General features: G+C 38.7%; 3 protein-coding genes across 6 annotated transcripts in view; 2 read left to right on the forward strand and 1 right to left on the reverse strand.

Annotated features, from left to right (window-relative positions):
• ZNF131 (zinc finger protein 131) overlaps positions 1 to 3,564 on the forward strand; it is a 15,991-nt gene extending 12,427 nt beyond the window's left edge. For all 3 annotated transcript variants that reach the window (XM_081319735.1, XM_081319737.1, XM_081319736.1), the window contains one exon: positions 1,801 to 3,564. In XM_081319735.1, coding sequence (XP_081175861.1) covers positions 1,801 to 2,457 — 657 coding nt within the window. In that variant the 3' untranslated portion in view covers positions 2,458 to 3,564. The remainder of the gene's footprint in view (positions 1 to 1,800) is intronic.
• Positions 3,565 to 20,843: 17,279 nt separating this feature from the next.
• On the forward strand, positions 20,844 to 28,129 carry NIM1K (NIM1 serine/threonine protein kinase; the record flags this gene model as incomplete). Its single annotated transcript, XM_081316387.1, has 4 exons — positions 20,844 to 21,132; positions 22,316 to 22,584; positions 24,526 to 25,304; positions 27,544 to 28,129. The coding sequence occupies 3 exons, from the start codon at positions 20,844 to 20,846 to the stop codon at positions 25,273 to 25,275; spliced, it is 1,308 nt and encodes a 435-aa protein (XP_081172513.1). The 3' UTR covers positions 25,276 to 25,304; positions 27,544 to 28,129.
• A 3,047-nt stretch (positions 28,130 to 31,176) lies between these two features.
• Positions 31,177 to 59,934, reverse strand: HMGCS1 (3-hydroxy-3-methylglutaryl-CoA synthase 1). 2 transcript variants are annotated; one of them, XM_081320812.1, is made up of 10 exons: positions 49,972 to 50,390; positions 43,106 to 43,563; positions 41,740 to 41,865; positions 39,689 to 39,853; positions 38,703 to 38,871; positions 37,618 to 37,788; positions 36,512 to 36,618; positions 35,285 to 35,410; positions 34,249 to 34,409; positions 31,177 to 33,171 (listed from the first exon to the last, which is right to left on the reverse strand). In XM_081320812.1, exons 1-10 carry the CDS (start codon positions 50,034 to 50,036, stop codon positions 33,079 to 33,081), a joined length of 1,641 nt encoding a protein of 546 aa, XP_081176938.1. In that variant the 5' UTR covers positions 50,037 to 50,390; the 3' UTR covers positions 31,177 to 33,078. The 2 variants fall into 2 exon arrangements, with proteins under 2 accessions (XP_081176938.1, XP_081176939.1); XM_081320813.1 differs by lacking the exon at positions 49,972 to 50,390 and adding an exon at positions 59,766 to 59,934 and having other exon boundaries at positions 31,178 to 33,171.
• Between the last annotated feature and the right edge of the window lie 4,591 nt (positions 59,935 to 64,525).

The following is a 64,525-nucleotide window of genomic DNA, read 5'->3' on the forward strand; positions in this document are numbered from 1 at the left end:
ATGAGCATCTTCAGGTAGGAAACTGATCACAGCTGATGAACTACCTGAATGGCTATTGGGTATCTCATTGATGCTACTCTTCTTCCAAGATATCTATTTCTTCCAAGAGGTGGAATATATTTTTTTTTAAAATAATACTTTGCCCTCAGCTCTGGACGTTTTGCCTTTAGGAATATGCTGAACATTGGGTGGCATGAGCTGTGCTTCAAAACTAGATGAGCCAGGCCTCTTTTTTTTAAATGGGGAGTCAGGGATTTTGAAGGAATAAAATTGATGTTTAAACATTTGGCAAGGGTTAAAACTCCCCAAACACTGTGTGTGTGTGTGTGTGTGTGTGTGTGTGTGTGTATATATATATATATATATATATATATATATATATATATATATATATATATATATATATATATATATATATATATATATATATATATATATATATATATATATATATATATATATATATATATATATATACACCTTCCAGTTTTTGTCCCATCCACTCTTTTATAACAAATCTATGGATTTTTTTTCAACTTCCTTGCTTTTACTCTATATTAAATAAACAGAAGGCTTCTGTTTTTTTGGTTTGCTTTTTTTTACATTGTTTACATTTTATTCCACTTAATTCAATGGATTCCTGGCAGCTCCCATTACACTTTGGAAGTACAGAGAAGAGCAACAAAGATGATCAGGGGGCTGGAGGCTAAAACATATAAAGAACGGCTGCTGGAATTGGGTATGTCTAGTTTAATGAAGAGAAGGACCGGGTGTGGGGGGGGGACATGATAGCAGCGTTCCAATATCTCAGGGGTTGCCATAAAGAAGAGGGAGTCAAGCTATTCTCCAAAGCACCTGAAGGCAGGACAAGAAGCAACGGATGGAAACTAGTCAAGGAGAGAAGCAACCTAGAACTAAGGAGAAACTTTCTGACAGTTAGAACAATTAACCAGTGGAACAACCTGCCTCCAGAAGTTGTGAATGCTCCAATACTGGAAGTTTTTAAGAAGAGACTTGACAGTAATTTGTCTGAAATGGTATAGGGTTTCCTGCTTGAGCAGGGGGTTGGACTAGAAGACCTCCAAGGTCCCTCCCAACTACTACTACTACTACTACTACTACTACTACTTGTAGTAGTAATAGTAGTTTGCCATTGCCTCCTTCTGGGATGATTTTTCAATTTTTCCAGTCTAATTCACATTTCCTTGAAATGCTACTTAGTTTCCAAGCTTGGATGAGGCCAGCCAAATGCTGCCATTGGCTGAGAACAAAAACTCATTGCCTATGGTCATATCAGGATAACTGTTGAGTGCACCATAAGACAGGATCTCTTTGTGTGCATTTAAATTATAGCACTGATTTTTCATGGTAGGATCCAGGTGCCAAGAGGCATAATGACTTATCACATTAAATAAAAAAGTCTTGCCTTGTTTGGGAAGGATCAGCCTATTTGCAGGGTCCTTCCACTGTATTGAATCTCCTCTTGTAGTTTTGGGGTTCAGCACTTTAAAAAAAAGGCCTCAAAACCAGAAATGGTTTGACATGTGTCAGGAGGTGTTCCAGTCCTAAATCAGGCCTCTTTCATTCTTGAGCTATTTCCAGTTCTCAGACTTTACTATAGAAAACTGGCCAGTTGGATTTGTTTTGTCTGGAAGAGGTTTAGCTTGATTCAAGGGAAACAGAATATGGCAGAGTGCTGTAGAATGTTCTTGGATTAATGAATTTGCACATCCCAAATCATCTGCTGTATATTAAATGTTTAAATAACTTTCCTAAAATCACTATGCCTTGCTCTTTTAGGTCTGCAACAGTGTGTTTAACAGCTGGGATCAGTTCAAGGACCATTTGGTAATACACACAGGTGACAAACCCAATCATTGTACCTTATGTGATGTTTGGTTCATGCAAGGCAGTGAACTCCGGAGACATCTGCAAGATATGCACAGCATTTCAGAGCGAATAGTATCTGAGGATATTCTTCCAGTGGACAGTGATCCAGTGGCGTCCATGACAATTATAGAGCAGGTGGAACAAGTTCATGTCTTGCCCGTAATTCAGGTCCAGGTGGATCCAGCTCAAGTGACTGTAGAACAGGTACATCCAGATTTGATACAGAATAATCAAGAAAAACATGAACAAATAGCAGAACTACAAGAGCAGGTTGAAATAAGCTACTTAGAAGTTGAACACATTCAGACTGAACAAGGTACTGAAGTACATATGGAAGAGCTGGATGTGGAACATGTGAACCAGTTACAAATGGAAGAAGTTCAGACTCAGCTTATGGAGGAACATGATCTAGAACAGGGAGAGTCAGTGCCCATGGATCAAGAACTGACAGCAAGCACATCTGTTCAGGTGGACGTGGTGGAAGCACATGGAGCAGATCATGAAGAATCTGATGATTTAAAAACTCAGCCAATAATGGCAATACAAGAGGAAAACGTGGAGAGCTGAACAACTTTGACTGCATTATCTGTGATTTGGAGGAAAAAAGTTAATACCAAATTATTTTTCTTAATTTTCTTGTTTGACTTTTGCCCTACCCATGGGACAGCTCTCTTGTATCAGTGCCCTTAGGGAAGTGAACAGGTGGACCAAAGTTAGAATATTTGATTGAACTCTTCTTTATTTCTAGGAAGGAAAAAACCCTTGTGTGTGTGTTTTTTTTTCTTAAAATAAAATACCATGGAGCAAAGGATATTCTGGAGATGGAACAGCTTTGTGTGAAGTTTAATTGTAGAGTTTTGCTAGATTATACTGTTTTGTCATTGTAAGAAATTTCTGAAGCAAGTTCTATTTTCCTTTCAGAATATGAGTTTAGTGTTAAAATGGCAATGTTAGTATGGATTATCTATAAATTTGGGTAATCTGCTTTCAGAAAAAAATATTTTTCCTTCTTTCCCATTTAATATTTTGCAGTAGTTGCATTATTTGCTGATGTTCCTAACTTTAAGCACTATTTTCAAGGTCTAGAAGATTACTGGGATGGAGGTAGTGTGCTTAGGTTTTGTGAATACAACAAAAGAACCTTCGTGCCTTCACACAATAAAGTAATTAAACTTCCACAAAGCTTTTACAATTCTTACAAAACTAATACAAAAGGCAGTGTACATACTACTGTATAGTGCTTTGTAATCTTGCTTACAATTGTTCGCTATCAGGGTTTTTTTTCTGCATTAAAATAAACTTGGATGGGGGAAAATGGATTGAACACTGGCAATTTTTAAGGGCCAATTATATTGGGAAAATGCAGCTGCATCTGTAAGAAGATATGAGTTGGCTAATAGGTTGCACTGGCATCATCAGATTTTTATTTTTTAGAAAAAAGGTACATTTTATATTTAAAGGAAAAACATTAAAAATACAAAGTAAATGTGTCTACGCAATGCACCAGGCTACTGTTTTATTATTTAAACTTTATGACCCATGATTGAAAGATCTTGTGCTTAAAAGGTTTGAAAAAAATCCAAAGCCATAAGTATGAGTGTTTTAACTGTGGATTTACAAATGTAGGAATGTAAATATTTTAATCAGTATTATTGGACAATAAAACAGTACCTATCATAAGCTTTCAGTCAATGCAATATTATTTTCTTTGGGGATGGATATAGTTTTTTTTGGGGGGGATGAATTTTTCATCACTAAATTCTAGAGTTACTTTTTCAAAACTGACCAGCCTTCAGTGACATAATTTCACTTTGACCAGCCCTGAGAATTGCAGAAAGTGGAATCAACACATTTTGAGGTTACCTGGGCTGGAGAATGCTTCTCTCGAAAAAATTGCAGTCAGTCCTGGTTCTTCAACAACTATATTGACTTATTATAGCTTTCTTTAGTTCATTAGTACCAACCAATGCTATCTGAAGTGATGTGATTTGGATGAAAACGTTTTGTCTCCATTTGGAAGGACATCTCCAGTGCGCTTTGAAATGTGCTCGTCTGTCAGAGCTTCGAGGAATTCTCTTTCTTCCCTTGATTTCGCTTGAGTTACAACTCTGGTCCTGGTTTGATCAAACTTGTGTCCTTCTGAGTCGTCGTGGACAGACATGAGGGATAGTGAGTCATGTCTTTTGATAGCCAGGAAGTGTTTGTGCAGTCTGGTTTTCTTCCTGTCTCGGCCACGTAGTTTTTTTCACAGTTGCTGCACTGGATTTGGTATATGACGCCTGATCTTTGGTTTGTTTCTGTCTGCTCCTTAGGTTTTGACGGGGTCTGTCTGAGAGTTGAGGCTGGTTTGTGGGCTACTGCAAAGTCATGTTGGCATAGCAGTCTTGCTGTCATCTCTGAAACATTCTGTACGTAGGGAATTGTGATTCGTCTGGTTGTTGTTGTTCCTGTTGTAGTTGTTGTGTTGCTTTGGGTGTTTGTATTGTTTGTGTATGGCAATCTCTGGATGAAGTTTCATGGGTAACTGTTTCTCTTGAATATTTCATATAAGTGTTTGTTCTGCTGATCTGGCTTCCATGGTGTTGCAATGGGATTCCGCTCTCCCAAACAGTGTTCTGACGCTGCTTTGTTTGTGGCATTTGGGGTGGTTGCTGTGGAAGTTGAGGATTTGATCTGTATGTGTTGCCTTCCTGTACATGGATGTTAGAAGTTGGCCATTGGCCATTCTGGTTACAAGACATCCAGGAATGGCAGTTAGTTGTTATTCTCGATTTCTATTGTAAATCGGATGTCTGTGAAGACATAGTTGATTCTTTGGTAGGTTTGATTGACTTGGTTGTGCTTGATTATTATGAAGGTGTCGTCCACGTAACATACCCACAGCTTGGGATTTATTTGTGGAAGTACAACTTCTTCAATCTTCTGCATGATGACTTCCGCGACCGGGCCAAATATAGGAGATCCCATGGGCAATCCCTTGAGTTGTTCATAGATCTCTCTGTCAAATCTGAAGTAGGTGGTTAAGCATAGCTGGAGGAGTTCACAAGTGTTTTCTGTTGTAAGTGGTCCTCTTGGTGTTTGTGTGTTGTCCAGTAGTTCTTTGATTAGGTCAATTGGTAGTTTCAGATCTACCAATGTGAATAATGTGGTAACATCAAATGATATCACTGTTTCATCTTCATCAATGTGTAGGTGTTTGAGTTTATGCAGGAATTGTGTGGCATTGTTTATGGAATATTGGGAATCGCCAATTAGGTGCTTTAGGCGTTTCCACATTTTTTTCACAAGGTTGTAAGCGGGTGTGCCAGGGAGTGAGACAATTGCCTGAGTGGGGTGTTTTCTTTGTGGACTTTCGGAAGTCCATAGAACTGTATAATGTTTGAATCAGTTGCTTTCATTCTCCGATATTCCTCTTGGGTGATTTGATTTAGTTCCTGCAACTTTTTTAGGGTTTTGTTGATCTTGTTGGTCAGTTTTATCATTAGGTCTGTGTTGACACACCTATAGGTGAATGTATCCTGTATGGCCTTTTGTATGTAGTCAGCCTTGTCTAGTATGACTGTCATTCGGCCTTTGTCGGCTGGTAGGATGATAATATTGTTATCTGTTTTGAGGGACTTCATTGCTTGTAGTTCCTTCATTGCTTGTAAAGATGCTGGAGTTTCGTTTGCGTGTCAGCATCGGGACGACGGTCTGGCCTATTTGTTGTTAGATTTCTTTGCTGAGGTCTTTTGATTTCCTAGGCTTGCTAGGAATTCTGTGTTTGGCACATCTTTGTGGCTGAAGTTGAGTCCTTTCGTCAGGACTTGTTGTTCCTCATCTTTGATTTGGCGGTTGGATAGGTTCTTGATCCAGGTTTGTTCATTGTTGTCGGGGTTGTTGGCCGTTAGTCTGGATAGCTTGCTTTGCAGGACAGTGTGCTTCTTTTCTCTTGTGTTTGTTGTTCTGCATTCAATTGCTGTGTTTAAACTTTGAGTTGTGGTCCAATGGTGTTGTTGCGTAGAAACTTTTGCTCGGTGAGGCATTTTATGTATTTGTTGAGGCAGTTGTGAGCATCTGTTATCATCAGTCAGACCATGCTTTTAGCATTCTGTCTTGCTGTTTTCCATGGTGCTGGATGATTGATTGATGATCTGTAGTTAAAGCTTTGGGGGAGTAGTTTCCTCGTAGGCATTCATGAAGGAAGAAGAGTTGCTCACATGTGGAGGCTTCTCTGCAGGTAAAGGTCATCCAGCGGCGAGCAGCTTTAAGCGTTGGACTCCCGAAGGTGGTTGAGATGTGTTTGTTATTTGTTATGTACTTTAATATAGCCACAATTATATTATTCTCTTGTTGGCTAGGAATCAATGCAAACATTTGCCTAGCAGAAGTTAAATGCATCTGCCATGTTTAGTGATCTCTCAGTCAAACTTTTCCACTCTTAAAATGCCACTTAAAATAGTCTCTAACCTCCTTGTATGAATAACTTTAAAGTCTCTGTTCATTTGAAAGAGCCTTCATAAAGCAATTGCTCTTTAGAACGGGTTGGCAACAACTTCCATCAGCCATCTTCCAACTTAGTTAGAAGATGGCAGTATGGGAAGGCTGATGTAATACTATAATTTGATATATATTTATTTTAAGTACAATGTAAAAGGGACTATCTAGCTATTCATAGTGAGGCTTGAACATTGAATACAGTCTTTTAAATGCCATATTGTGAGTCAAATTCCTAGGTCCAGAGGCAGCTTCAGTTCAAAACCACAATAGCAAATGTCATGCTTAAGACATTTTTTTTACCAAAAGTTACTCCCAGAAGCCATACCTGAAATGGTGGCTCTGGTAAGCAATGACAGGTTAGTTAAAGAAGCTTTTTTGTATTTTTTTTACCCAGCACACAACAGCTACAGCAGTGATTCCCAAACCTGGATAAATTAGCAGAAGTGAGTAAAAGTGGTTTTTCTTTGGGTTACTGCTATGGTTTTCTGTGTAGTTGTGTTTTACCTACATTGGGTAAAAAGGACTTTCTGATAAGTTTTGGGTATCAAAGGAAAAGGTTTGGGAAACATGAAATTGTAGAGTTCCAGAAGTGTAACAGTTGCTATTGGGGTTTGTTATTGTTATTTTATTGGGTTTTAAAGATGTATTTTAGTATGTGGGCATTTATTTAATCTTGTTTTAACTTTTGTAATCTGTATTTTTATTCTTGCCCTGTTCACCGCCCTGAGTCCTTCGGGAGAAGGGCGGTATAGAAATATTATTAAATTAAATTAAATTAAATGTCTTTAAAACAGAGAAATTTGAGGAGGCTGAAGCTATCTTGTGGCACATTCGTGTTAGGTACTGGACTAGAAACTTGAGGCCCCTGAGTAAATGTTTAGGAATATCAGAGGGAAGTCACCTTACAGGAAGTTAGCCATAATAACCATTGTTGTTATGTTGACATAACAGCCGTTTGTTTTAGCGACCATTCAAAGTTACAAAGGCATTGGGGGGGAAAAAGACTTACAATTTGACCTTGCATTTACAACCCTTGCAGCATCCCTCACTCATGTGATCAAAATTTGGGCAGGTGGCACTTTTGATAGGTGTGGCATCTTCCGAGTCCTGCGATGGCTATTTGCAAGTTTCCCAGCCAGCTTCTGACAAGCAAAAATCGACGGGAGAATTTGCTTAACGACGACCACGCGATTCCCTTAAGCGAGATTCACTTTAATGTGGCAAAAAAACTTAACCACCGCTTTGCTTAGCAACAGAAACTCTGGTCCCAATTGTGGTCGTAAGACAAGGACTACTTGCGCTTCATTCTCTGCGGGTGGCCGAAGGGCTGCAGTCCTGCCTGCTTTTATAGCGCGGGAGGCAATAATTTTGTTAAAATTGCGCGGGAGGCTCCATTTTGTTAAAAAAAAAACCAAAACTTTTTTTTTAACGAAACGGAGGGGGCTGCCTGCTAATAGCCTGCCGCGTAATAAAGCCGGCAGAACTGCAACCGTTCCTCTCGTCAACCAGCCGCCCGCCAACTCTCCGAGGCCCCACGTAGCCGGACGCATCCCGGTACGGCTGGCTTCCCTCCCTCGCTCCCGGCTTCCCGCGTTCTCCTTTTCCCGGGCGCGACCCGCTGCAGCGCCTCCTCACCTATCGGCCGGCCGGCCGCCCAGCTCTGAGGCGGCTTCTCTGAACTGCTGGCGGCGGGCGAGGCGGGAGCTGCTTTCCGTCTTCTCCTCCTCCTCCTCCGGACGGCTTCGGGTCAGCAGGACAAGCGGGGGCAGGGCGGCTCTTTGGAGCTGAGGCGGTAAGTTGGAGTTCAGCCGGGCGCCCGCGAGCCACCTGGGCGCCTGGAAGGACTGAAGCAGGGGTCTTCAAACTTGGCCCTTTTATGACTTGTGGACTTCAACTCCCAGAATTCCTCAGCCAGCTTTGCTGGCTGAGGAATTCTGGGAGTTGAAGTCCACAAGTCATAAAAGGGCCAAGTTTGAAGACCCCTGGACTGAAGGGTCGGGGTGGGGGGCTCGGAGTCCCCTCCCCGCCTTCTCTTCAACCCTATGAATAACAACGATTGTGTATTCTTTCTATTCATTAATTCTTTATTATTATTCATCCGTATGAATAAGAATGACTATTCTGGGTTCTAACAATACTATACAAGGGTTGTGAAAACCTGCCCAGGAGGATGGGAAAGTGACGCTTCCCACGCCTGTTTGCATTCCGTCTTATATCTTAAGCCAAAGGTGGTATAATTTATTATGCCTCTTGTTTGGTATCAAAAAAGTAAGCGGAAACTATTCTTTGGGAATTAAGGCTCAGGGAGCAATTGTTCTATTCGTCTTGGCTGGGCAACTAAGGATAATACAGAACTGCATCTTGCTAATATGTAAACATATACATGCATGTCTGTGACGGTTCCTCACAGTATGCATTCCCTGGGACGCCTACAGGAACTATAGGAAGCTGCCTGTGAATGCATGTATTTTTTGGATACATTAATTTTATGTTAACATGCTTGATCAAGTGTTAAAGGGTGTGTTTATCTTAACTAGGTCTGAAATTCTGTATTGTAAAGATTTTTTATTATTACAATTATTTTGAACCCAGGTTAGATACAATTAGTAATGTTATTTTTCATTTGTAATATTTTAGATTAGTTCCTCTGCTGTAAAGTTTCTTTGTGAATGTAAAATTCCTCTAAATATTCAATATATTAATCTCTATAAGCATCCAAGAGGAATTCATGTATGGAAACAAAGTTCTATGAACTACACAGATAATGCTTTAAAATAGGACCATAATTATTGCAAAAGACTATTGCATGGAAAGAAATATTTCCTTGAGAGGGGAAAGAATTGAGGAAAGGAAATATCTGCAGTTGTACTATGTATAAACTACTGGAAAGGTAGTTTGCACTATCAATATTAGTAACTCTAAAGCGGAGAAATCTAGGCACAGGAGAATGTGGTATTGATAAACTGGTACCCTTAATTGGAATTGAATGGCATAGTCTTACTGTATTGTTATATGCCATTGGCATAGCATAATTTCATATTACTAATCATCTTCTAGCTAGAGTGTCATTGGTAGAGGCATTACTGTATCAAACTTTTCAGGAAAGTTCTCTCTGTTGCCTTCCTCTTCCTCCTCTGTGACTGAGAAGCACAGTTTTGTTGCTTATTTAGGTGTGCATTTTGTGGTTTTGCTTGCATCATTTAAGGATGTATCCATTCTGTAGGGCCATGAAAGCAGGAGTTCTGTTTAGCAACTAGAATCGGCTAGATCAGCCTTCAGTTCCAATAATGTCCAGCCAGGTTTCAGCTATCCATTCAGAGGATATCAAGTTGGAGAAGACTGTCCTAGGTTATTGACTGACTGACTGAGCAACTAAGAACCATCAAGTCAATGTTAATCCTTGGCAATCATATTCTCTCCAAAACTATCTAAAATTGGCTTTTTAGATCTCTCAGTGATATCTTGATTGCTGTCATAATCAGATCCAATCACTACCCTACAGGTTAACTACAGGTTAAAACATCTCCTGGATATTGGGTACATTTGTCTCATTTTGAATTTATGACTGTTTTGTAAGGGAAAGTTCTCTCCTTACTTCATGAATTCTGCATGAATGGAAGGGTTTTAAAACGTATTTCTTCATGAAAGGGCTGTTTCATGCTTGCCCCAAATGTATTCACAATCATTCAGTTTGTCTTTGTTGGACACAATAGTTCACATAAGGTGTAAATAACCTGAATCTATCCACACTATGTAAATCCCTCTAGTAGTTTGTTGTCATGTTGGCTTACTGAGGTTGAGGGTTTCTTAACTTCAGTAACTTTAAGTTGTGTGGACTTAAAAATCCCAGAATTCCTCAGCCAGAATTTTCCTTGCTAGCTGGCTGATTCTGGAAGTCTGAAGTCCACACGTCTTAAAGGTGCTGAGGTTGAGAAACATTGCTTAGCAGACAGGAGTTATAATGGTCAGCCTATCTCCTAAGAACATGGCCTTCCTTTGTTGTTCAGCCTCCTGATGTTTTTTTTTTTAAAAATCTATAATATGTAAAAAATATTCAAGACGTTTCTCTGATAGACTGGTTAGGTAGTACTACATTAAAATAGATTTATTCCAAGAGGATTAATAAGGATGTATTTTTCTGTTTGTTGTCCTGACAACTATGACTGAGATGTTGATTAATTCATGAAGGTTGAACTAATTTCAGAATTAGCTTATCAGTAGAAAAAATTAGAAAATAATATCTGGGATCAGTGCCTTGAGATTAAAAGGAACCCATTTCTAAAACACTGGGGCACTGGATGCATTCTGAGATCACATTCCTTTTTTGGAATATATTTTGTTGAATTTTTTTAAAAACAAATCACTTAATAATTGGTGAACAGTGTGTTGTCTGGGTTACATTTGTAAAACAATCACTAACAATTAATTTCTATAATCCATAATCCACATAATAGTTTTAGTTGATTTCCTCTTTTCCCAAAATATCCTCTTTTGCAAACACTGAGTTAATGCAATTCTTATTGTTTCGATAGATAACAATTAAATATATAATTTTTCCCAATAGTCCTAAAAATATTAATCACATCAATATAATATTTCTTTTCTATCCAATCATTCTGGCTGCCTTATAGATCCTGTTACAGTCCTTATTTTAATTTGTTTCTCCCACCAAATTCTAGATATTCTTACTGTTTAAGATTTTCTCAAAAATTAATTACATTTAAAAATTGAACTCTATTTTTCCATATGAACCATCTCACATTTTTACATTTCTTAAGAAATAGATAAAACAATAGAAAAAAAAGGAAGAAAAGGAAGAGTAAAAAAGCATAAAAAATAACATACTACTGAAAATATATATCCCTCCCAAGCTAATATGTATTTATTTCCTAAATTTCTTTAACCATAATTAAAAATATGTTTAATCTTTAAACATTCCATTTAATATATCTGGTCATCTAGTCCTTTAACTGTTATTCAAAACATTTTTTATCCATTATAATTTTCTTAAATTCAATCACATTTAAATATATAAAATATTTCCTTTATCTAAGTCATTTCAACTTTTTTATATTATTCATATCAAGAAGGAGAACAAAAAAGGGGAAAAAGCATACTATATTATATTTAGAGAATTCATCCCTCTTAGAATGACATATATATTCCAAAATTTTTCTATTTCTTTAACCACATTCAAACAAATGTTTCTCTTTTAAGTATTCTCTCTGGTAAGTCCCATCATCTATTTTCTTAGTTTCCACTTTAGTCTTTTTCTTTTGCACAGTGTCTTTCTTAATCAATATATTTTGCTGAATCAAAAGGTGCAGCAGACCAAATGGGTCCGTACATTTTGCTTTGAAAGAGATTCCTCATTTGAGATTAATTGCCTGCTGTGGAGTACGTGATGGAATATTTATTTGAAGTGTTAGAATCTCCATCCGTTTTTCTTGAAGGACCGAGGAAAGTTACTGGGTTTAAGCATTCTTAAGACCCATCAAGTAGGTGGAATTAGTGTTATCCTGGCATAGCTGAATCTGTTAGTTGACAGGGCTTTTAACATATTTTACCTGTCATTGTCCCACTTAAAATGCATTGTGAGAATAGGATGTCTATGAACCCAACTTTTGACTTGGTGTACCATTCTTATCATAGTGAATTAAGATTTGGTGTGATACTCCAACTGGCTCAGTACATAATCCAGGAAAAACATTAAATCTGCAGTATCAATAGGATGGTCTTTTGCTCCTGTAAGTTTCCTTGCAATGTTCTCTTGTCATCTTAGAAGTCTTTATCATAACTGGGAAAATCAGCTTAACTCTTTGTAGGGTCTCTTTTTCCCTCAAATAGCTGCCAAAACAACAAAGGAGTTAATTGACTGTATGCACTGAAAAATTCTGTGCCCTCCAGATCTGTTGGTCAGTGATACATCTTTGGGAAAAGTTGCAATGATTTAAGGCAGGGTCTCAAACTCAAATTGCCATGCACTTTATTAGATTAAGTGTTTTTCCAGAACTAGATAGCCTGTGTTCCTTTTGCTGTTGTTTACACTTATTAATACTGCAAGCAGACCAGACTCTCATGGAGTTGGTCAGCTTCTAAACTGCAAAATGAATGTAAACAAATGAATAAATTTAAAGGAGCTGCTGTGATTTGTGCAGACTGGTATCGGATGAAAGGTTAAGCAAATCCAGAATGGATTAGTGAGTGAAAAAAATGCCATGAGGAGTGTATGATCATGGATATAAAAATAGCTTTAGCTCTTTTGAATCTTAGGATCTAGAGTATTAGCTTGCAGACTCTCTTGCGCTTTAAATACCAGGCAGTAACCTCAGAATTCCTACTGTAGTCTGGATTCTCAATATGCAACATTTCCTTGGCATTCTGAAGGTAGAGGAGTTTGCTTTTCTGTGGGATCCTGGGGTCTGCACTGTTCAAATGTTGGGCCTAGATGTTAATGGGCAAGGTAGATTGGTGCTCATTGTAACTGGCATGGGCTAAGAAGAGCATGGGTATGTTTCAATGTATTCAGTGGAAATATATCTAGCAAAAATAATAGGGATTTTTTTCTTTCCCTGCATGACTATCCAGTTAAAAACTGAAGGAGCTTATGTCTAATTATAGTAGAGCAAGAATTACCTCTTCATAATACAGTAGTCTTGCCTTTCAGGGAATTAAATTTATAGATATCAGAAAGCAAACTCTTTTTCAAAGAAATATCCAGGTTTAAACTAGAGACCATATGCTGTTCTTAGCTTTCAAAGTTGGCTTTTGCAATAGCACACAGCTGCAGTAGTAGTAACAACAACGTCCCTTCTGCTAATTTTATTTGAACCATACCTTACTTTTTACAAACATACTTCATTTTTCTTTGGTTACATCTTTTGATTCTTCTTTCCCTCGGGCTAAAATATTATAAAATAGAAATTGGAGGTTGGTTGGTGAGTGTGATAAGCCTGGTAATTGATTGAAGTTAGCTGGGCTGAGAATAAGTAGAATGAATGCTTAGTTAATGGTTCAGTGTTGGGTGAGATATTGGATGTCGCTTGTATTAATGGGTAGATGTAGAAGGATGGTTCTCATGATATTAGAGGTGTGATACTTGAGGATATGAATGTTCAGATACTTTGGTATGCAGATATTATTGTACTATTGGCAGAAAACCCATTTACTTGCAGTAAATGTTCCAAAGATTGTATGAGGAAGCCAGCTGTATGGGTCTGGAAATTAATATATTTCTCATCTAAGAAGCTTCCTCAGCTGAAGTCAGAGCTGAAGAAGCTTCTTGGATGAGAAGTGAAATGTCTTCAAAGAAAAAACAAGAAAGTCCAGGTGCTTCTTGAAAAAGCACCTTTGAGACATTAAAATTTCTTGAAAAAGAAATGTAGTAAACTGTTGCAAGTTAGATATAAATGACAAAAATGGAGTTGGCGGGTAAATTCTGCAGGCTGGTAGAATGTTTATTAAAGGAGAAATGTTAAGATATGCAAATGCTGGTAGAAAAGTAGTTTATTATGATGAAGGGCAGTAAGGGAATATTGAAAAGAGTGGAAATGGCTATTATAAGAGAGACCCTCTCTTCCATTTCACCTTTGGTAGAGTAGTGGCAAAGGTACTTCAAAGAACAAGTGAAAATGTGGGCCAAGTAAAGGGTTAATTTAAATTATTTTCTATTAATTAGAACCTCACTTTGGGGGTGGGGGGAGGCTGTGTACTTTGTATTACAAAGAGGTGGGAGAATGGTTGGGGAGTGTGACCAAAGGAAAAAATACAAACATGAGAGGATCAGATGAGGACAAGGCTACAGCTGTGTGCCTTTTATGTCAAGCCACTGCAGCTTTTAAGAAAGAAGCACAATATTTAATAGCTCCATTTAAATAAATAGAGCCTGTATTTCTTTCATGTTTTTATATGCCTTAAAAACAAAGCAATAGCTCTTTTGAAACTAACTTAAAATCAGATATTGATTGAGCTCTACAACTGGAGTTAAGATGTTACCCTGTTTCACAGGATTGGATTTTTAAACATTATACTGATTTTAAAACTTGCAAATCTCACCTAGGTGAAATATATGCATTAGAAGGAAGCAGGAAAGAAGGAACATTGAACACACTAAAGGATTTAAATAGTCAGCTTGTTAGTTTATATTATTACTGTTACATATTTTAAAGCATCTGGCTAGAAACCAGGAGACTGTGAATTCTAGCCCTATCCTAGGTGCACGAAGCCAACTAAGTGAACTTGAGACCAGTCATTCTCTGTCATCCCCTGGAAGAAAGCAATGGCAACTACTTCTGAAATCTAGCCAAGAAAACTGCAGGCACTAGTCTAGGCAGTCTCCAGGAGTCGAAATCGACTTGATGGTATCCACATACCCAGTGGTGGGATTCAAATATGTGAACAACTGGTTCTCTGTGTAGATGCCGCTTCCGGAACTCCATTCTGGACCTGAGCAATAAAAAATTAGCTACCGGTTCTGCCGAAGTGGCGCAAACCAGCGGAATCCCACCACTGCACGTACCCCAAAATTATTATTACAGTGTTTGCAAGACTCCTCTGTAGTGTTCCATAATCCACTGCCCTCTCTGCTGGCAAAGAAATATGGGAGTTGAAGGCCATCATGCCTATAAGGTATCTTATGAGGAAGACATTGCCACTTCATTTTTCTCCTGAGGGACTGCTTTGAAATTCATCCTTCTTCAAAACAGGCACCGAAATGATTCAGCTAACAAAGTTAAATATAGCCTGTTGTAAATTACATCTCCTTGAGTTAAAAGCAATGAAAACTAATATAACTGCATCAGGTTGCTTAAAACCTTGCCAATTTCACACATAGATTAAAAACTTGTCAAAGAAATATCATTACAGTGGAAGATTGGTAATTGCAAGTTACATCAAGGAACTTGCTTGAAATTGCTATTTTTGTTCAGCTACATTTTCACAGTACAGTTGGAAACTGAATGAAATGTGGGTAGTGATGGGTAGAAAACCTCTCCAGCAATTTGAGGTGCTTTAACAAAATAAGATGCATTTTAAGATAGAGAAGAACCAATATGGAGTTAATGGTCTCCTTGGATGCGAGGAGAAAATTATGAGTCAGTATGGCTTGTGTTCTTAAACTAGAAAGTTACTATCTTTGTACTGAACTGGGGAAAATCATCTGTTCCAAAATATCATACCTCTTTCTAGTGAATTATCTACAGCAAATTAAAGTGAAATAGAGTTGAATTTAGCATAATTAAATTAAACTAAGCTAAAACTCTTAGGACTTCTTAAGAAAACAGCAATACACTTATAAACAACAATTCTTGTTTTTCCTCCTTAATAATGAAAATTGGATCCATCCAATGCAACTAAGTTGACATGAAATAATTTACCACAGTTCAAACTGGTAATTCTCTGTAGGAGGCAAGACCTTATGTATTGCAATTCATTCATTTAAAATAGGGATTGGTAACTGAATCCACCTCAGTGAAGAGATTCAGCATCCCTATTTGATCAGGCAGGATAAATGCTGTCAGGATAGGACCTTATGATTGGGAGTTAGACTTGTCATCTTCATCCTGGATGGAATGGTATTGGCTGCCTCACACCTTCACTCTCTGGGAAAAATGTAGTTGGCTGTAACAAAACTATTTCTTTGATCCCAACTGTCTGATATCTTTCCTCTTAAGGAGGCCCTGGTGATTAAATTTATTTGTTTGGTTATTCATCAGATTTATTTATATGGCCATCCATCTCAATGGAAGTGACTCTGGGCAGCATAAAGTAACCAAATAAGACAACATATGTTTTAAAAAATCATTAACACATTTAAAAAAAACTATTAAAAATAAATTTTATTTACCGGTATTTGTAAAATTTATTAGCCAGCCATCTTACCACGTGGTAACTCTAGGCTGCTTACAATATTAATAAAACTATATAATTGATAATATAACTACAATACTATAAAATCAACCTAGCTAAAAAGAAAAATAATAAAAATATTTTTAAATATTAAAAAATAATTTTAAATTTTTATTATAGATTTATTTCATCAAATTTAGAAACCTATCTTTCTCACAGAGTGGGTCTGGGCGATTATACAAATATACAACAAGCAAAGTAGAGAAAATATGCAAACCCAGATATGGAGAGAATGTTTTCACCAATAGTGGAGCCTTCTAACCATGTTCCCTGTTCCTCAGACTCCAAGGCTTGGTGACATAACCAAGCCTTGAGTGGCTTCTGGAATGTCAAGAATCAGTGTTGTGCCTGAAAATCTGAGTCCGGTCTGATTCCGTGTCATCTTTTCCATCTGGGGATCAACTGAGTCTAAGTTGGGGGTTCTATGGGACAAATAAGCAGGCCTGGTGTAGATGGAGAGTTTGTGCTTGCTAACAATAGGAAGGATAAGTAATAATAAAATTTGCTCCCAATCCAACTTCAACTCATACAGTTTTGACTACAAGGCAACGGCAAAGATGCAGTGTTAGTGGAAAGTGCTTTAGTCGGAGGGATGATGGAAGGAGAAGTTAGATACAAACAAGTTGGGAAAGCATGTTACTTTATAAGCCAGATGGTGATCCTAATTCCAGGTGTCTCTGAAACAAATCTGTTGTTGTTAAATATGCATACGTTTTATTTACTAATCAAAGGTTTACCTCTATTCATACAAAAATATCATTGTTTAAAATATTTTGTATTTAAAAACCAGCCCTACCTATCACAGAGTAACTCTTACAATTATAAGAGGTCCAGGGTATAAGCATTATTTTACCAAAACTCTACCAGATGATGCAAGGGGCAAATACTGTATTTATATAAAACCTGAATATACCTGTGAAGATGTTGTTGTGATATATAATATTCACTCTCCCTTTTTGGAATATCTTACAAGACAAGTGGCAACAGCTGAGCACTCATTCCTATAAATGGAACAATACAATAGATATTGACTATTTGTTTAGTGACTTTTTGAAGTTATGATAGTGCTGAAACTGGTTCTCCCACTTCTGACTGTTGCAGATCCCTGAAGTCACATGATCACAATTCAGGCACTTGGCAACTAGCATGTATTTATGATAGTTGCAGTATCCCAGGTCATGTGATTGTCATTTTCAACCTTCCCAATGAGCTTCTGACAAGTAAAATCAAGTGAGGAAACTGGATTAGTTTAATGACCATGTGATTTGCAAAATGGCTGCAGCAAAAAAGGTTATAAAATTGGCTGTAAGGATTATCAAGAGAAGTTAACAACAATTTAGCAACAGAAGTTCTAATTCAGGGGTGTCAAACTCAATTTCATTGAGGGCCACATCAGCATTGTGGTTGCCTTGGAGGGGGGAGTTGGGTGTGGCTGGGATGGGTGTGGCCTACTGGGTAGGTGTGGCTGGGGTGGGCATGGCATACTGGGTGGGCATGGCCAGCTCGACATCACTTGCTTCAGGGATTCCTGGGTAGGACTGGGGCAGATCTGAGGGTTTCTGGCAGAGGAGGATGGGACTGGGGCAAGTGCCGGGACATGGTCTCTCCCACCGTCTGTTCCTTCCTCCCTCCCACCCTCCATTCCTTCCTCCCTCTGTTCCTTCCTTCTTCCCTTCCTTCCCCCCTGTTCCTTCCTTCCTCCCTCCCTCCCTCCCACTCTCCCTCCCTCCCTCCGTTCCTTTCTTCACCTTCTCATCTCTTTCCTTCCCCCCCCCACTCAGGAAGGGGTGATGGGAGGGGAAGGGATTGCCAGCACTAATATGCTGCTGCTGGCCATTCCTATACTATGTGGGTGGGTGGGGGTGGTCCCATTGAAAGGGTTGCCTCATGGCTGCAAGGCTGGAGGTGCTGGTGGGGGGGTGCTGATCTACAACCTGGTTGCGTCCATCAAAGCCAGAATGCACTCAGACTTAAATCCATGGGGCAGCCCCACCCTGTCCCCTGAGACAAGCCAGAAGGAGGGAGAACGAGGTAGGAAGGCAAAAAGGCTTTTTATTCTCTCTCCAGAGAATAAACTTCCTACCTCGTTCTGCTACACTTCCTCCTTCCTTCTCATCTCTTTCCTTCCTCCACGCTCAGGAAGGGGTGATGGGAGGGGGAGATTGCCAGCGCTGCCATGCTGCTGCCAGTCTTGTTATCCCGTATGGGGGGGGTCTGTCCCAGTGAAAGGAAAGCCTCATGTCTGTGAGGCTGGAAGTGTTGGGGGGGGGTTGGCGCTGATCTACAACCTGGTTGTGTCCATCAAAGCCAGAACATGCTCAGCCTAAGATCCACTGGAATCAGCAAGGAGCTGCCTTGCCACCTCTGCCCTGCCCCCCAAGTGTGTGCACAGGAGATGGCCAGTGCTGGCATCCTGCGTGAAGTCAGCCTGCGTGACAAGACAGCCAGCAGGGACGCTGGACTCTGCTTGCGTGCGCGCGCACGCAGGGAGCAGGGTGGGGCTGCCCCATGGATTTAACGCTGAGCGCGTTCTGGCTTTGATAGATGCAACCAAGTTGTAGATCAGTGCCCGGTCGGCCTGGGCCGGGCCGAGGTGCAGCGGGCCAGTCCTTTATTCTTTTCAGAGCAGGTCCCCAGGCTGGATGGAACCACATGTCAGGCCGCATCTGACCCACAGCCTTGTGGTTGACATGTCTGTTCTAATTCATCAGAGCAAACATGATAGAAGTAAAGACTACATTAAGCCAAATAGCAAGTATGGCGTTTCATCTAAAATAAAAAAAATGTTATGGTGCTTTGTAGTAGTAGTAGTAGTAGTAGTAGTAGTAGTAGTAGTAGTAGTAATAATAATAATAATAATAATAATAATAATAATAATAATAATAATAATAATAATAATAAGAAGAAGAAGAAGAAGAAGAAGAAGAAGAAGAAGAAGAAGTGGTTGGAAGGGACCTTGGAGGTCATCTAGTCCAACCCCCTGCTCAGGCAGGAAACCCTATACCATTTCAGGCAAATGGCTGTCCAGTCTGCTGCAATAATAATGCTGCAGTAATAATCCACAAGATTAGAAGATTAAGCACGTGTCCTGATTATATAATAGCATGTGTTCTCTGATGCTCGTGGTACACATTTAGTAACACTGGCATGTGTATTGAGGTGAAGTACAAACACTACTGCAAAAATAGCTGCTGTGACTGCAACTACTGTTCTAAGCAGTCCTGTCCTTAACGTTACTATGCTATTTATGTCCTCTTTATCTGCAAACTGTAAATGGAAAGACAGTGCTAAGTAGCTGGCTTTCCTTTGTCAGAAATCCAAGAGTCCTGAGCACATTAAGAACTTTGCAATGATACAGCTTATTTTCATAAAGTGATCGTTACATGCCATCTATATCAGATGGAATAGATGGGGAGCTTCATAGTAAAATTTCGTTTTGGCGTCTCTGCACAAGTTACCACTAGATTTGGTTTTTCTGTTGGCACTTTTGTAAAAACATTAAATGGTAACACTTGGGCATACAGTAATTGGAAGACTGAGATGTCCTACAGGCCAGCAAGAGAGCGCAGTGGGTCTAGTAGTTAAGGCATTGGCTAGAAACCAGGAGACTGTGATTTCTAGCCCAGCCCTAGACACATAGCCAGCTGGGTCACCTTAGGCCAGTCACTTTCTGTCCTCCCCAGGAGAGAGGAAATTACAAACTATTTCTGAAATCTGATCAACAAAACTGCTGGGACTAGTTCAGAGGCCTGCAGGAGAAATGGGCAAGAAATGCTAGCATTGCATTTATTTATGTTTGAGATGGGCATTTATGTAAATGGATAAAAACAAAACAAATAATAGAATAAACAAACAAATAACCTCTCTTTCCTTTTAGGAAGGCATGCAACTGGTAATATTTGGAGAACTGGGAATATGAAAGCAAGCCATCTTCTGGTGTCACCCCTCTTCCCTGCAGTTACAATGAAATGAACACAAGTGACATTTTGACAGCAGAGCTTTGCAAAAGTGCCTAAGCGTTTCCAGGTTGGAGCAAAAACGTTGCTGACCAAAAGGGTATAATAATGAATATTTCAGCATTCAGTTTTCAGGCTGAGACCTGAATCAGGAAAAGAAGAACCTCCAACTCATCATCCTTCTTAGATGTGATCAGCTATTCTAAGGGATTAGAATGTATACAGAATCATCAGTACTTGATATGTGTGAATAGTTGGAGTCTTGAAACCTGAGTCCTCAGATGTATTGAATTGGGTGCACCACCATTCCCTGCTTAGGAGACAATGAGTTTGTAGCTTTGATTGCAAATCTTTCACTAAACCTGCATGTTACAACCACTACTATCTTCCTTGGCATTTAAAAACAGCTAATGAACAATGGAGGAAATGAATCTATTTTAATTATCAACTTTAATTGGAAGAAACGTGCAATATCTTGCTACCACAGAAATTTCATATAAACTCAATACTGAACTGATCTTGAACTCATGGATGCTTCTGCAGTTGCAGATTCTTTTTAAAGATTTCCCTGGAATCAATTATATCCCATGGATATGTGTCTTTCCCTGGACCATGACCACAGTTCACTGCAATGGAGATCTAGGGAGTGCCAGTAATGCTAGGTGGAATCATGAAGATGGCGGAGATTATCATACTAACAAAGTTGTGAACACAGAAGATGAGCCAGCCAATCAACACCAACTGACCCCGTTTGAGAAACTTATTCTAGATATGTCCCAGAGTGAAAAAATAGTAAAAGAATTAACTCTGGGCAAGAGGGTTGGGTTTTACAGCATCAGAGGTAAAATTGGAAGTGGGAACTTCTCCCAAGTGAAACTTGGAATACACACTCTGACAAAAGGTAAGAACAATTCAGTGAGTGGAACATGGGTTTATGGGAGGTTCATGTAGGCCAAAGAGAAAGAACACCATGTTATGTGAAAAAGTCCTGTGTTATATGTGTCTCCCATATATGTACTGAAAAGATACATCCTGAAAGCAGTAATTGAAACTAAATCATCCAAATTAATGCAAAAGCTAAAAGATTAACGTATTTATTGACCTTTTAACATAGTTTGTGCTGAAATAGACCTCTGCTAATATATTCTCTTTTCCAGTTTTCCAGTGCATAGTATTTGTCTGATCAGTATAATTAAGAGGGCCAAAAATATGGGTAGTTATTACAGTATTTAGAGTATGAATATTATTTTGTGTACAAAATGCAGCTCTTATGCTGAGTTTCATGTAAGGCAAAGAAATTGTGAATGTTCTTTAATTTACAGTTTTGCTAAGTCTTTATTAACTGGCAGCTTACACTGCAATTTTCACCTAAATAACCTTGTCTCTATTCAGATGTCAGCTGTTGCTGGTTGTTGAGCATTTCAGGAGAATCAGTAACTCCAGCTGAACTAAACTGAAACGAGAATAACTTGTAAGGGCAGCTCAACTTGTGGTTTTTTTCTTTTGTCCTGTGTCTAATCCAGAAAAACTTTGAGTGATAATAATACTCCCTGTGATGGATTGTCCTGTTACACAAGTAGGTTGGATGTCCGGGTTGGACTAAATTAGGTTGAAAAGTCTTTGTAATATCCACTACTACTTTAGATATGATAATCATAAGCCTGAGATAGCTAAGCATACCCACATGATCAAAGGAGATTCCAGCCACATGTTAATCTTAGGTGTAAACATCAGCAGTCTGAGGTTTGTGCATAAATTGACTAAGATTTATTCAGGTTACTTCAGTTCTATTAATTATTCTATTTTTTTCCTTTCTAAGTGGCAAGATCTACCTCACATGGTGTCTCACGTGCTCCTTTAGAAGCTGATAATTGTGTTAAATAATATGTGTTCAGGTTCATGTAAAGTTGATTTAAGTTGGATTGTGGTAAGGAGCTTTAAACGAATAATTTATGATCTCAGCAGACAGAGTTGTTCTCAATTTGTTAGTCCTGAATAATGTTTTCTACTATTTTTCTTTTCTTTCTAAGTGAGAGATTAGTCATGTTTCCTAACAATGTGAACATCAAAATGGTGTTTTCCAGAAAAAGTAGCTATCAAGATCCTGGATAAAAGTAAATTAGACCACACAACCCAGAGACTCCTCTCTTCTGAAATTTCTAGTATGGAGAAGCTGCACCATCCAAACATTATCAGGCTGTATGAAGTCATGGAGACCTTCTCCAAACTATACCTGGTCATGGAGTATGCTAATGGAGGAGAGCTTTTCACTAAAATCATAACAGATGGGAAGTTATCGGAAGAAAAGAGCAAGCACATTTTTGCTCAGATTGTGTCTGCCATTAAACATATGGTGAGTCCTTTCTGGTTACCCATGTTGCCTGGGGTTGATGAATGTGGTAGCTCAGTAACTCTGGAGGACTTCCAGGAACATTTTGGTGTTTTCAATGCCTTCACAGTTCTTGGGCTGTGTTTTTCATTGAAAGCAGTGAATGCAAGACAAGCTTTCCCTATTGCTGTGATGAGTTGATCAACAATGTTTTCATGCTCAAAACTATCTAGTGTTAGAAAAATTGTAATTGCAGTTGAAGGTATTGTAGTTCTCTGCCTTTCAATCTACTCTTCAAGGAGAAGACAGTCCTTGGTAAATCTTTGCATGTCAAAGTTGTGCATGAGAAGGAAATATACAGGACACCACAATTTATTTTATATTTATTTGGCCTTTATGTTTCAGAATTGTATTTATTTTCTTGGCGGCTCATTGCTGTATATATCATAAGATAAAGCCCTGTAACTTCTTCTGTATAATTATTATAGCTAGATGGAATCTTTTGTTTTATATAGTAGCAGCAATTTATAAGTCTTTTTTGGAACACTATCATCTTCCTGTATTTGTTAGTTTCAAGTCTTTACAACCTATTCTTCAGTTTGAGAGTTCTCAGAGCAAGTTGTTGTTAGTTGCGAAGTCATGTCCGAACCATCGCAACCCCATGGACAACGTTCCTCCAGGCCCTCCTGTCCTCCACCATCTTCTGGAGTCCATTTAAGCTCACGCCTACTGCTTCAGTGACTCCATCCAGCCACCTCATTCTCTGTCGTCCCCTTCTTCTCTTGCCCTCAATCTTTCCCAGCATTAGGCTCTTCTCCAGTGAGTCCTTCCTTCTCATTAGGTGGCCAAAGTATTTGAGTTTCAGCTTCAGGATCTGGCCTTCTAAAGAGCAGTCAGGGTTGATCTCCTCTAGGACTGACCGGTTTGATCGCCTTGCCGTCCAAGGGACTCGCAGGAGTCTTCTCCAGTACCATAGTTCAAAGGCTTCAGAGCAAGTTACAAACCCATATAGACTACCTACTGCCCTAAGATATGACAAATACATTTTCTTTACTTCCTGCTCATACCACTGGCTTCTCTTGCAAGTTTCTCCTAATTAAAGGAGTTTCAAAACAGGGTGTGGCTTCCAAATTCAAGTAAGAAGACAAGGGGCATGAGTGGTACCTGACACAGCAGTGTATTCAATGCTAAGCCATATGATTAAGGCAAGGGGACAGAAGCCCGCTAGGTGTGGCCTAGGATACCCAGTTACATTCCTCAAAGCCACCAACCATCTCTGCCTACCTCTCAAATGTTGCTTCTGTACATATTTCCGAGCTGATTCTCCTGCCCTTTCTTCAATCCCACATCCCTTTAAACATCAACTTGCTTGCACCCTATCCTGCAGTACTCAGCGTGCTCAGTACTCCCCAATTATTTGTAGCTTCTGTTGCTCTGCCTGCCAGTTCAACCTGGGGTTTCTTCAATTGCTACTTCCTCAGCCTCTTCATATATTCCTAAACCATCTCAATCTGCCTGCCTCCGGACTATATGGCCAGAACTGATTTTATTCGTCAATGTTTCCCAGCCTGTCTTCACTTTTCCTATATTGCTTATAGAATCATAGACTTGTACAATTGGAAAGGACTTTAGAGATCTTCTGTTCCAAACCCCACTCAGAGCTGAAATTCTCAGATCATTCCAAATAGTTATTCGATCTTGAAAATCTCAGCCAAGGAGAAAATGCAAGGAAGAGATTCCACTATCCTTAAGGAAGATTATAAACAGCCCTGCTGATAATTTTGCACAGAATTCTTAACGTACTTTATTACTTCTCACTCTACCTTAATGCTTTTGTTAAAATATCTAAACTTGCATTTTTAGCACAGATAAAGAGTTTGAAAAACTAAAAAAATTAAGGCGTTTCCTATATTAGACTGCCTTGGCTTTTTGCTTATATCTATACTTTTAAATTCTACTCTGCAGCACGAGAACAACATAATTCACCGGGACCTGAAAGCTGAAAACATCTTTTACGCCAGTAACACATGTGTGAAAGTGGGAGATTTTGGATTCAGCACAGTAAGTCAAAAAGAGGAGTCCTTGAACACCTTCTGTGGTTCTCCTCCTTATGCTGCTCCGGAACTTTTCAGAGATGAAAATTACCTTGGAATTTATGTTGATATCTGGGCCCTAGGAATCCTTCTGTATTTCATGACCACGGGGCTCATGCCGTTCCAGGCAGACACAGTGGCCAAGCTAAAAAAGCACATTCTTGGTGGGATATATAGCGTGCCACCATTCCTGTCTGAATCTTGCCAGAGATTGATTTGGGCAATCCTACAACCAGTTCCGTCAGAACGCTACTCCATTGATAACATTATGAACAGTGAATGGATGAATGGTGTGCAATATCCCAAACCCTTGGAACCCTTTAAGCTGGATCCCAAATTTTTGTCTGAGGACAATACCCTCCAGAAGGAAGAGACTGAGGTAAAAATCATTTTGAACCATTTGGGAATCACAAAAGAGCACATTCAGAATAACCACGGGAGAGATTACTGCACCTCAGTAACTGGGACTTACAGAATTGTTCTTCACCGGGTGCAGAAAAAACAGTCCATGGAAATTGTCCCTCTCGTCAGCCAACCTGAACCCAAGAAACAAAGGTCAAAGAAAAATCTGTGTACCTATCAGGACCACAAGTATTCATCAAAACTCTGTTTGATTTTATAAAGCACCTTCCTGGATTAGTCTGACACAAGGTATTTTTTTTTAGAATTTTATCCCACCTTTATTATTTTGTAAGTAACTCAGGCAGCGAACATGCACAATACTCCTTCCTCCTTCTCTTCTCCCTACAACAACCCTGTGAGGTGGGTTGGGCTGAGAGAGAGTGTGACTTTTTGGAGTCGTTTTGTTTGGTAGCAGTGAACCTTTGCCCTGAGCATTTTTGTAATTTTGGAAAAGTAAAAAGGATGCCTTAAAGCTTCTGATGTATGGTTTCCACTCCCAAAATTTAAGGCCAACTCAGGCGTAACTCATTTAACAATCTGCTTGCTTAGCATTGGAAATTTTGATCCCAAATGTCATATGTTGAGGACCACCTGTATACCCTAATAGCGAGACAAAGCTTGCTATCTCAAAGTCTTTGCAGGAAGGGTCTTCTAAGCCCAATCCTGTTGAGGATTGCTCCAGACCCCCCTAACTGCAGCAGAGGCTCAAGCTGCTTTGCCTTAACACAGAGACCAATGGCTTTGCTTTGGGCTTGCCTTTCCTTTGAGCACTTTCTGGATTCCGATATTACTGGTTGTCAAATGCTGCTTTAGGAACTGGGTTAGGTAATTGCTGGTACTTACCTTTAAAGCCCTACATGGCTTAGGCCCGGGATACTTGCAGGACCATCTGCTACCGGGGACGACTTCCCATCGCCCAGTGCGCTCACACAGAGAGGGCCTCCTCAGGGTGCCGTCGGCCAGACAATGTTGGCTGGCGACCCTCAGGGGGAGGGCCTTCTCTGTGGGAGCACCAGCCCTTTGGAACCAGCTTCCCCTTGAGCTTCGGATGGCCCCGGACCTCCGGTCCTTTCGCCGCGACCTCAAAACTTTTCTCTTCCATCAGGCTGACCTGGATTGATGATGGGTTTTTAAATGTTTTAATTTTTAATTGTAGTTAATTTATTTTGGGGCTGTTATTTAATTCATTTTTAATTTTTGTATTGTTGTTTTTTATTGTTGTAAGCCGCCCTGAGTCCTTTGGGAGATAGGGCGGCATATAAGTCCCAAAAATAAATAAATAATAAATAAATTGCATGGTTTTTAAATGCATCATTATCTGTGGATTTGTTTGATAAATTGTTTGTGTGTGTGTGTGTCAATACTTTGCCATGCAATTTTTTCCCCCTGTAAAACTGCAATCATGAGACTACTCAGAGGGCAAGAAGTAGTCACTGTGACTATGTCAGATATAAGAGAATGGAGAAATGAACTTCAATTACTGTATATGAAAGACTTCTATTTTAATGGGAATGGAGAGCGAAAAATACTTCGTAAGTGCCACCTATTGCAAACCCATGGCAGCTCCAGAAATGGGAACAAAAGGCAACTAGCAACTATTGTCAATGTCGAAGTCTGCAGTGTCGCATGCACAGACCAACTCATGGCCTGGCTCACATCTTTGACACTTCCAATGAAGAAAGCAGAGCATTGCTGTTTCTAATGGGGATATGTAGTTGTGAAATAGCAATTTGATTGCCATCATTCATGTCACTGCGTTTTTCTGTTTTGTCAGCTCAGCACGTCTCACTGTTTTTCTGCCAGCTGCATAGTAATCTTATCAATGTAACCAAGGTGATTGCCACATGTCCAGCCATGTTATGGTTTCATGCCTAGCACTGCTGTTAAGTGCGCATGTCTACAAAAGTTTTCTCACTTTACTTTTTTTCTCTTCTCTTTGTATTCTGTCTGATGAGAGGATGTAGTCAGCTTTTTCTTTGCTTTCCAATTAAAGTTTTTATATACAGTCGAATATGCCCCGGGTTTTTTGTACCTGATGTTTACCATGTGTCAAATGAACCACGGTTCATCGCCCTCTGATAGGGAAGTATTAATTTATTTCCCAGACAATGGTAGCAGAGAAGATCAAACACTTTATCGCTCAGTCATTGGGTCGCTGCTGTATATTAGTAGTTGGACTAAACCTGACATTGCACTTAGTGTTAATCTCCTATCACGACACGTAGGCAAGACAAAACAGTTTCATTGGACATGTGTTAAGAAATTATTGAGATACCTAAAACACACTAAAAACATGAAGTTGTTATTAGAACCGACACATACTGACTATGCAGTTATGTGGATTCTGATTGGGCGAGTGATAAGAAATCACGTAAAAGTACTTCAGGTTATATGATGTTTTTAAATGGGTGTCCTGTTTACTGGCATGTGTGTAAACAGAATTTTGTTTCTTGTTCTTCTACTGAAGCTGAATATGCTTGTGTTTCAGATGCATGTAATTCTCTAACGTGGTTTGATGCTTTAGTCAGAGATATCTGGACACACCCGATTCGACCGATCACTGTGATGGAAGACAACGAATCTGTGGTTTATATATCTGAGAATCGCTTTACAGGTTCAAGGTCTAGACATATCGACATCCGTTATCAAAATATAAGACAAGTAGTCAAACAAGGTTTTGTAAAATTGCAGTATGTGCCTACACATGATCTGATTGCTGATATGCTGAGCAAGCCACTTCCTGCAGCCCAGCACGAGTATCTGCGTCAGAAGATGTGCCTTATCTGAGTTCTGCTTTACTGACAAAAGGGGTTGTCACTGCGTTTTTTTCTGTTTTGTCAGCTCAGCACGTCTCACTCTGTTTTTCTGCCAGCTGCATAGTAATCTTATCAATGTAACCAAGGTGATTGCCACATGTCCAGCCATGTTATGGTTTCATGCCTAGCACTGCTGTTAAGTGCGCATGTCTACAAAAGTTTTCTCACTTTACTTTTTTTCTCTTCTCTTTGTATTCTGTCTGATGAGAGGATGTAGTCAGTTAGCTTTTTCTTTGCTTTCCAATTAAAGTTTTTATATACAGTAGAATATGCCCCGGGTTTTTTGTACCTGATGTTTACCATGCGTCAAATGAACCACGGCTCATCGCCCTCTGATGGGGAAGTATTAATTTATTTCCCTGACAATTCAGGACATTGTTTATATGTGTAAACTAGAGCAATATTTCTCAACCTTGGCAACTTTAAGATACATAGACTTCCACTTTCAGAGTGGCCTGCTAGACCAAGAGAGGGTGCAGTGAAGCAAGCTGGAATACTAAAAGTGTACCAATCCTATCCTACAACATGTAGATATCCAAAAGAGGAAGCACTTGTAAAGTTAGCAATCTGGGACCAAGTTGAACATCACATTTTTCTAGTCATCCTATCTGGGGAGCCTGACATGAACGAAACAAAACAGGATTAAAATATTTTGATGATGATGATGTAAATAATAATAATAATAATAATAATAATAATAATAATAATAATAATAATAAATATAATAATAATAAATATAATAATAATAAATATAATAATAATAAATATAATAATAATAATAATAATAATAATAATAATAATAATAATAATAATAATAATAATAGGAAGGGACCTTGGAGGTCTTTTAATCCAACCCCCTGCTCAGGCAGGAAGCCCTATATCATTTCAAACAAATGGCTGTCCAGTCTTTTAAAAAAAAGCTTCCAGTGTTGGAGCATTCACAGCTTCTGGAGGCAGGTTATTCCATTAATTGTTCTAATTGTCAGGAAATTTCTCCTTAGTTCTAGGTTGCTTCTCTCTTTGGTTAGTTTCCATCTATTGCTTCTTGTCCTGCCTTCAGGTACTTTGGAAAATAGCTTGACTCCCTCTTCTTTGTGCTTAGTGCTATCATGTCACCCCTAGTCCTCCTCTTCATTAGACTAGACCACAGGTCTGCCGCATGCGGCTCCGGAGCCGCATGCGGCTCTTTCAGCCATCTCCTGCGGCTCCCAGTCTTCTGCCATGTGCAGTCCAAAAAAAAAAAAAGTGGGACTAAAAAAGTTCAACCAATCAATTCAAATATGCAGGGTAGGTGCATATCTCACCTTGGCTCCACTCTTCAGTCCAACCCTGTTCTGCACATGCGCGTATGTATGCGCATGCGCACACATTTTTTTGTGGCTCCGTTTTTCCTTTTGTGAGGGAACCGGTTCTGAGTGGCTCTTTCACTGTTTCAGGTTGCTGACCCCTGGACTAGACATACCCAATTCCAGCAACCTTTCTTTTATGTTTTAGCCTCCAGTCCCCCCAATCACCTTTGTTGCTCTTCTGGTTGAAGTCCTGAGCCAGGTCACAATCTGATATTTTCTTTGATATCCCCATCCCACTTTTTTTTTAAGAGAGTAGTCAATGTTTTTCTGAATGAGGAGCTACATTAACTGTTTGCTATATATGCCCTTCAGTACAAACTCTGAAACCGCATGTTTGGTTTTTAAACTCAAGCACCATAATTCTCATGAAAATAAAGTATTTTTCCATATAAATTTGTCATTCAATCATCAAATAGAAAGTCTTTAAAACCCACTGACTTTGGTAGCTAGATCACTAGACGTAAAGACTATCTAGGAAGTCAAGAGAAAGCTAGTTACAGATGCTCTGGCTGCTTGATGTTTTCTCCAGGGTTAGCTGAATCTACTTTTAAGAGGATACTATTTAGGTTACTGAGTACTTGGTGTTTACAGGTTTGTGATCCCAACTCCAATGGGAGTGGAATCTACAAAGCAGTTATGCTTAATATCTATGTGTTGTGTTCAATCTAAATCATATATAGATGTTGTCTTTTCCATAAATTTCTCTTGATTGCTCAATCCATTGATGGAGTTCAAAAATCATACTCACTGTTCATTGAATAAGTCACAGCTGAATGCACACATCATACCATAAACAAATTACATAAGCCAGTGCTGAGTTTGACTTAGTAAGATGTACGAACTTATGAAGGTTGTAGGATCTCCATTTTGGGAGTTTTTAAGATGCTGTAAGCAATTTCCCATGGATAGTTGATATCATGGTTTGCCACACATTGCAGAGGGTTGGACTGGATGATCCTTGTGGTCCTTTCCAGTTCTATGATCCATTTATTCTCATCACACTACTGTGCTGGCACTCTTGATATTACAAATGAGAATGTTTCTGATTAAGAACAGAAACATGTTCTCTGAAAGGCAACTTTCTCATGCTAACATTTTCCTTCAGGTAAGGAATTGTATTATAACACAGTTGAAATAGGAAAGCATGGAAAGGATTAAAAAATATCAAATTTTAAAAAATCAGAAGAAACATTTTTTTCTGCCCATCAAAATAAGATAAAAAGAGAGTTCTAATTTTCTTCCCATTTTTTTTCCTACACCTTCACATGTTTACTTAAGACAGAAAGTTGTTTGGTGCCTGTCAGAAGAATGACCATTCATTATCTGTGCCTCCTTTCTTGTCCTGAGATCAAAAGCCAACTACAAGTTATCTTGATATGCCATCATAAAGTTAAGAAAAGCTTAGGATAGCTGGCGACCCCCAGGGGGAGGGCCTTCTCTGTGGGAGCACCAGCACTTTGGAACCAGCTTCCCCTTGAGCTTCGGATGGCCCCGGACCTCCGGTCCTTTCGCCGCGACCTCAAAACTTTTCTCTTCCATCAGGCTGACCTGGATTGATGATGGGTTTTTAAATACGTTTTAATTTTTAACTGTAGTTAATTATTTTGGGGCTGTTATTTAATTCATTTTTTAATTTTTGTATTGTTTTTATTGTTGTAAGCCGCCCTGAGTCCCTTGGGAGATAGGGCGGCATATAAGTCCCAAAAATAAATAAATAATAAATAGCTGGTTTAGCGTCCCAACTGAATTTCCAAATCCATTTGTTGAATCAGATCTCTCTAAAATGATTATGCAGAAGAAGATATGCCAAAACCTGCTCTGATTCCAAAGCATACTGTTTATAATTTGAATGTACAATAACAGCCTGAAGGCAATAGCCATGTTGAGTCTTCTGCAACAAAACCCAGAACTTTGTAGCACCTCAAAAGATAATTTTATTTTTACATGCCTCATGTACTCCATGCATCTGATACATGGACCATGATCCAAGAAAGCATATACATAGAACTAGGCTAATCATTAAAGCACTATAGAACCTAGTGCAAACATGGATGACTTATTTGCTTCATTAGATCTGTCTTTTGAAACACCTGCTAATTCCTTGTTGACAAGTTCATGCAATACAAAGCATAACTTCACTGACACAAAAGATTCAAAGAGTTTAACATTTATTTTTACTAGGCATTTGTCTCATTGGTTTGTGAGGTTCATAAAGGTTAATTTTGTGCTACAGTTCTCAGCCCATCCATTGCCTGCAATGGACTGGATACATTTCTGACATAAAAATGAATCCCACAGCACTTAGGCCACCGGTTTAATCAGTTAATGTTAAGTCAAAGGATATACAGATGTAGAGATTGCCTAACTTCTGTCACTTTAAAAAAGAGAAAAGCTATGTAATACCAAAACCATGCATCTTATGATGTTTGCACAATCTGTATTAGTTCTCCAAGTTTTATTAGACAATGCTTTTTGAACTATTTTAAAGGAAAAGGAAACCAAAAACAGATAGAAACTTCAGTGTAAAATGCATTATATTCTACAAGCCAGGAAGATTTTTTTTCTCTTAAGTTCCAATTCATCCAGGGTTACCTAAATGGCAAATGGATCCCCTCAGTGAAGCCTCTATTTGCAAAGGTTCAGACACTTAGTGTGATGGAGAGCTACAAAAATCATTGGATTATGCTTAAGGAGAACCCACAGGCGAAATCAGCCTACAATCTATTTTCCTTGACTAATGCTCTTGGTTTTGTTGTCCAAGACTGGCAATCAGCATAGGAGTCACATATAGCAAGCTGGATGCATATCTGGTGAGTTGTCTTCAAAAGATGCATGTCTGCTGTTAAGCACTTGAAATTGCAGTCTTTGGGTATGCCTTCAGAGGTGAAACTGAATGTCAAATAAGCTTGAAATATCAAACAACTTACACAAGTGCAAAGCCACAGATATTCTTGCAGAAAAACTTTCAATACATCCCTAAAACAGCACAAAATGTCCAGGATTGTTGTTCTTGGGTTGAACATCTGTCCCTACTCTTGAGTAACCTTTATAAAAGATTACAAGGAAAAGGTTCCAAGAAATTCATTTTGCATCTATTTCTGAACTAAATGTCTACCATTCAGACAGTACTTTAAAATGAAGAAAATCTGCTCAGAACAGAAACATTATATTTGGAAGAAGGGGAGCAAGAGTGTTTACAAAAGTGTAAACCACACACACACATACACACACACAACTGGAAGCCATATTATCAATAGTTACATGCCTGCAGCTTTCTGCATAGAATAGAAATAACTAAAAATAATCTGCATCCAATTATTAGCACCTTGAAGAACAAATATGTTGGATTGACTTCAATGTGGGGAATTTTGAAAAGTGGAATCAGAGTCATATTTAAGATTTGGGGCATTTTTATTGTTAAGGCACATGGGACCCTAACACTAAAGATCAAATGGAGATATGAAAGACTTTAAATCACAATAACTGATTTCAATAATTGCTTTTATAACAAATCTGGCTTCTTCTCTGGAAACTAGTTTTAGAAAATGTTATATAGATCTTAAGTCAAAAAAGGTAGGAGGAGAAAGATAACTGAAGTTACATAACCTATTCCTGAATCATGACTATTTTAATAAAAACTGTTTTCACAAAGAGCCCTTGGTAATTTCAGTTCCAAGAAGCACAAGAACTTTAGTGTTATTAAACTACATATATCAACAAACAGCATCAGACAACAGAGCATCAAGCTTAGCATTTTTCATGCCCCAGTTAAGCAGTACTGTACAGCTGAATGTGGATTATAACAGGTTAATCCCATGTATGTCCCCATATCTAATCAGCTTCCACCTCACAGAGGTGTTAATGCTCCCCATTAGAAAGGGTAACAGCAACTGCTTCAGTGTCCATTTTTGCAGGAATTCGTGGTACTTTCTTGGCAGGGCTGGGAATATGCTAGGAAAGGGGAAAGAAACCACAGATTAGAACCCATCAAAAACAAAGCCAACAGTTATTTTAAATGTACGTTTCAAAATAAAATGAGAAAACCTAATGACACACAAGGAAACAGTAGCATAATAGTAAATACATGGTTGTAAATACTTGATGTACATAGTTCAGGCTGATGATGGAATTCTGGCAGTTGAAGTCCATGCATCTTTGAGATGCCAAAGTTGAAAAACGTTGGTGTAGACAATTCTCTATAATGCATAACCAAGTGGCAATTTCCTGACTGAAACACTTGGGAGAGAACAGGTCAGAGGGGCAACCACATATTGGGGGGGTGGCGATTTGTTTTCATCTGAATAATTGAACAATGAATGCCAAAAATCCTGTGCCCCAGATTTAAAGGACATTGGTGACAATAAATTACAATTAGGTAAGAATTGGATAAGTTTGAATAGCAATAGCATGAAATAACTGGGCATGCTTTAAAATTTGGAAAATGGAAACAATTAATTTTGACTATCATGGTCCAAATTTAATGAAAGCCCAATTTCTAATTTTTGGACAATATATAGAGCCACAAAAACTGAACTGTATATATGTGAGAGAAGATTCTCTTTTACATTAGCTCAAAAAATGTGAGAATAGAAATGATTTAATAGGATTTAAGACTGTGATTCTCCAGAATAACAAGTACAGAGGTACTTTGTTATATGTGCTTGTTGCACAGCTATTTATTTTGCAAGAAATAGAAATAACAAAGAGAAAGTTAACAATCAACCAACCCTCAAATTAGCAGGGAAATGTGACTGAGAGAAAGCAAGCAGATTGCTGCCCTTGCTGCACTTCTTCCAAAAGAATACCCTTTGAGTCACAGATTGATCAGCACTAACGTTGATAGTATTTAGGGCATACAGGTTTGCATTTAAGCAGAATTTCTATTTGGCTATGACTCCAACTTCAGCAAAGTCATAGTTAAACAGAAGGGGAAGGGAATTTGCAATTATGCAGTCTTAAACCCAATTAATATGTGCACCTGTTCTTGAGTATAAGGGAGGGAGGGAGATTATATGGCTGCACAGTTACCTCGCCAGCCAGGTTCAGATGAACTTCCACTCCTGCTTCCAGAGGTTTGTCACCCAGCATGGGACGGCGGGCATATGTCCTTCTGTGCTTTTCATCCACTCGTATTAAGTACCATGTTCCTTCAAAAAGGTCATCCACTGGACACTGGGGGATATAGTTTGCTGTAAAAAAAGGGGGAGGGTGGGGAGGCAGACTTTCTAAATAGACATTTTATCCCAGATATTAACATACTGTAGTGAGTAGCACCTTTTCAGATGACTTATTACTCTGAATAAAGTCAAGGGTCCCAGAAATAAAAGTAAAAAGTGAATTAAGGTGTAATGTATCTTCTTTTCTTGAAATTCTATTTCTTAAAAAAATAAAAATATCTAAAACCTAAAGCAATCTTACACAGAAGAGCACAGAAACTCAAGAAGTTATTAGACATTTTTGTTTTCTACAAATTTGCATAGTTTTAGAGATAAGATGGTAGTAACAAGCCTTTTTACAAGCATTATGGTGCATAGGAATGCAGTAGTTTGTTATACAATTAATGTAATTCTTTAAAGCTATTGAACCTAATCTGTGAATAACCTTCCCAATGATTAGCAAATCTCCTTCAGTAGGAACTGTAATACATTTTATGCTTCAAGGTTTATATGTTACTCAGATAATTCAGCTTAGAAGTTAAAAGAAGATGGAAGTAGGGCTTAAGAGCAAATCCTTAATCACAAATGGGATGGTTTCATTTCCTAGATATGGCCTAACTTTTCCACATATCTGTAACCCAGTTGGATGGAAAGTTTCCTAATAATTGGAAAAGATATAGATCCATGTCATTTTTTAAAAAATAACCATCAACATTTTATGTCTCTGTAGTTTTAAATTTTAATGTACATCATCTGTAGTGTCATCTTAGAAAAGATGGATTTGATAGAAAACAACAAACTCACTAAATTTGACAAACTTACTAATATAGGTCCTATTCATTTCCATGCATATACACCAACTGTGACTAAATCAAGATCAAATATATCATAGTTTCTCTACCACTCACCTAAGTGGTGAGTTTTTTCTCTCAGCATCATGTTTTCTGCAAATACTTCTGGTGATATACATTTCCTTGAATCAAGCCTTGCTTTCAAATCAGTCAGGCTTGCTATTATTTTATCCAGAGAAGAGCCTATGGTATAAAGGAGTAAGTTAAGTTTTATTGGAAACATTATTATAATACACAAACAGCTAAAACTTGGACATGAAAGAATAAAGCTAGCAAAACAACCCTTTGATTTCCTATAGAGATACTCCAGAAGGGGATTCTAGTGGCCCTTTTTAATGGCATTAACTCAAAGAGTCTAGTAAAGCAGAACCTCACATCTTAAATTTTCCTGACATTCATGCCAGCATAAACAATTATATCCTACAGGACTCATCATCACAGCTAAACTCTGTTAAATTTCAAATCTATGCAATAGGGCTGGACAATGCTACAGATTAGTATCCAAAATATATTTCAGAGCATGTGAGACCAAGAATGCAAGATCTGTTTGCAACTCTTTAAAGCAACTGCATCAATATACAGCAGTTGTTTTAAGGAGCCACAAATTATTCTACATTTGCATCCTGGTGCAAGCCGAACTATCTCTTTGGAATCTAACCTGAAACGCTGCCCCGACCTTCTAAACAACTTGCTTCAGAGAAAGTTATAGTAGACCATAGAAGTAGCTTCCTTTCAGGTTTAATGTTTTGTACAAAAGAGATTTTCATTATACATGGGAGTCTCTTCTCAATCTATTGCCCTCCAGAATGGTTGAATTCCTATAACATTAAGAATGATGTGAGCTGAAGATACCTAAAGAACGCAAAGTGGAGGGAAGTCTGTTGTAAAGAAGACTTGGAGGTAAGTAGTGGATTTAGAGACAAGAATATGACCTAATCACAGCACTTAAAGTCAAAATGTAACCAGTAATTAATAGCTGTTAAGGATTGGTATTTCCTTAACTTGAGTTCACCTTTCTATCTATGATCAGCAACTTTTGTCTTTCAAAGGCTTCTCAGGAAGCAACAGCATACATACATATTCGTATCTCAATCACATGTGCTATATACCCTTTAAAAATCTTTAAACCCAGGATTCTAAATATGATGAATTTGTATGCTTGCACAAAGTCAAAGCATCCCAAACTACTAGCATTTACACTCAATAGAAATTCAAAATTGGCCACATCTTATTGTGCGTGCATGCGTGCATGTGCGCGCACACTCACAAAATGACTTTCCTCACCTGGGGTTGCATCTTGGCTAACCTTGATGGAGTAAAGGGTAGCAGCAAAACCAGAACCATATGAGAAAACTCCAATCCTTTGTCCTGCCAGTTGCTGTGGAGAATACCTGCATGTCGTAGGAGTCGTTAGCAAAAAGTTTAAAGAAAGTGAAGCAAAGCACCTCATGGTTATGTGTCTAGAAAATCTAATTGCCTTATTCCAGCCAATATTTCCTATTAAATAAATGAAATTTAGGAAACTTAGCACTGTCCCTTTTTTTCTCATTTTACTAATTACTCTTGGGAAAAAGTGAAGTCCATTCTTATTGTCTTTTGTATGAAATATTTAAAACAGAAATATATTTGTCCCATCTTGAGATGTATCGTGTTTTCCCAAAAATAAAACCCAACCAGAAAATAAGCCCCAGCATGACTTTTCAGGATACTCGTAATATAAGACCTACCCCCAAAATAAGCCCATTAAAATTGTCAGCAAGATGGATGCATTTAGTAACGTATTTTCCAAAAAAATAATACCTAACGGGAAAGTAAGCCCTACTTGCATCTGTTGGAGCAAAAATTAATATAAGACCCGATCTTATTTTCAGGGAAACACGGCAATTATTAGTATTCTCTCTCACATATACCCCTATTGCTTTCTTCTCCCTCTCTTTAAATACATTTACAGGACAGAATCACTGGATGTCACTGTAAAAGCAAATATTACTTCTGTATAAAAAGAAAATAGGCACCCTTGCTGTTTATAGATACATGCATTTTTCTTCACATTTTTCTTCTTTGTTGCTTCTCTTCAAGTATTCACAGTTGTTTTCCTACCCACTTTTATTCTTTACAAAATCCACAAAGCATAACAGAAAACAATTTTTTTAGAAATGTATGGATTTTTGAAACAGTACATTAATGCTGTGTAAATTATCAACATTTTCAGTTTCATTCCTAAACTCTTTCTGAAAAAAATATTCGGGAACTTACAATAAAAAATACCATTAACATCTTGTGGTTTTGTCTCTTGTTTCTTGACAAATTAAACCTGGCCTTTAGGAATATACTATCTGAATCATCAAATCATTTCAATAAATCTGAAACATATTCCCATCAATACATACTGGGCTAACAGAGAAGCAAGACATCCATAAACCGATGGTGTATACATATTTCCATTTTGATTTGAGACAAGCAAAGAAGCCTTTGTTTTTTGGCTGAAGATTTCAGAGCTAGCCTTCATAAAAGCTTTTTCCACATCTCTGTCAAAGTAGGTGTCTTCCAGTTTTATATCTCTGAAAATAAAATAAATATGTAGAATAAATACATAGAGGCCTTTTTCTACCTGCTGTTTGATTGGGTGATTTGGGTTTAGTGATTTGGAAGACGTCTTATCTAGAAGCAAAGGATTTACATATTGGATTATGCTGATATATAAGGAACAATCCTAAGGCTTCACCATCTAAGCTCACTTACTAGGATATAAATTCCACTGAATTTAGAAAATATTTCTGAAAAAGTATTTACTTTTATGCTACAATCCAGCTATCACCTTGAATTGTGCAAAAAAGCTTTCTCTCACATTCTTCTTCCCTACATTTTCTTTATATGCCCCTAGTTGTGTCACTGAGGATCAATGGGCACTCTACAGACCTCAGGCGTATGTTAGGATAGCATATAAAGGATAATCCTTTCTGCTAGATGCTCTTTCCTTTTTATAAATAATTTTATTAAGAATTTTATTTACAATAGTAAAAACCAATACAAGCTAAATGGTAAAGAAAAGAAAATGTAAAGACTAAAAAGTGGAAGAAAAAAGAATAAAAGAAATATAATAAAAAGAAAACAAATACATAAGTAACTTCCAACCTTTAACAAGTGCAAACAAACATAATCACACTTTGCCTTCTATAAAGTTAAACAGTTATCTCTGTATCCTATATCCCATCCCTTATCCATAAACAAGTCCATAAAAATCAACTTTTCCGCACATGTTCTTCCTTTAATAGGTAAACATTGTTGGACACAACCCATTGTTTGAGCCAACTGGCAGGAGTCTTAGTACAATTTATCTTTAACCAATGAAGAATAAAACATCTGGGTGACACATAACTCTATAGGCCTCAATTATATATTGCCATTAAATACAGTGTTAAAAATATAGGCCAAATCTTGCTTTTGAGGTGTCTCTTGTATTGGGATAGTTTACCTAAATGCTTCCAAGCCATTGTAAATGTCATTTTCTTTCGAGGGTGTTGGATCTTTAAGAAAGTCATTTAGCAGCAGGCGGGCTACAGATTTCTGAACAAGTTTGCAATATGGAGAATGGAAGATTATGAAGCCAAAATCATTTAGGGTGAAGTCTTTGTCAATTCCCTCTGAAAAAATTAAAAAGAAAAACAAGAAAAACAATGGCATTCTAGAAATGACCTGCCTAAAATTGCAAATCCCATGTATGCCATTGAAAAACAAAGCTTATTTCCATTTAAGCAAACATGGGACTGGAATGTAAATATATCAGTTATTTTAAGATTAAGACTCTTGAAAACAGGGCTCACAATTTACAAATCTTACACTTACCATTTAACAAAATTTGATACCATCTCTCAAGATTCATAGTGGCAACAAGCACAAACAAGCACAGTTTGATTAAAGCCTCAATACACATAGGGCTAAATATTTATTTATTGATGTGCTTTAGTCATTCCTCTTGCTTGCCCATACTTTCTTTACCTGTTCTTTCAATTTAGCTAAATTCATTTATTTACAACATCTGCCTCTTACTTTATTATTTCGTGAGTGGAATAATATTCCCCGTTTCAAATACCTACTTTCCCCCATCTTGATATTTCTCCACTTTCTAAAAATTATCAGATGTGCTTTTTCTTAAAAACCTATAGGTCTTGTGCATTATTAAAACACACCTCTTAAAATCTATTATTACAATTCTTCAAACAAATCCCTTCCTGAGTCAAAATGGTATTAATGAAGTGCTACAATATCCTTACAGTAAAAATTTAGTTTCAAGATCTTCTGTGTTCCTAAACCAGTAAAAGATTTGTGTGCCATTTTCAAGTGTGAATGGGAAATGTTTTAAGTCTGTAGGAACTGTCAAAATGTTATAGCAAAGAATAACACCCCAAAGAGAAAAAAGGGGAGCCTAAGTCTACAACTACATTTTCTAGCAGGACGTACCTTTCTGCCACTGAGCACAGATTTTCTTTCGATAGACGCTGTAACAGCGATCCAGTGCACTGAGGTAGCATTGTATGGATAGCTTGCCATCTACCACAGGATACTCAGATACCATATCAGGTTTATAAAAGTCATATGCATGCTGCATATGGGTTGCACGCAATCCTATAGGGAAAAATTCACATACAAAAGAGTTATCTATTAACAAGCTACTTTTCCAATACCGAGATGCACTATGTAGAACTAGAGTTAATCCATGGGATATGAGAAGTGTTGAAGAAGTAAGAAAGTACTTTAAATTTTTCATTTCTCTGAGAAAATGAAAAGTGTGGTATTTAACATCCAAAGAGAGGGGTTTTGTAGAATTATTGTATTTAGTTCTCTTAATCTTTGAGCCAATTCGTTTGTATAGATGCATTATCAGAAGAAAAATTAATATGTTTAACATCCTGACTTTCATACTTGGAAGAGGAAAATTGCTTATGACTGTACTCTTAACAGGTAGAAAAGAGGAAATTACTCCAGGTTTGCTAGTTTGATGTTTTAAAAGTGCAGAAGTCCAAAGTAAGCAGAGAAAGTAAACTGACAATGGATATTGTTTATAGTATTCACTTGAAGTGGTGACTAACTTAACCTTTGTTCTGGGGTTGCACAATACAATGAGCCATAAACAAGAGTCTTTCCTCAGTTGTACTGAATCAGGGCACAAACATATTCCAGCAAACCTCTGCCTTTCCTGCCTTCCTCTCATTAGACTACCTATTTCATCCCTAACCTATTCCAGATACCATTTAAAGTTTGCCTTAGTTGTTCCAGTGTTTAAAACAATTTACCCCCTGAAAAACAAACTGTAGCTACAATCTGATACTCTTCAGCAACCTTAAGTCAGTCAGCAAGCTACTTTAAGCTGCAACACACATGTCAAATCCCTTCTCATCCCTGGACATTTTGCAGTGAGGAAGACCAGACAGATGTTAAGTTAGTAACACAGTTGTTAAGTGAATCTGGCTTCCCCATTGACTTTGCTTGTCAGAAGGTTGGAAAAAGTGATTGTGTGACCCAGAGACACTGCAATCATCATAAATACGAAACTGTTCCCAAGCATCTGAATTTTGATCACATGACCACGGGGTGCAGCATTGGTTGTGAGCATGCTGAATGCTCCCAAGTTTCTTTTTTTGTAACTTTGAAGAGTTACTAAATGGATGATTGCAAGTCGAGGACTACCTGCAATGGCTGAATGGTGATAGTAGTGGTAAGAGCTGTTTTTAAAGATGCGTTTACTGCTCTTCTGGAATAATCTTTGAGCAGGTGCTTTCAGATTTTTATTGGAAATTTCAGAGAAGACATAAGCTCATTCTGAAAGGTCAATCACAATTAGCTGATGGTTGAGTTTCCTTTGACATACCTGGGCAAAAACATTTGTACTAAGTCTGGGCAGGTTTTGATACATGGCTAAACCAGCTGGTATATCCATATCTCAAAAATCCCTGATTCTTTCATTCTACTGAAAGACCAGGGTGATACTTGGTGGGAGGGAAGAAAAATACAGTAAATCTTGATGAGTCCAGTAATCCCTATCATTAGCATGCCCTATGCAGTACCATTTGCTGGTCTGTATGTGTCAGGATAAAGATTACCAGTGGGTCAACAAAAGCTAGGCACTTTATCTCAGCCATGTGAAAGAACCCCAAACAAATGCCCTGGACTTGAGCATCAGGCTAAGCTATCCAAAAAAGTCTGATCAAAGTTAAACTATGGAATGCTTGGTGCTCTGAGCTTGGTTTATTGCCCAACTAAGTTACCTCATCACTGACATGACATTACCTAGTTGGGTAATGAAATGTCTGCAAGCAAACTATCAACCTGAGATAGCATCAAGGACTCACAGTTCAACCCTGAGGTACACATATTTATATATGTTGGAAGTTAAACTAACTTTAAAATTGTAACTAATTTGGTTAAGTGTGTCATGTGAACTTGGCCATTAATGTGAACACTAGCTCTGTAAACAGTATGTCTTATAGATTAAATAGTAACAGAGCACTGACCTTGTTCAAAAATGAGGGGTGCATTTGGACCTACAAGCATAGCAACAGCACCAGCTCCTCCGGTTGGTCTGGCATTCCCAGTGGCATATACAGCTATGTCTCCAGCAACAACAAGTGCATAACGTCCTGAAAAAATACAAATACAGATAATAAATGGACTGCATCAAGATTACGAGATATGTCAGTGGTGACATCCTCATCAAACAGAAACAACCCCATTCAGAGTTACTTTCAACCTGCAACTATTTTAATCAACTGCAACCATTCATTTCTACATTAGCATTTAAAATCCTATTAAGAACTTCTGATTATATTATGTTGACACATATCCTGTTATACAAATTTGTATTTTGTAAATGAGGACAAGTGTGAGCATTTCTAAGTGGCATTTATGTCAACACAAGGAAGTAGCACAGAGGAAGGTATGTCTAGATTAATTGCCATAGAACTTGCAAGATAAATGGAAAATGTTCATAGTTTACTAATAGTTTAAGATGATGCTGGATTTCTTATGAAAGCCTGATAAACTCAGCTCTGCAGCCCAAATTCACATGAATTTTAAGAATGCACAGTCATTTTTATTTTCCTAGTAGCTGCAATTAATTAGAGCTATATGTAAATTTAGCACTAATGTATTAACGAGAAGGTTTAGTGTGGACATCAGTTCTGTTTCACAGAGTATTCTTATATTTCAACTTAAGCTGACATACACTATTATAACCATTAGTTGCTACATTCAATGATGCTTATCAAGAGTTTTATCTTGAAAAATTTACCAGTGCAGCAAGAACTACTATAAAACCTACCCAAATAAGTGTGATTTGACAATCAGAATTTATCCTATTTTACAGATAGAACAATGACTAGCACCATTATCTTTTGGGGGATTATAATGTTTTTTTTATGTCTCACATATCAGGATACAAATCTCTATCTTCATCTGGATAATTTCTGATACCTCCGTATGCACCATCCTACTTAGTTGCTGATTACAACACTATACAATTTCAATTAGATAATTTAAACTTGACCTAAGTTAACGAACCATCAACATTAGTTCTTCCCATAGATTCATAGACACTGTAATAATTAAAACCTAGAAAGCCAGTTTTCAGAATAGTTTTCTGCAATGTAAATAACAACAGAGGATTTGCCAATGCATTACCTCTCTGGCTTTCTACATGTCTAACCAGTTGTGGCTAAGAAGCAACAACTGAAATACATATCGGGAAAACTGTCAGTGTCTTGATTTGAATAGGGGTTAAGGACTAAGGTATTTTTATGAAGGGTTTTGGAAATTGTATCCTTGTTGACTCCTTTTTCAATTTTTTAAAGGATTTAGATTGCCCCAGATTATCAAACTTACCATCCCAGGAACTAGATTCCACCCAGTTAATGGCATTGAAGAGTGCAGCTGTGCCTCCATAGCATGCATTTGTTGTGTCAATGCCCTCCACATCTGTGTTACCAGATTCTTCAAAGAGCTGCATTAGGACTGTCTTTACAGATTTGGATTTGTCAATGATCGTCTCCGTTCCAACTTCAAGTCTTCCAATGCAATCATAAGACAAACTGTTCCTCTCCATTAGCTTCTGGACTGCAGTGAGGCACAGTGAATTGATATCCTCTCTGTCAGAACAGAAGCCCATCTTGGATTGTCCCAAACCAATGGTGTATTTTCCTGCATCCACTCCATCAAATTTCTCTAACTCTATCTGGTCAACATACTGGGAAGGAAAATAGATCTCCAAAGCTACAATTCCCACATCTTTTGGCCAACAGGCTTCAGCATTCACAGGTAGAGATCCAGGCATATTGGTGTATCTAAAAAAAAAGTGCATGGTTTTATACCAATGTACAATACTGAAATTTAGTTTTAAAAATATCATTAATCCAATATTTGACATACTAATTGTCAACATTATCTGTTATACAATTTTAAGCTATTCCAGAAACAGCTATGAGTAAACAGATGGGAAAAGAAGCAGCAGAGATGGTATTGACAATTTCAGTTTAAATGGCTACAATGTTTCTACTCTGATTAATATAAGAGTATATTATAAAAAATATCCAAGGCTACAGATGGCTTGAAAACAGAACATTTCAGAACTTCCAACACATGCCCATATTTTAACTGGATTTATAGATAGCAGATAAATAACAATAGCACTTGGACTTATGTACCGCTTCATAGTGGTTTACAGCCCTCTCTAAGCTTATTGCCCTCAACAATTTGGGTCCTCATTTTGCCCACCTTGGAAGGACGAAAGGTTGAGCCAACCTTGAGCCAGTGAGAATCGAACTCCAGGAGTGAGGAGTGAGTTAGCCTGCAGTACTGCATTCCAACCACTGTGCCACCACAGCTCATTTTTTCTAAAACTTTTTTTCTAATTGCAATGCTACTGCAATGCCTAACCTTATATTATTGACTAGACTCGAGCATGGGTGACAAACTGGCGGCCCGCAGGCGAGATGCATCACAGCGAAATCGTGCCCACCCCATTACCGGCAATGGCAAAAAAGTCGCGATACGTTGCAACACGTCATGTGACATTGTTGATGCTATGTCACTTTCTAATTTTAGTCTTGGACAATGTTTCTCAACCTTGTCAATTTTAAGATGTGGATTTCAACTATCGGGATTCCCCAGCCAGTCATGCATCCATACAATTGTGTGAAATTTTATTATTTTAATAATCTGATTTTTAAAAAGCAAATTCTGTACTCATTTTGTCTTTTAAAAGGATGTACTATTAGATTTCTTTCACTGAAGAAGGATGAACATTTAACTTGTTTTGCTTCACACCTATTAATATTATCCACAATGAAAAAAGGCATAAATATTCTGTCAGAATGGAAAATATAATTTTGCATTCCTCCCCTAAACTGTAAAGAGCAAAAACATAAACCACAGTAACAAAATGAGGTTAATGCTGTTCCTGTTCATAAAGATACCTGGTGACGTGTACATAAGTACTACTAAACAGCATTTAAAAATATCACTATATCTGCAGCAATATCATTTTTCTTTTAAAATTATGAAACAGAATGGGGAGAAAGAAACATGCCGGGAAGAAATGCCAAGAACGTTAAAGAAATTCAGAAATACACAATATCTGGATATGAAAATTATATTTATTTATTTATTAAACTTATATACCGCCCTTCTCCCGCAGGACCCAGGGCGGTTCACAAGGCAATTAAAACATCACAATACAAAAATTATTAACAATTAAAATAGATTAAATTATCCTTAATTAAAATCTAAAACCCCTATAACTCTGATTAAAAACCCAATTACAATAAGTTAAACATTTTTTAAAAAAATCCTCAGTCCTGGCTGGAAAGCTCAAAGAGCCAGGTCTTCAGGTCCCGGCGGAACGAATGAAAATCAGGGGCAGTCCTAAGCTCTACGGGTAACTGGTTCCAGAGGGCAGGCACGCCCACAGAGAAGTCCTTCCCCCTGGGTGTTGCCCACCGGCAATCCTTTGCCGGCGGCACCCTGAGAAGGCCCTCCCTGTGTGAGCGCACAGGACGAAGGGAACTTGATGCCAGCAGCAGGTGTTCCCTCACATATCCCAGACCCAAGCCATTTAGGGCTTTATAGGTCATCACCAGCACCTTGAATCTCACCCGGAGGGCAACCGGAAGCCAATGCAGCTCGTGGAGCAGAGGTGTTATATGGAAGTATCGGGAAGCCCCCATCACAACTCGTGCGGCTGCATTCTGCACCAGTTGAAGCCTCCGAATGATCCTCAAGGGCAGCCCCATGTAGAGAGCATTGCAGTAGTCTAACCGGGAGGTCACGAGCGCATGAGTGACTGTGCGCAAGGCTTCTTGGTCCAGATAGGGCTGCAACTGGCGCACCAGGCGAACCTGGGCAAAAGCCCCCCTGGTCACGGCTCTTATATGATCTTCAAGGCTGAGCCGTGAATCCAGGAGGACACCCAAGTTGCGAGCCCTATCGACGGGGGTGTGTGTAACACCTCACCCATCATTAAAGATGGAATAGAATGGTTCACTCGAGATGCCTGTACGGACAGCCACTCAGTCTTGGCAGGATTGAGTTGGAGCCTGTTTCTCCCCATCCAAACCTGAACCGCCTCCAGGCAACGGGACATCACGTTGAGGGCATCACTGAGTTGGTTTGGGGTGGAAAGAAAAAGTTGGGTATCATCGGCGTATTGATGATACCCCACCCCAAAACCACGAATGATCTCACCCAGCTGCTTCGTATAGATATTGAACAGGAGGGGAGAGAGGACCGACCCGAGGAACTCCACAAACGAGAGACCTCGGGGCAGACCTCTGCCCTCCCATCAACACCGACTGCGAATGGCCCAAGAGGTAGGAGAACCACCGCAAAACAGTGCCCCCCACTCCCAACCCCCTGAGACGTCGCAGCAGGATACCATGGTCGATGGTATCAAAAGCCGCTGAGAGATCTAATAGGACTAGGACAGAGGAACAACCCCTGTCCCTAGCCTGCCAGAGATCATTCATCAGCGCAACCAATGCCGTCTCCGTGCTGTACCCGGGCCTGAAACCCGATTGGTACGGGTCAAGATAATCAGTTTCCTCCAGGAACAGAGGAAGCTGATGCGCCACCACATTCTCAACAACCTTCACTAAAAAGCGAAGATTGGAGAGCGGATGATATTCAAAATCGCTGGATCCAGGGCAAGCTTCTTGAGAAGGGGTCTCACCACCGCTTCCTTCAAGGTGGCGGGAAAGACACCCTCACTCAAAGAAGCAGATATCACTGCCTGGAACCAGCCTTATGTCTCCTCCCGAGCTGAATAAACCAGCCAGGAAGGGCACGGGTCCAATAAACAGATGGTAGAGCTCAGCCTCCCCATAATCCTGTCCCCCTCCTTGGGAGTCACAGGATCAAACTCAGTCCAGATAATACTCTCAATACCACTTGATTCCTCCCCGTCAGACTCTGCCCAGTCAGAGTCCAAACCGGTCCGAATCTGAGCGATTCTGTCCACCAGATGCTGGCTAAACTTCTCGACCCGCCCCTGCAAGGGCTCCTCCCTCACCTCCTGAGAAAGGAGGGAACGAGTTACCCTAAACAGGACGTCCGGGCGATTATCTGCAGACGCGATGAGGGCGGCAAAGTAATTAGACTTCGCCGTCCTCATCGCTGCGAGATAAGACCTAGTGAAAGATCTTATTCGCAATCGGTCAGATTCAGACCGGCTGGATCTCCAACAGCTCTCCAGACTCCGTCTCCGACGCTTCATCTCCCGTAGCTCCACAGAAAACCATGGAGCCCATGTTAATATCTACTTTCTATTTCTATCTACATACTGTAGTTCAGGGGTGTCAAACTACCGGCCCGTGGGCCAGACATGTCACATGGAAGCCGCACCCACCCCATTGCTGGCAATGGCAAAACAGTCCTGATACGTTGCGTGATGTCACATGACGTTGCAAGTTTGACATGTCTGCATAGTTGGAATGAAACTTTTCGTATTAGTTCAGATCATATTCCCAGTCATTCATGCACTCTGTAATTATTACACTTTAAGCTTATTTAGTAAAACCCTGAAATAAATATTTATTTTATTTTATTAAATAAAACAAGCACATGTGATACAGAAGTCTCAATTCTATCCAATGACCTCATTCCCTACTGGTAGGTCTCCTCAATAGCTCTTTGCTACATTACACAGCTGAACAACACCACTCTTGACTGAACAGGCAATTCCAAGAATCAACTATTACAAATTTCTCAAATTCCCTCAACTGGGAGAATTCACAATACTAACCAATTTAGTCTTATTAAATTATTGTTACTCTATATCAGCTTGATCTCTTTCTGCCACTCACATTCTTTTTTCACTGCTTTGCTTTCAAACTAGTCAGACAACCATTGGTCTTTGCCCTGCTTATTCTTGAAAAATAAATTTACATTATAATGAACTAATTAAGGAATGACAACAAGGAAGTGTAATAGTTACTGCCCTCAGGATTAAGAGGCAACAATGGCAGCTACCCAAGCAGAAATTAACATAGTATGGTTCTCAGTGTCATAAAATAATTGTTTCAGTTGTGCTTAATTCCCAGGTCCTATATTAATGATTTCCCCAGGGAAAAGTAAATAGCTTTTTTCTTTCAAAAACATATTTGCTATTTTTTATTTATTTTACTAGGCTCATCTGCCAACTGACTCAGAGTACCTTATAATCCTACCATAGGCAAGTAAGATTAAGAGCAATATAATAAATAATAAACAATTCTATATAAAACATTCCTATGTTGAGGAATCACATTCTTATATAGTCACATATTCTTACAAAAACATAGTTCACCACACCAGAATTTTACAGCATTTGTTTTTCCCCAACTGTGGACCAGATCAAAAGCTGGTTTTTTGACTCACAATATAAAACATTAATTTTTAAAAATACAAAAATAAAATTTATTATTTATTATTATATTTATATACCCTTTCCTGAAGGACTCAGGGCGGTTTACAGGGTGATTAAAACAAAAAATACAAAAGTTAAAAACAGTTAAAAAAATTATATCCGTCCCTGAACAAACAAAATAAAGCAACTAAGGATGTTACTTGAACACCTGTCTTAAGCAGAAAGACTGAAAAATCATTTGGTGAATGTTTCTACAAACCTGAAACTTACAAAAACAAAAAACAAAAACCCAAACATTACAAAAAAGGCAGAATCATGAGAGATTGCGACCACCATGGACACAAGTCCAGAAATTAGCTCAACTTTAGCCCTTTAACAACTTCTAAGAAGATACTGCATGTCTAGAGATTGAGGAATTATTGCCAGGGGTGGGCTGGGTAGCTGCAAACTGGATAACAAGGCACGTTTTGCCAGGAGGAAGTCTGTTCAGATACTTACATTTTTTCCACTCATTAATACTTTAAAGGTAAAGGTTCCCCCGCACATGCATGCTAGTTGTTTCCAACTCTAGGGGCCGGTGCTCATCTGTTTCAAAGCCGAAGAGCCAGTGCTTGTCTGAGGACATCTCCGTGGTCATGTGGCCAGCATGACTAGACGCCAAAGGCGCACGGAACGCTGTTATTTTATTTTATTTTAATTCCATTTATATCCCGCCCTTCTCCGAAGACTCAGGGCGGCTTACAAGCTTAGCAGTAGCCTTCATTCTATGTATATGCCTGCTTATTAGGGCTTTCACACACACCCCAAGCGGCATTATTACAAAGTCAGCTTAATTGCTCCCAACAATCTGGGTCTTCATTTTATGGATGGAAGGCTGAGTCAACCTTGAGCCTGGTGGGAATGCGAACCTGCACTAATTGCAGGCAGCTGGTGTTACTTAAGGAGGCATTAGCCCACTGCTCCACCAAGGCTCTGGTGGAGCAGTGTTACCTTCCCACCGTAGCGGTCCCTATTTTTCTACTTGCATTTTTACGTGCTTTCGAACTGCTAGGTTGGCAGAAGCTGGGACGAGTAACAGGCACTCACTCTGCTATGCGGCATTCGACCCGCCAAACTGCCAACCTTCTGATCGACAAGCTCAGCGTCCTAACCCACTGAGCCACCGCGTCCCTTTTATTAATACTTTAGCATTGCTATTATGCCTAATACACAGGAAAGTCAACGCTAAACAAAAACACTGAATAAACTACAAGCTGCATCTGCTCCACGCACATAGACCCCACATGCATATGCATATAACGAAACCAGAAGTTAGGACGCGATGCTGAGACAAGTTCGTTTCTATTGCAGAGACAGAAACTGATTCTTCTCGATTAACTGTCGAAATCAGCCCACACATTCTGGGCAGGGGGTTGCCCGCTTCCTCCAGAAGTCCGAGGCGGGCCAGATGTGCAGGGCTTTGGCTCCTACGATTCCAAGCCCGACGTAGGGAGCCGTGGAAGTTGGGAGTCCGACACATCTGAGGCGATGAGGGGAGACTGATGGCTTACGAGTCTGCCTGGGCACACTCGTGTTTTCCCCAGTCGACAAGGAAAGGAAAGGGAGAAGGCGCCTCTCCGCCACTAAGCACGCGACGCCCTCGGCCACAGCCGCCTCCTTGAAGGCGCTCAGGGATCCGCAGGGAAGAAAAGAGATGCCCGTCCTTCTTCCCCTCGTCCCGTCCAGAGCAGAAGAACCTCCTAAGCAGGACTACGAACCTTCCGCCTCTCCCTTGGCTCCGCCACAGCCCCCACCCCGACTCCCAGGCAGCCCTCGAATCCCGCTCGCGAAGGCCTCCCGCCCGGCCACTCACCCGCATTGGAATCCCCTCACCGGCTCCGGCAGACACCGCGAGCCCCCGACCGCGCATGCGTACATGTCATGCCTTTGCCTCCCCCCTCAAGACCGGCACTGTCCTCTTAAAAGCCCGCGAGGGCGCGCGCGCCTCCTTTCCCCTCCTCCGCGGAGCTACGCCCCCTGCTTCATTCTGACGCGCCCGTCCAGCTTCTGTGCGACACGCCCCCTCTCGCGGAAATCGGGCGTCTTCGGCCGCTGCTTCGTGGCTCGCGCAGTCGCCCCGCCTTTTGCCTCGAAGGCCGGCCCCTCCCAAGGAGACCCCACCCGCAGACGCACGCACGCACGCACGCGCGCGCCTGCCTTCGCCGACGGTTGGGCTTCAGAAAAGCAAAAGCGAGCGAGCCTTGCTGGGAGCTGTGGATTGTCTTCCTTTTAAATAGGGATGGAGGAACTCCAAGGCGGAGAAGGCAGGGTGGGTTTCGGATTCTCCAGCCTTCTACTGTTTGCCTTGAATAGCGACAGCGCGTCTCTAACATTATTCTATGACAGGGGTAGGCAACCTTGGCTCTTTTATGACTCGCGGACTTCAACTCCCAGAATTCCTGAGCCAGCATAGCTGGCTCAGGAATTCTGGGAGTTGAAGTCCGCGAGTCATAAAAGAGCCAAGGTTGCCGACCCCTGTTCTATGACTTTACGTCGATATTGGGTTTTTTTTAGGTGTGCGTACCTTGAATTATTTTTTTTTATTTTTATTTTTATTTTAATCCATTTATATCCCGCCCTTCTCCGAACACTCAGGGCGGCTTACAATTTAAAGCACAAACCAATGTGCTTAGCAATAGCCTTCATTCTATGTATATGCCTGCTTATTAGGGCTTCCCTCCCCCCCCCCAAGCGGCATTATTACAAAGTCAGCTTATTGCCCCCAACAATCTGGGCTTAGCGGTTGCGCTCCAGATGTGCCAATACAAGCTAAGTTCCATTACTGTCTGATGGGAGTTGTAATCCAATTCTAGGATGGACCTGATTTGCATCTACGAATATATATTTTGTGAAGAGTAGTTTCATTACTTAATGCTGGATTACTTTTCAAAATTATTTTTATCATGCGCTAATTTTATAAATAAGGTGGCAAGAATACCTAATATTCTGCCCTTCTGTTCCCCCCCCCCTAAGTCTATGAGGTGAGCAGAGTGTGATTGGCTTTCATTTATTTTATTTATTTTAATTCCATGATCTCTTGCTTGTTAGGCCAGCAGCTTAACCACTAAATCAAATTGGCCACTATGCAAACTGCATTTGCCCTATTCAGAGCCTTCCAATGTGTACAGGACTTGTGATTTTATCTTTGAGCTTTCTAAAGGTAGATTTATATATTAAATCATTGCATGTTTTTTTTGATCCACAAAAGGACTCCCCCCTTTTTTTAAAACTAGGCCACTGGGCTGTTTACAAAATCGAGTGCAAGCTTCCACCTCTCCTACACCAGTATATTATTAAATTATTAAAGTTGTGATTGAATGCATACCTCAAGAAAACAACAGAACTTCATCAAAATGGCTGCAAAAGAGACTAGAATTTGTACACTCATGTTTAGTGCTTATTCACCTTTACTCAGCCTTTGGTCCTGCTAAATGTGCTGATATTGCAGTAAGATTGGAGGACTATGTGCAAACAATGCTCATTACTCAATTTCAGAGTTCTGCATCATTTGAGAATCAAAACAAATGTTCATACAATTGTACTGTATGCTGTTTCCTGGAAATCATTAAATAGGCATAATCTGGTTACAAGCAACTTGGGGCATGTACTAAATGTTCTAGGCATGCTTTGTATTTGGAATTTCAAATACAAACAGTCTACTGGACAGGGTCACCCTGAGAACAGATTAAGACAGATAGACAGCAGACCTAGTTTGCCACAAAGTAGGTGTAAGAAAAGCTTGAAAAAGTGCTCTCACAAAGCCCCTCTTCCCTAACAACTAGCTCTTAAGCTTTTGTATAGTGTTTCTCAAATGTGGTAACTTCAAGCTGATTGACTGGGGAATTTTTGATGTTGAAGTCCACACATCTTAAAGTTGCCAAGTTTGAGAAGTACTGGTGCAAGTAGAACTTCCCAGTTTAGAAATAAACAAAGGAAGTCTCAAAGTCAAGAAAGCGAGCATTGGGGGGGGGGGGTAGAAGAGGTTCTGAATGTGCCATATATAGGTGGTATCTCAAAACCTGTTTCTTATTGCTCCATCGCCAGCAGACGTGCTAAGTTGACAAGATGCTGTTGAAGCCAATATATATATATTTGCCAGCTGGGGCAAATATGCATTCTCAATAATTTGTAGCAGGAACAGACTAGAGCTTTAAAAATTGTAATAGCTGCATGCGGTAGGGACAAAATTATTACCTTTGTAGCTGGCAAATCAAACTATTGTTTTGGGAATATTCTGTCCATACATATTAATGTCTGATTTGGTTCTTTCATGTTAAAGAATATTAAAAGGTAATATCCATCAATTGTGCAATCGTGATGTCAATTATCTTTCAATTAATTACATCTGTTGTCTCTCTTGGGAAAGACTACAGCTTACATTTTGCATAAATCTAAATGTCTTCACATTGTCATTTAGATCTAGGATAAGGGTTAAAATAATAACATTGTCAACATATAAAAGGAAACTTGTATGAAAGAATATAAAAATAACTGATGAGCAATTATAAGTCCATGTTTGACTTTTGCTGGATAGAGAATCTTATGTAGCAATAAGTCATACTAATTTATCATTACTATAGATCAGCTGTCCCCAACCTTTTTGGCACCAGGGACCCGCTTCATGGAAGACAACTTTTCCACAAATCTGGGGAAGGGGATGGTTTCAGGTTGCTTGCTTGTCCATCACTCACCTTCAGCTGTGCTTCTCAGTTCCTAACAGCTAATGGCCTGGTACCAGACTGTGGCCCAGGGATTGGGGACCCCTGCTATAGACAGTTCTAATTTATTTATTTATTTATTTATTTATTTATTTATTTATTTATTTATTTATTTATTTATTTGGTTTATATACCGCCCTATTCCCAAAGGACTCAGGGCGGTTTACAAAGCAAAATTTAAAAACAATCCAATATAAAATTCAAATAAAATTAAATTAAGTCTAGCCGCAAAAATTAAATCACAATTTAAAAACATTAAACCCCTCAGTCCAGATTTAGACCTTATTCTTATCAGTAGTGAATCAAATGCTACTTCAAATCAGCAAAGACACATCAGGCAGTTTTCGAGGGCAGTGGTGTTTCTCTGACATGTCAATATAGCCTAGATCTGAGATCACGTAGTCTCCTATCCAAATAGTTTATTAACAAAGCCTGATACTGTTGAGGTTTCAAGCTCAGTCATCCAAGTGCTGCAGCCTCCTAATAGCAAACCATAAACCAGTAGTCAACCACTGAATCAAAGCATATCTTTTCCCCCAAAAGATTCCCCTTCTTCCCTATGATAAGCGAAAGCCAATCATATCATGGCTTACCTGTAATGTGATATGTAAACTTAGCTTAAAACTAGATGTCAAATTATTATGGCAATATTGCATTACTTCTATTTTCAAAGCAATAAGGTGGAAAAAACATGATTCACACACGCTCTTGAGTTTTTATAGATTCATGTAAATTTTCTGACTTGCTCAGGAAACATAGGATACAATCTTGTCACTTACTGTCTTTTCATTCTGCAGCATTAAAACTTATCCCTCTTCTATAGTCAAGGGAAGGCCTCATTGTTAAATGTTTTGTGCAGCACGGAAAATACAGTTAAACCTCCCTTTGGGTGTTTGGGAGGACTTGAACTTTAATCAGAGCAGAGCACTGGAGATGGAATTCTCCTAAGTATCAGCATCTAACTGAAGCATGATGATTTGTTAGAATCTATACAGGAGGCCCGGAGGCCCAACACTGGAGACTAGACAGGGAAGAAAAAAATCCTGGAAGAAAATATTATGAACCATTTATGTTGTGTTGCAAAACTCCTAAAAGGATATGTTTATAAAGTCCTTAAGAGTTGAGCCTGACTTTACAAGATAATTACTCCCCTATGCAATCTAAATTTAATCTTTCAGCTACTTAGAACTCCATCAGGGATATTCAACCTTAGCAAATTTAAAACTTGTGAACCTCAACTTCCAAATTCTCCAGCCAGCTGGCTGGAAAATTCTGGGAGTTGAAGTCCACAAGTCTTAAACTTGCCATGGTTGGATACCCCTGAACTTCATCTAAAAACAAAAGGTATGCATGTAGCAACTCTACACAGGCTGAATTGACTAAACAAGCTACGAGTTTCCCAAACTGTGCCACAATGCCCTAGGATGCCACAGGATATTTTATTACTTTATAAATAGAACGGTCCCTGGGTCACCAAGCATATGGTTTGGGAGATGCTAAGGACACTGAACTGAGAATATTTGGGAACTTCCAAACTTAAGTTAAAATCATAGAAACTAAATTGTGGCTTGGTGTGCTGTATTATTTTGTCATTGCTTTGTTTGTTTATTGAACTTACATGCTGCTGATTTGTATTAGCCTCCGAACAGCTTACGACAACAGCATAAAACAATATCAATCAAAATAAACAGCAGTAAATGAACCACAATACTTTGGGTGTTTTATCACTGAAGGGCGAAACCTAGCTTCTGGAAGAAGGCTGTTCAAAAATGTTGGAGCCACGAGGGAAAATATTGTTTTCTAGCTCCTGCTCACCTCACCAAAACAGGGTACTTCTCATGATTAATCACTGTAGCTGGCAAGTCACAAGTCAGCAAACCATAACTCAGCACAACTTGTAAAAATGTCAGACACGGAGAGTGGAATGAAGTGTCTTGGAATAGCAGCAAGGCAGTCTTTTCTTTCCAGCTTCCAATGAAGCATAGCCCGATCTTAAGGGCATTTGAATGAGTATTTGCTTTTGGAGCCCATTTTGCTCGTGAAAAGTATTAATCTTCTGCTCTAAAATTACTTCTTCACTATTTTACTGATTAACCTAGCAGTGATAATTATAATCGGCTGAGTAAGAACAATTTATGAAAGATATAGGTCTTCCGATTCCCTACAACTTTGGGCAGTTTACAAATTGTTAAAAACATTAAAACAAGAAAACTGCACAAAATAAAAACAACAAAGATGGAAGAGATAACAAACCTGTGGGACAAAAAAGAGAAGAGGGCTTCTATCACGCTCAGCAAAGGCCTGGGTGAAGAGCTAGGTCAGGGGTAGGCAACCTCGGCTCTTTTATGACTCATGGACTTCAACTCCCAGAATTCCTGAGCCAGCCTGGCTCAGGAATTCTGGGAGTTGAAGTCCATGAGTCATAAAAGAGCCGAGGTTGCCTACCCCTGAGCTAGGTCATCCAGTTTATACATCTATCAGGCATAGGGGGAAGCAAGCCCACACAAATCTGATCTTGTCCCCTTGCTCAGGATTTGGCGTTTTGTTTTATTTTTTTTGCATGCCCCACAGATAAAGCAGAGCAGTAGGTATCAGTTGCCAATAAAAAAATAATGTGGTTAAAAATGTAGAAGGTTGTAGTTATTAAGCCAAATCTAATTTTGTGCATTCACGAGTTTGGAGCTGATATGCATAACATAGTTGTGTGTCTATTCATACGGTAAGTCTTTTAAATAACTTTGCAAATAAAAGCCCAGGAAGTAAATTGTAGGGAAGCCAAACTTGGGGCTCTCCGGGTATACATATTTCTTTTACTCATTCATGCTTGATAATAATTACAGTGCTCTCATTATCAGTACACCATTAGTTAATCCATACTTAATCCTATTAATAAGAATTAACAAGGTAAAGGTTCCTCCGCACATGCGTGCTAGTCGTTTCCAACTCTAGGGGCCAGTGCTCATCTCCGTTTCAAAGCCGAAGAGCCAGTGCTTGTCCGAAGACGTCTCCGTGGTCATGTGGCTGGCATGACTAGACGCCAAAGGCGCACGGAACACTGTTACCTTCCCACCGTAGTGGTCCCTATTTTTCTACTTGCATTTTTACGTGCTTTAGAACTGCTAGGTTGGCAGAAGCTGGGACAAGTAACAGGCGCTCACTCTGCTACGCAGCACTCGGGATTCGACCCGCCAAACTGGCGACCTTCTGATCGACAAGCTCAGCATCCTAACCCACTGAGCCACCGCATCCCTATTAATTTACTGTAGCTCTATTTTTATCACTACAGAAAACCACAAGGTGTCGCTGTTTCAGGTCTGCCAAAAGGACTTATTTTTTGCATCCCTGTAGAAAATTGTCTCAGATACACTGGATAATTAAATCCTATGTACCATCTCCTTTCAGGAATAGGAAAGTAGAATTCAACTTCTGCTTTTTGACTGTGCTTGTTTAACCATGGTTTGTGAAAGCTAAATTCAAATGTTTTATAAAACATGGCATACTTCAACTAAAGGAGTTGTATTACAGAATGAGGCATGAATCAAGTTGGTCAAATTAAAATATTTTGAGAAAAGAAAAAATGCTTTTTCTCCAAACTGTCAGTGTCAAGCCCCGCCGTCCTTCACAGAGGACGTCGTGACAGTCAGATTTGTAAGTATGACATTTGGCTAAAGGCATTCATTATGTAAGACACTCAAGATGTCATTCACAAAAGTACAATTTTGTGGGTGCCTGATGCAATACTCTATGGCAGGCATGTCAAACTGCTGGCCCATGGGCCAGATGCCTCACGATGAAACCGCGCCCTCCCCATTGTCGGCAATGGGGAAAAAGTCACGATATGCCGCACAACGTCATGAGTTTGACATGCTTGCTCTATGGGAAAGCAAAGTATTATATCACAATTTATTAATCGCTTAAGAGCCCACAAAATTCTATTTTTTCTTCTTTTCACACATTTCTCTAGAAAAGTTCCAATCATAGTTACAATTTTGGCTAATAAAGGCTGCTTCTTAAGAGCCTGCACACTTTTTTGTGACCTTGAATCAAATTATTGCCTTGTTGTGGATTGTGGAGTTTTTCCTATATTTAAAATTATTCTCTTTGTGCTTTTCTAAAAATAAAGTGCATATTACAGGGAAGAAAAAGAGCACTGGAAGGAAATAGAAAATTTGCTGAATAAATACATCATAGCATCTTTACACTGCTCATTTAACTATTTGACTAACAAGCAAGGAAGGATCAATGCGCTAGGAAAAAAGAAGACAGAAATACCCAATGAAGCTACTTTCTTCCAATCTGTTTTCAGTAGGACATATTTAAACATATGCAGAGGTCTCTCACTGTTATCAATGCAATTTAGAAGAATTTAGGTGTAACTAGAAAGCACCCATTTATTTTTAATAGAGACTGAACAATATATGACATCATTCTGCTTGGTTAAATTTAAAAATTTCTCAAAACTTTAGCCAAAAAGGGACACACCTTACAATTCAATCAAACTAAAAAATTTAGAAATTTAACAGTTGACTGTAAAGTGAAATCTTGAGACATTTTGGACACAGTTACTGTTACTAATCTTTGCCAAGATCAAGGAGATAAATTGCAACAGTGCAACTGTAGCAGATTTATTTACAAGTAAATCCCAACAGCTAATACAGTACTGAATTTCTTAGAATGTACCAGGTGTACAGTAAATTTGCCTCACTGATCTCAATACTGCTGAATTCATATAGACAGCTCTTTTTTGCTAGCGTAATCCTTGCAAACAGATGAACAAAATTATGCATGAAATGGTATCAGATCTGTAGATGGGGACAGATATCCTTAGAACTAGCAGACATTTCTACCAAAATCATCATAATAAAAGTCCCCAGGTTGCACTTTCATCCTAGTAGTTTTCTGAAACACTTAATCCATCTGAGAAAAATGCCTTGAATTGTATCCCCATAACGCAGTGTAAAGAAAAACAAATGTCCCACTAGAAGGCAACCTCAGACTGTCTATAAAGCTGCCAAGAAAATTGCAAGTTGTATTCCGGTGAAAGGCTAAATTCCCTAAGGAGAAATGGGTGGGGGACAATTTCTGTCAGAGGCATCCTAAAGTTTGGCAGTTTGACTATTATATGTTTTATGAAAAGTACAGAACATTCACTAGTTTCACAGATAAAGCAGGGAGCTAATCTTCATGCTCTTTATCTAACCATCTGTCCATAATTTTCCCTGCAACTCAGACAGCTGTTCCAAATGACAATCCAATTATACAAGTTTGTGCAGGGTTCACATAATGTATTAAGAACTATAAGGGCATACAAGGTTTAATGTATTATATGAACCCAATGAAAGTTGGATCACCAAACTAGAAATACTTTATGAGTGGATAATGTAATGCATTGTAAAAATAAGTCACGTGAGGATATCGTATCTAAATTTCTTCATAGTATGAATCCAGATGGATTGTTTCAGATTAGAAAGTCTTTAATTTTTAATTATTTAAACTGACAGTTCTTACTGCTTTGGCCATTTTAGCCAACCTTTGATCTGACTCCTGTATTATATTTAAACTGCCAAATTATCATATATTATTTTATTTGTTCCAGTCCAATATGATTTGTAAGAATTTTTTTCCTGTTAATATTTTGTAATTTTTAAAATGTTGTTATATCCTGAACAACTTTAATGCATTCAACTAAGACACCTCCATTTTCAAAGGGGAAAAATGGACTTGAATTTGAAAAGAGTGCAATTCCTTTACTGGCTGAGGAATTCTGGGAATTAGTCTACAGCTCTTAAAGATGCCAAGGTTCAACTCTCTGACCTAATCATTATCTTTTTCATTAGTTGAGAAAACTTCATGAGAAGAAAGGGGAAAGAACAATTTGTTTGCACAAATGGACAAATGTCTAATATTTTCAAGGAACAATCGCTTCTGGATTTTGTTTGGGCAGGGCACCTGAGAGAAGGCAGAGAAGACATTGACAAAATAATGTCCACTCCCATGACCTACCTCCCTTCCCTTAGTCTCTGTAGGAAAGAATAGACCTAATGCAAATGTCATAAGAAAGACAGTTTCAATTGCCACTTCTGCCCAATTTCCTTGTTGCTATGTTGCCTAAAAGAAGAATTTAAGCAAGAGATGCAGGCAGCTCTCTCAGACAACCCACGCCCCTGAATGGAGTAAATGACTGTGCTTTGCAGTAAAACCTACACTACCAGGATACAAGGCAAGTGACTGAGCAAATAATCTCACTTTCTGAGAACATGTTCTACACCACCATCTCCAAACAATTACATTTGCACCCAACATTTGTTCTATTCTCTTCGTGTTATCCTTTGGTTCTTCAGCAAACCCACAATCATAGTGACAAGATTCCCAGGAGGAAGCAGGGAAGTATGCACCAGAGACCTATTGCAAAAAGCGCCCCTTAATCTCAAACTAGTTTTAGGAATGGCAAATCCCTTCCCGCATCTGGGGTTCATCCTATTTGGGATCTCTGATGGTCTTTTAAAATAAATTCATGTATTCACACATTTTTACGCTGTCCTTCAAGAAAACGAAAGAAAGCAAGAACAAAAAAAACCAATCCTAACCAAGCAAAGAATCAAAGGTTTAGAAGAGGATCCCATCTAATTCTATAACTCCATAAATGATCGCGGAAGAATCCTCTCTTAAAGGGCAAAATCCTCTACCTATCCAATTCTTTTTTTTTCCTTTTCTTTTTTGCTTTCAATTCTATACAAGGTTTTCTGGTAGTGAATCCCATTGGGAATTTATAGAGAGGTGGAGAGGACTGCTTTGCTTTGTTGGACTATACGAGTAAGCATACTTAATAATCGCAACCACAATAATAAAAATACTAATAATGTCTCCGCTTCCTCCAGGTCCAACCCACCTGTGTCCAGCAATGGCTCGCCTTCAACCTCAATCGCCGAATCGGTAGCTCTGAAAGGCAACAGTTCTGGAGATGCGCCTTTAAACCAGCCCCGCCGCCTAGGCAGCCACTCGAAACCGGTGAATGGCAGCTCCCTTTGCCCTGTCAGAAGCCGGTGCTCCGAAGCCTCTCCCTCTTACCTTTCCCGCCAATGAGCGAAGCGAAATGAAAAAAAGGGTGGGGGTGGTGTGAGAAAGTGACGCCGCGTGGCCAGAGAATGGGTAGCCAATGGGCGCTTCCCCGAGGCCCAAGCCGGTAAAGGAGTGCGTGACGTCAGAGCCCGGCACCCAATAGAAGATCACTGCTGACTGCAGGGTGAGGGTAGTGCGGCTGTAGGTCCTCTGGTGAGAAAGAGGAGACGGTTGCTTAGCAACGGGAGGAAGGCGCTCTTCTTATTTGAGCCCAGAAGCATCGTGTTACTCATCCAAGGGGATGAATCTTTCATTGGGAGGGGGAATCAGTATGAGAAAAAGTAAAAGATCTGGTGATTGTTATTTAAAAAGTTAGCTTCCTTTACTTGGGCATTAGCAGCAATTGTTAAACGTGACACAAAGATGGAGCAAACATACTGATTGGGAATGATGCTGTTGGTATTAATGACTCTGAATGGTATCATACTGGGGAAATTTCTCATAAAAATAACTCATGGGATTCAAAAAGTTCTTGATTCACTTCCTCACATCTTCAGTTTGAAGGATAGTTGGTGCTGTATGGAATGAGGCTGTTGTGACCATATGGAAACTCTTAATGCATCTTAATTACTTCCAATAAAAAGGGTCTATTGACTTGTGGTCCTCATTGTGGACTTATCTTCAGTAGGGTGCCTGCTATTGGAAGCAGTTTGTTGAGAATAATATATGGTTGAACGTGTTCTGATATTTTGAAAATATTAAAAATCTAGCATCTTAGCTTTCTGGGAAGTAATGATAACTTTCAATATTTGTTCAATTATTTTAATTTATTTTATTATTTCATGTATACCCTGTCTTTAAGCTTATATAAATATTTGGTTATATATATATTAGGCAGGCACACAAATAATTACTCCTGAATATAAAGTTTGTAATATTATTTTACTTTATGCTTTAATATTTTGCAAAAAGTAGAATAATATTGCTAACTTTATATTCAGTGAACATTATTGTGTTCCTGCCTGGCATGAACAAGAACTGCCTCTTAAGTCTAAGAAATAACACAAAGATATATTTGGAAGAGGACAATACTTATTTTGTGTGCCAATCAAGCGAGGTAATACAAATTGTAAACCTATTTATAAAATTACATTTATCGTGAAGTTTTTTTTTGCTGCTTTTAAATTTAAATCTCAAAACTGGCTTAATCTGGGTATTTATCTCCTTCAAACCCTCTGTTTTAAATGTCTTAATATGAAACATAAGTTCTAATTTTGTTTAGTAACTGGATTTTGCACAAAAGTTACTTTCTCTAATCAGGAATTGTATGTTGCAAAATCAGTCTTTTTTTTTACTAGTAATGAACAGGAGAATAGGTATTGAAAAATAGCAAATAATTTCTAATACTTTTCCTGACACATAAAAATCCTATCTAGAGGTTTAAGTCTTCATTCTCATCTATTCTCTATAATCACCTATCGCAATGTTATTTCTTCATGTAGTTTGTGAAAACAAGGTTTTGCTTTCTGCCTCTATAATTATTTTAATAGACTATTCATTTCCTATTGCAATGCCATTACAACATATTTTCTCTTCAGTGGCCTAACATTGTCATATATCAATTGTGAGATGATTTCATAGAAAAGGAGAGGGTATGTTTTTAGCTTTGTAAAAAAAATATTCAGTTACAATTACTACATAAACAAAGTATAAGTATACATAGAAGAAAGCATGTGCAGAAGTTAGATATACTGTAGTTTGCTTCTATTTTAGTTAAACTAAGTTGCTTTGCTACAAGGGCATTGTTTCAGATTTACTTAAATTTCCAGGAAGGCAAGTACAAGCTGTATTGTAACTACCAAATAATAGATGTTGTAACTTAGCTCTTTGAACCTGCCATTTTCCAGATGCTTGGGGTCACAATTTTTTTTCCTTTCCCACCTTTTTTAATTTATTCATCCAGTTGAGAAGTATTTGGGGGAAATTAGATTTCTAGGTATTTGGGAAAAATATTAAAATGTTTGGATGACATAGATGCAAATATGTAGTTTTCCAAGCAGCGGAATAGAAGTGTCTCCTGATTACTTTCTTCTGAAAAGCTGTTTTTTTCTAGCCAACTGTACATGGTTTTGGAGCCAAGACAAAGTTAGCTATATTCCAAACTTACTACTAAGTTACATGTCAGGTGTGTCCACAGGATATGGACCAAAAGACCTTTGGTGATTGCAACAGATTGAAGCTACACTTGTTTTTATGTGCTTCAGTTGTAATGTTACATCTACCATCTTGAGTATTTTGACCATAGATCCCTTCAGTTGAGTTATTGAATACTTCAGCTACCAATCCTTATGCAGTTATTCCAGTTTTTCATTCTAACAGATTCCTTGAAAAATTCAGAATTAAAAGGAAGATGCTATGATAAACAATGAAAGGATAAGAAAATAAGGGCAGTAATATCTAGACCTCCAGTAAAATTCTGCAAGTGAAGCAGGGCAAAAGCATAATAAAAGCTTTATAAGAGACATTATGGAGATGAAGCCTGAACAACTCAGTTGCACATAAAGCACATTAAATATTTGATTAAATCATCCTCAGCTACTCACCCTAATATAAATTACCCTTTTTTCAGATGAGACATAGAACCAGAATGTGCAGCTGGCATATACTGTACATGCTATAGACTTCAAGGATTTTAAGAGTCAGTGAGATATAGCAGTCAAGGGGTTGGATTAGAACTAGGAGACCCAGATTCAAGTCTCTGATCAGCCATGGAAACTCATTGGGTCTTTGAGTTAGTTGCCTTTTTTTAAAATCAAATTACATCAGAGTAGGTGTATACAATGAAGTGAATTTTCTAGATAAATTACCTTATTCTTTTGGAGAAAAGACAGACTATAAATCAGTAAAGCAAATAGTTATTTCTTCTTCCAGGAATAACTTCCTTGGGAACTTTAATTCTATTGGATGGCATACAGATTATTCCTAATAATAAATATTTAGTATCAGGTATAATCCCATTAACATGATATTGTTATGTAGCAGACATGCAAATGTTCATTTATTCCTTTGGTTGACATGGTAGTTCAAAAGGTTTGCAAGGCAAAAAGAATGTTAAGGTTTCTTAAGCGTAACTCTGAATATAATCTATTTGGCATGGCCAGGAATGGGAAAAAGAAAATAACGGCATTTACTTAAAAAATATTTACATAAATTGACTTGCTCAAAGTTGACTGAATTCATTACAGAAGAGTTGTTTTTTTCTAGGAAATGGTACTTGCGTCAAAAAGTTGCATGCAGTTTATTTGCATATACTATGATGAAATCCAATTCTAACTGATCTACAATTCTACAGGGAAAGAGTTCTTAGACAATGAAGCCAGGTATATTGCAACTATAAATTGAACACTTTGGCTTTTATCCTAAATACACTGATTCCAGGATAAACTTTCAAAGAGTTGAGCCAGTAACCAAATGCCCTCTGATATATGGTTTATCAATGTATTGTTGAACTAATGTTTTATAGAGTGCTTTAGGATGGGTGGGCAATATTTTGGCAGCTATCAATCACACTTCTAGTATATGTATTGTATTGTACATATGTATGTATGTAGTTGAGAAACATAGTAAGTCAGGCTATAATATCTTCAATTCACCAGATGGCCAATTCATCAGAAGACCTTTGGACGATAGGATGTGAGTTGTGGCCTCTGTCTCTCTAGGCTTTGTTCACTGCTACTTAGCATACCAAGTTTTGTTTGTTCCCCTTTGAAAATTAGCAGGAAATCATGCTGGCTTTTGTGCTTTCTCACCACATTTTTGTTGGCATTTTTTAAAAAAATGGCCAGAAGAATTTTCATGGGGTAGCTGTAGAAAAGCAATCTTGAAAACTGTGGATTGCACAATCTTTTTAATGTTATTTGTGCTTTAGTAAGAATGAAAACTCCCAATATGTATGTATGTACATATATGTATATTTGACTAAATATTTTTTAAAAGGAAGGTAACAACTAAAACAATCTAATATAAAGCAAAAAAGAAAAGAAATCAAAGCAAAAGCTGAAAGTGCAAGAAAGGGGGGAAAAGTAAAAGAAAAGTAAAAAATAACGAAGATACAAAACTTCCAAAGTTCTTATCAGTAGTTATAGTACAATTATACATAAGAAATATCTCTCTTGTTCATGAGATCATTTTTTTCTGTTTTTTTCTGTTTTACACAAAAGTTGTCAGGGGTCTCCAATCAGCGATAAACATAGATAACTGTCTTGTATCCGATCAAGGAACTCAATTTAGCCATCTCAGTAAGTTCCATCTTCTTTATCCACCATTCCTCCATTATGGGTGGTTTCAAATCTTTCCATCTTTATGCATCCAATAATCTTGCTGCAGTTATTATGTGTAAAACAAGTTCCATAACTTTTTTCCAACTGTTTGTTCATCAATCACAAAAGAATCTCAGTTGCATATTAATCTTTAAAATCCTCTGAATTTTAAAGTTTGAAGTATTTGTGTATTTGAACCCAGAATTTTCTAGTTCTTTTACATGGTCACCAAACACGATTAAATGTTTCCTCTTGTGATTTATTTCTAACA

The sequence above is a fragment of the Vipera berus genome, assembly GCF_964194415.1.
Source record: "Vipera berus genome assembly, chromosome: 2".
NCBI classification, from domain to species: domain Eukaryota; kingdom Metazoa; phylum Chordata; class Lepidosauria; order Squamata; family Viperidae; genus Vipera; species Vipera berus.

Coding starts and splice junctions, on each gene's coding strand:
- HMGCS1 (XM_081320812.1), bottom strand. CDS start 50,036: ATGTACGCATGCGCGGTCGGGGGCTCGCGGTGTCTGCCGGAGCCGGTG. Junction 41,866..43,105: donor GGAATCTAGTTCCTGGGATG/GTAAGTTTGATA, acceptor GTATTTTTTCAG/GACGTTATGCACTTGTTGTT. Junction 38,872..39,688: donor CTGTGCTCAGTGGCAGAAAG/GTACGTCCTGCT, acceptor TAATTTTTTCAG/AGGGAATTGACAAAGACTTC.